Source organism: Micromesistius poutassou (assembly GCF_964030765.1).
Source record: "Micromesistius poutassou genome assembly, chromosome: 20".
In the NCBI taxonomy this organism is placed as follows: domain Eukaryota; kingdom Metazoa; phylum Chordata; class Actinopteri; order Gadiformes; family Gadidae; genus Micromesistius; species Micromesistius poutassou.
Window position 1 is genome coordinate 13,688,132 of NC_140290.1, and position 55,000 is coordinate 13,743,131.

At 45.6% G+C, this 55,000-nt stretch overlaps 3 protein-coding genes across 4 annotated transcripts; 2 read left to right on the plus strand and 1 right to left on the minus strand.

The window, feature by feature from the left end:
* Window positions 1-15,706: 15,706 nt before the first annotated feature.
* Window positions 15,707-29,925, minus strand: nsun2 (NOP2/Sun RNA methyltransferase 2). 2 transcript variants are annotated; one of them, XM_084485101.1, is made up of 19 exons: window positions 29,750-29,925; window positions 28,966-29,123; window positions 28,421-28,525; window positions 28,224-28,329; window positions 28,027-28,098; window positions 27,419-27,503; window positions 23,369-23,561; window positions 22,366-22,440; window positions 22,125-22,255; window positions 21,810-21,883; window positions 21,089-21,219; window positions 20,747-20,843; window positions 20,475-20,635; window positions 20,203-20,295; window positions 19,569-19,704; window positions 18,175-18,255; window positions 16,996-17,134; window positions 16,857-16,896; window positions 15,707-16,393 (listed from the first exon to the last, which is right to left on the minus strand). In XM_084485101.1, exons 1-19 carry the CDS (start codon window positions 29,819-29,821, stop codon window positions 16,072-16,074), a joined length of 2,271 nt encoding a protein of 756 aa, XP_084341227.1. In that variant the 5' UTR covers window positions 29,822-29,925; the 3' UTR covers window positions 15,707-16,071. The 2 variants fall into 2 exon arrangements, with proteins under 2 accessions (XP_084341227.1, XP_084341226.1); XM_084485100.1 differs by having other exon boundaries at window positions 20,475-20,638.
* A 371-nt stretch (window positions 29,926-30,296) lies between these two features.
* srd5a1 (steroid-5-alpha-reductase, alpha polypeptide 1 (3-oxo-5 alpha-steroid delta 4-dehydrogenase alpha 1)) lies at window positions 30,297-34,956 on the plus strand. Its single transcript, XM_084484549.1, has 6 exons — window positions 30,297-30,708; window positions 31,067-31,233; window positions 32,496-32,597; window positions 33,519-33,669; window positions 33,817-33,891; window positions 34,386-34,956. The coding sequence occupies exons 1-5, from the start codon at window positions 30,398-30,400 to the stop codon at window positions 33,881-33,883; spliced, it is 798 nt and encodes a 265-aa protein (XP_084340675.1). The 5' UTR covers window positions 30,297-30,397; the 3' UTR covers window positions 33,884-33,891; window positions 34,386-34,956.
* Window positions 34,957-36,926: 1,970 nt separating this feature from the next.
* Window positions 36,927-49,450, plus strand: tent4a (terminal nucleotidyltransferase 4A; the record flags this gene model as incomplete). Its single annotated transcript, XM_084484502.1, has 13 exons — window positions 36,927-37,776; window positions 40,561-40,684; window positions 42,660-42,706; window positions 42,818-42,938; window positions 43,332-43,439; window positions 44,258-44,386; window positions 45,237-45,450; window positions 46,126-46,252; window positions 46,420-46,523; window positions 47,036-47,223; window positions 47,369-47,527; window positions 48,495-48,671; window positions 49,283-49,450. The coding sequence occupies exons 1-13, from the start codon at window positions 36,962-36,964 to the stop codon at window positions 49,448-49,450; spliced, it is 2,481 nt and encodes an 826-aa protein (XP_084340628.1). The 5' UTR covers window positions 36,927-36,961.
* Between the last annotated feature and the right edge of the window lie 5,550 nt (window positions 49,451-55,000).

The window sequence follows — 55,000 nt, forward strand, 5'->3', positions numbered from 1 at the left end:
ACACACACACACACACACACACATACATATGGGGATATACACCACACACAACCACACAATTCTCAGTGGGACACATCACGCTGCACCTGCTGTAGGCACCGACGCACCAGCAGAGGCCCACATGCACGCAGTAGTATGCCTGGAGGCCCCCCTCAGTGGTCTCCAGACAGGGGGGGGGGGGGGGATGATGGGGGGGGGGCGGTGCTTAATCAATGTGGCTGTGGTGTCGGTTGTATTTACATCTACAGCCATTAAGCACCGATATCAAATCTGTTCCGTCCCAGTCGCGGCACGGCATGTTGCAGAACCCTCCTGCTCCCCCATCTGTGTGTGCACGCGCGCGTGTGTGTGTGTGTGTGTGTGTGTGTGTGTGTGTGTGCGCGTGTGTGTTGTTTACCTCGGCTACTACTGCATGTCAGTCAAATGTCAAAGGGGAAGCTGCTAATTGGCCTGACATTTCTGCAGAGCTCCATTAGAGGAAGGAGGAGAGGGGAAGAGTGACATTTGTCACTCCCCTCTCCCATGTCAGCAGGGGAGCGACTAAATCACCCACAGAGTCCCTCTGTGTCGCTGTATGTCCCCCCCCCCCGAAACAAACACGCGGTTCCCATGGCACTTCCTGATTGGCTTTGGCTGCTATCTATCAGTTTTCAACATTATAGCCAATCCAAAGCCAGAACTGTCCAACATGCCTGTATGTGTGTGTGTGTGTGTGTGTGTGTGTGTGTGTGTGTGTGTGCGTGTGTGTGTGTGTGTGTGTGTGTGTATGTGTGCGTGTGTGTGTGTGTGTGTGTGTGTGTGTTACACGCCCTCTTTGTTAAAAAAGGAAAAAAGAGAAACCATAGCACCATCTGGTATGTGGTCATGTGTGATTGTCCTCTATTAACTTGGCTCTTCATTTCAGGGTTGGCTGTGTCGTGTTCTCTTGGCCTACGAGTGAAAGGAGACCATTTAAAAATGAATTATTATATGACAAGATATCTGAAAAACTTGAGTGTGTCGCTGGTCTCAAGAGAATCATTTTGTGATCTAGTTTAGATGGGTAGTTTAAAGACACTAAACAGGTTATGTTGTAATATATCTGCATGTGATATGTGAGTGTAGTAGCTAGCTAGATCTTTTTTTCAAGAAAAGCAAGAAAAAACGGACAAAGAAAATTCAACAAAGCAAACGCTTCTCTTCTTCTCTCTTCTTTTCTCTGTTCTGTACGTACCTTCCTTTCTCCTTTCTAAGTGTCCTGAATACGTCACCTTGTGTTTTATGAAATGTTTGTGTTTTAATTTATTTGTGGTTTGCCAAAATGAAGATTTTCAAAGCATGTCGCAGGGATTGTCACCGAAGAAGAAATAGAAACGGAGAAACAAAAAAAACACAGAAGGAAACAAAACGATGAATGATAGCCCGGGCGTCAGCGCGCTGGCGGGGAGTTGTGTCCACATCTTGGGGACTACACACACACACACACACACCAAACTTTCTATTAAGGTCGCTGTCTATTGAACATGGAACGCAACACACAATAGACACACAAAGAGTAGGATTATGAAACCGTTCCAGAGGTATGTCCCCCTTATTGACATCATCACCCTTGGGCTTAAGTGGAGGTGTGCCCCGCCCCTTAACTGGTCTCATGATCTCAGTCCCAGTACAACCTCTGTGTTGCTTTAATTACACCCACAGGGGTCTGACCTGTGACCCAGTTTTATCAGTTCCTATCACCCCCCCCACACACCGTCCCTAGCCCCCCCCCCGCCGCCCCTCCCCCGCCCCGCCCCCGCCCCCCAGATAACAACACAAAGGGTTTCGGACCAAGACCAAGATCATGGATTTCAAAGAAAATAAAAAAGACGAAAGGTCGTTGCAAGACCAAACAGGAATGTGCAATAAAAGCTACAGCTTATTCAAACCCTGCAGATTTGGAAGTTGTGGTTTTTTTTTTGCTGTTGACACTTTGCAGACACTGAATAGTACGCTCCTGGGTGACTAGTGCTGTCTTCATGTGCCATGGAAAAGATGATCCCTTTCCATTTGTGGAACTGGAAATTACGAGCGCGTTGTGTTCAAGTGCTTTTGTTGTGGTGCAGTGAAATGAAAGACGGCGGACCCACAGATCCCGACCTGTTACTGTTGGAAAGGTAAAAGATCTCGGCAGCTCGCGTATCAAAATGTTCTACGAGCTCTCCAGTGGAAATGACGACGTGAGAATCTGAATCAGAATCAGAATCTTATTTATTGCCAAGTATGTTTACACATGCAAGGAATTCCTTTTGGTGTGGTGGTGCAAAAACAAACAACAAACAAACATAGTGCAAACATAGTGCAAAAAGAGAAGACAGTGCAAATAACAAACAAACATAGTGCAAAAATAGTGCAAAAAAGGGAAGACAGAATGAGGTAGTGTGATGAAGTACAATATCAGACAAAAATGAGTGCAGTTGTAGGGACTTAAGTGTGTTGGAGGGGGTGAATGAGAGGGGGATTCATGTGCAATTTTCACGTCAACGTGAAAATTTGAAAAAATTTTGGTATTTACCATCATTTCCATAGAAGGCACCAATAATCTCCATGTGGATGTAATATATTTGAATGCCAAACATGTTAGTGGTCAAGCATACTCCTGTGATGCTGTGTGTCTGTCTGAGCTCCTCTAGATGACCCAAGCATCCTTGGTGAGCAGTCTAATCCCCTGGCCTCTTCACTAATACGTCTTTATCACAGAGTGTCTAAGCTGGAACACACTGTTCCTGTGTTCCTTTCTCCCCTGACATTGTACCCGGTGTGTGTGTGTGTGTGTGTGTGTGTGTGTGTGTGTGTGTGTGTGTGTGTGTGTGTGTGTGTGTGTGTGTGTGTGTGTGTGTGTGTGTGTGTGTGTGCATGCTTGCGCTTTAAGGAGGTAGAGAGTGTGTCGATGCAGGGGCCAATGCGAGAGATAAAGAGTCTGACATTCCAACGCCAAACCAAAAAACATTTGAAGGGTAGCATTGTCAAGGTTATTATGTTCCTCTCTCTCTCTCTCTCTCTCTCGCTCTCTCCCCCACTATCTCTCTTCCCCCATATCTCCCACCCCTCTCTCTCTCTCTCTCTCTCCCCCTCTCTCCCCCTGGAAATTAAAGTGGAGCCTAAAGGCCACTGATGCACTAAACAGTATCGGCTCATAGGGTCATTAGAATCCAGCCAGCGTATCAAAGCTGTCTGCCTCCACTGCACCAAACAACACCTTTAGAACGGACAAACCTTTTTTTTGTTCATGGTGAATAATGCATGAATTGGACTCGCTGTACGGCGCAGAGCGTGAACACACGCACACACACACATTGGATTTAGCATACGCGCTCACGCCGGCCATCTTGGTATGAGACGAGTGTGTGACCATAGAGACGAGTGTGTGGATCACAAAGGAACGACAGAGAGACAGAGACAGAGAGTAGGACCACAGCAAGAGAGAGAGAGAGAGAGAGAGAGTGACAGATGGGAGGATTGGATAACGGCACGCTTAATAACCTGACGACATTCAGGCAAATGAGTTTAATTTCCTGAGGAGTCCAAGCGGCCAACCTCCGAGCAAAGCACGCACGGGAAGAACGGACGTGAATGTTTGTGCACACTGATACTTGAAATTCGAGTGAAAGCTAAACAGCCCAAAAACATTCATTATTGAACTGCCAGACAACAGAATGCGATTCCCCAAAGGTTACCTGGACACTGACTCACCAAAACACTCACACACACGCACAGAGGAGGAGGAGGAGGAGGAGGATCGATTGTGGGCTGGACGACACTCAGCATAGTTTCCACTGGTCCATTCCTCATCCTAATAGAATTAGGGCCAAAAACACTAAGTAAGACATATATAAATGCAAAAAAAAAAAAACAGACGCAAAGCAGTACAACTTTATTGACGCCACTGAGAACGACTTCAAAACAAAAGACCACAGGCTTGGATTAGTGCTTTCTATTGCTGACCGGGAGAACATGGCACTGAGAACCAGGTGTGCCTATGAGAATGTATTACATTCATCAGATAACATTGGTTGGTTTGTCTAACACACACAAACACACACACACACACACACACACACACACACGCGCACGCACACACACGCACGCACGCACGCACACACACACACACACAGCCACAATGGTGATATCTCCCAGAATGCATCAGCAATGTCAAGGGGCCAAGGATATTTGCGCACTGTGTCACATGCGCACACAGTGTATAAGTAGGGACCTTTCTTGCTTTGCTTTGCAGGGCAGGCTGGGATGAGGAGAGAGGGGGTTTCTGGCAATGGGATATTTCAAGCAGAACAGGCGGGACGGGAATTTGGTTTATTTATTATCCTATGGATATACGTTATTTATTATTGTATGGACTCCATACATAATGCAAGGATGGTTTTCCATTGCCTCACCATGCCATTAAATTATGCATTCTCTCTTTCTGAGATCCACGGAGCGGGGGAAGTGGTGTGTGTGTGTGGAGGCGTGGGAGAGAAGGCGGGTGACACGACATGCATATGAACCACTGTGTGCGTGCGTGCGTGCGTGTGTGTGTGTGTGTGTGTGTGTGTGTGTGTGTGTGTGTGTGTGTGTGTGTGTGTGCGTGTGTGTGTGTGTGTGTGTGTGTGTGTGTGTGTTGAGAATTGGATTTCCAATCATTTCTTAAAGTAGTATGGTGTGTTGTGTAGCGAACAGCATCAGAAAATAAATCTACTATTGTTTTTCGGAGACAGTATCTCATCATTTCCAATCATCGTTGTTTCAGAATCCATCATATCTCAAGAGAAGCTGTCATTTACTTTAGAGTTCGATTTCATAGAAGCAAACATGTCCCGCCTGTTGAGTTGAATTTATTTTGCTTTATGTTTGAGACGTTGGGATATACTGGTGTCCACCAATCACATGGATGGATGGTATTGTTATTAGTTCGTCCACCTTGTGCAGGCACCTCAGGACTTTGGGGTTGTCCAGACGGAAAAGCCGGTTCTCATCTGTTTGACATCGTGGCGTTTCTCCAGGATCAGGTGTTCCTATATGGCTTCATTAACATAAGAACGTGCGTCTGAAATGCATTCTCTTCTGTGACATGTGGTCAAGCGAACAGTTTCATTACATCATTTGACATGTTACCTCATACCTTAGAGAGCTTATGTAAACCGCGTACCTGAAAGGGTATGGGAGGGTTTGGTTGATGGGCAGGAGCCACCGTACTCACCAATGCAGGGGAGAGTCAATCGCCCCCGTTTCGAGGAATCTCATTCATTCAGAGAAAACAGGGCAGAATTATTTTTAATTCAGAGATATTATTTATAATTCGGAAATAATCATGTCGTAAATTCGGGAAGACAAGAGCACCATTGATCTCCTCACGAGAGAAAAGCTCATTCCATCGGGTGCCTCATCCAGGGCTGGAGCAGCTGACGCTGAGCACACACTCAAAGTGACTTTGGGTGCAGACATGGAATGGATTCTCAGAGGCATTAAAGAGCCACAAAGCAGAACTCCAAAGTAAAATCATTTTTTAATGAAAGCTGTCCCTAAAGCCTATGAGCACCCCCTTCAAGTTTCATCAAAACCTGGAGTGTTTTGAAGTGTTTTTCTGAGGAATAAATTTGCAGCCAACCTAAACTTAGCGATTAGCCTAGCCACCTCGCCATCATCATCGTACAGCGATATTTAATATATGGATGACACCAGTCGGGCAATCAATCTACCAGCTGCTTATGGATGAGTCAGAATGCCTCTAAATTTTGACTTAATATGCCCAGAAATGGGTTGAATAAGCCTGAGCCTAACCCTGAGGGCTGAGGGAGGCTCCACTCTACTATAAGACACAGGTTTAAAACATGGAAATATGTCTTATATGATCGTCAACATAGTAATCCATGCCATTTTGACACAAACAATACCGTATTTTAGAGAAAAAAAGGTGTAAAAATCCTACGTTTTCGCAAGTCTCCGCAAAAGTTTCCCAAGTTTCCCATTTGCTTGGAACGCGTGTGACCGTCTTCCCGTGACGTCAAAGTGCCTGTTAGTGTACTAGTACGCGTCATGACCGAGGGACACAGGCTGCGAGGTGTGTGTGTGGACGTGTAGAGCTCTGCATGGGCAGCTGTTAACTTCTTCTTCAGCGTCAGAAAGAGTGTTACCGTTCTTTGACACTTATAGTACAGCACCATGGCGTGTGTGTGTGTGTGTGTGTGTGTGTGTGTGTGTGTGTGTGTGTGTGTGTGTGTGTGTGTGTGCGTGCGTGCGTGCGTGCGTGCGTGCGTGTGCGTGTGTGTGTGTGTGTGGGGAGCACATTCTGGACAGTTGGTGATTTTAATGAGTGAGTCAGAGTTAGGCTTCTTGGCCATTTTGTGGCATGTTTTATACACAACATCGCTCATTATAAAACTCATTCACAACGACGGTACTAAAAAAAAGTAGCACAAAGTTGCCGTGGGTCTTAAAACACCCCCTTTTCCTTCCTAGAACTCTCAGTCCGAAAAAAACGCATTTCATAGAATCTCCTGCTGTTCGAATTCCAGCTGAAACAGTGGGGCTCCATCACACTTCAAGGTGGATCTAAATGCGTGTGTTTGAGTCCCCCCAGGCTGGCCCTGTTCTTCTATCTAAAGGGGGGGGGGGGGGGGACAGTGGATGGATCAGGCCCCTTTAGGCTGCGGTCACCGTCATTGGGGAAGATGGATTAACTGGAGCCCAGACGTTGTCAGGACAGGGTGCTGCTGGTGTGGGGCAGCAGCGACAAGGAGGGACAAGATCCAGACGACTCAGGGCGGAACAAAAGGGTCTTTAATAAAACAACTTCCTGTCTTATCCTTATCAAGGTACGCTCTCTCTCTCTCTCTCTCTCTCTCTCTCACTCTGTCGTGGACAGAGACAGACGGACAGACAAACAAGACAGATGGGCGGACAGAGGGCAACAGGGGAGGGCTGATGCGGGGGCCCGGGTTGCTTGCGTGCAGAAAGAGGAGAGAGGCCAGAGAGCCGTTGGGATCTCTGGTTCACCAACCCTTGTTGTTGTTGTCTGTTGTTGTCTGTTGTTGGATCAACAAAGCCCCACCCCCGCCTCACGCACACACACATCGTCGACCGTTAACCGACAGACAGCATAATTACCGTCCTTGCATTTACGAGTGAAATTCAAGCTTGTTTGTAAAGGGAGGAACGTTTGGTCTCTAGCTGAAACGGTTGATCGCCTTTCTGTCACTTCAGCAGTCCTGTGTCTGAGGGGGGGACGGCACAGAGCCTGCGCCGGAAAAACCAGTTACTAATCTCAGGTAAGTGGGTCAATCCCGAGCTGTCACCACGGGACCAGGATGGATGGGTGTGTTTATTAAACCCATGAGGGGACATTGTACATTACCACCTGATGTGTTCTATTCTAAAGCATCAACATTGATTGACCTTGGGCTAGTGTCAATTGTATTACAAAACCGTACTTATAAAGCGTAGTATGCAAGGTAATGAGCTGATGCATTGGATTTATCGAGTCCTCTTGGGTCCAGCAGTCTAACTACAGTCACAGCAGAACCTCTGGGGGAATAACCACACAGAAGCCTGGGCCACAAACCAGATCTGCAAGTGGCGGAGCGACGCCTTGTTTCCTGTGTCCTTACTGAGGTCGGTCCTTGTTTCCTGTGTCCTTACTGAGGTCGGTCCCAAAGAGAACTTATTTGAGTGAGTGGAGGCAGCTTTAAGAAGGGGATTTTAATAAGTGAATCCGGTTGCCATGTATTTAGATATTATCCAACGCCTAATTGGTGCGGCTAATGCCACGCGTTGCAGAGCTTAGCAGAGCAACCTGCAGGGATAACTCAAGGCCACATTAACGTGCACACAAGGGGCCAGTAAAGCACTCCAGACCCCAAATGAACAGGTACCCACAAGCGAATCCCAAAATGGGATTATGAGTCTGCTACATTGAAATGATGTTACAAGTAAGGGATAATCACCTCAAGGCAGGGCAATAAACAGTTTGATATGACTCGTGGACGGCTTACCTTCCACAAGCCGGGCATATCAAACATCATGTTTATTGCCCTGCCTTGAGGTGATTATCCCGTTAATTCTACTTCTTGCTTTCCAACATAATAAAACAATTCAAATACTTTAATAAGTATGCTCCCAGCCAATCAGAATCAAGCATTCTTAAACAAAGTAGAATAACATGCAATACATCCACGTGAAAAAGACGTTACCCAAATAAAAAAATTCAAAAGAAAAGTTGTTTTCATTCAGCTGGTGTGCGTTCATTTTATTCTCACGTCCAGCTGTCCAAAACACAACCATGCTTCCATTCCCTGAACGACGAATCAGCGATAACCTCAGATAAAGCAGATAAAGGCGACTCATCGATGACCCCGTGGACACAGTTTAACCTCTGCAGACTGCACGCGTCCGCAGACGTGCCGCTCCTCCACCGTGTCGGTACATAAATCGCTTTCAATCGGCCTCAGGGTTAAACGTATGCAGCTCTGAATACGCCGTTCCCAGTTCTGATCGTAAAAAAAAGTAGCATTCTTTTACATTTCTCACAGTAAATATCTGCACCTGTGTACTGATGTAGATAATAAAGTAAAACCTATATTATACAACATATAACAACATTATTTATTCAGACTCTACCCTATGCGCTATGTTAGTTCATCGGTATGACATAATGATAAGCTGGTCGTGGTCGGTCCAAATGACGACAGTTGGTAAAGATGATGGATGAACAACACATATGAGTCATGTGGCCATGGCAACAAGGCTTCCCCTAGCCTTAGCCTTTGTATATATATATATATATATTGTTTTCAGATGATGTTACACCATTGGAGTGAAGATAAGATGGAGGACATGAAGTGTTCCGTGGATATACATAGACTGGATATAAGTTAAGATATGTTTCTTGGAGGTTGACGGTATGGTGAAGCCTAATGGTTTAAGGATATGATGATAGCCAGGCTAAAAAGGTTCTCTTTTTTTGTTTACTCGGGATGGGTTCAACCCCTTCCTAAGTACAGTGACTTGGAAGCACTCCTACTTGAAAACTAAAAGCATAAACTCTCCCCAGCGAAAGACGATTGTCAATTTGTTTTTCGAACTCCTTCATGAGATCTCTGCTGTAGTACCAGGTCTGTAGTACAAGGTTCAATGATATGTACTGATTCAAGCGTGGTAAATTGTTATCATGATATAAATCTTTTTTTTAGAGATTGATTCAAATATAGATATCCATTTTATTCTGGTATCTTTCTCAAACATTGAGTTCCACCGTGTTGAACATGAACAGAGTGGTGCTAGTTGACCTTCTCCACCTCACCTGCTGACCTCTGTCTGGAATGGGCAGGCTGTATGGAGGCCATTTCTAAACCCCCAGAGATGACGCTTTAGGATTCGGTAGAACCAGAATAAAGTCATATTTCATTAATACACAGGATCAGATGTTATAATCCCTTGTGCCAAAATCCAAGGAAATCACGTATTCAGAAGCCCCTGCCCAAACCAACCTTATAAGCACGCTGGCCACTAAGCTACCAACCAAAGGTGAAAGACAAATGGCCCAACTAACAGCAGTATGCAGTATGCAGCATTTCATAATCATTTCATAACACAAAACAAACTTTACACTCTAACGCACCCATGTTGGGTGTTTATGTTTTGACAATAACAGCTACACAACTATTTGTTTGTGTAATTAATTTCAGTTTGCACACTATTATAGTTCAGAAAAGGTGGAATAACCCTATAATTGTCTTCATGGAAGCATGTGCTCAGGCCCTTTGCAAAAGGCACACTGCAATCAGTTCATATTTCCAAATTGGACTATTTAATTACAGAAACTTTAGCCCACAATAAGAAACAAATGTTTGAACAAACACACTTGTTTTAATGGCCTCAAAATACAAACATTAAAACAATTCATGTCCATAAATCCCTAACTTGTATTCGTCTGGTGCAGCCGTTCCCAAACTAATGGTTGCGTTGGCAATTCCCGACCCAATACAACTGGAGTAAAATGCATAACAATGCTATGATACATTAATTCATTTTCGCAATTAAAATATAGTTGTGTTCTCCAACCCAAGCATTCTCTGTATCGCGCAAAGAAGATACTTTCAAGAGACAGTGTTTTGACGGTGCAAAATGTAGTCACTGATGTCAATTGAATTACATCACTGGTGGTCTTATTACGACCACATGGTATTAAAGTTCATATTAGTATCTTATTGGACCACATAGTTGTAGTGATAGCACCAATTCTGATACCTTCTGCTTGTACGCATAAAGTGGTCCACACAACACCATTTACAGTTACATGGGTTTTAGATTAGGTTGAGGTTTTAGGTTTGGGTTTAGAAGTCAGACCCTGTGGGCGTGACTTATTTACCACTACGCCCACACCGATACAGACAGAACTTTACCGGGATCCAGCAGATGCTTCATGAATGACCTCCAGAGTGCACCGTCCAGTTTACCTCGTGTCTCTGAATAAACCATGTGTTGAACCTTTGCCACTCGCCAGGTCATAGCCTACGCCGAAAGCACGATACCGGAGCATTACGGTTACGCTTCATCATCAGTCAGTCAAGAAAATATATAGAAGAAATAAATATATATTATAAACATTGTGAGAGGGGCGTTTCCAGATTATTTTAAATTAAAGTGGTAAAGGGGTGACCAAGAATCCGTCCGGGGAGGAAATCAGACAATACATAAGAGAAGAAAAAATATGTCCCCCCACCCCCTGCAACCCCCCCCCCCCCCCCCGCACCTGCATCCTGATCACATGAATGGGAGGTCACGTGACGGGACGGTCTCCAGTCAGATGTGATCCAGCCTCTCAACAACAACACATAACTGCACAACGGCGAAGGCCCTTGACCATTGTTTTAAAATGCATGTCAAGTCAGCATCATTATAAAATAAGTTTGTAAAATGAATCCGAGTGCGGCTCAATGTCGGGGTTTAAAGCTGAGAGACGGAGGGTGGGGGGGGGGGGGAGAAATGTAGAGGAATAGAAAGGAGAGAACAACATGTTTGTTCATTTAAGAGGTTCTGTTTACTTGATCGCTCTCCCCTCTCTCCGGCGGACGCAGTGAGTGTATTGCCTTACTGCTCCTGTGTCTTCCTATTTCAAGTTCACAGTGCAAGGACGTGGTGAGAAACTTAACCTTACACTCGGCACATTGGACTATGGCTGTGACGTACGTTGACTGTAGCTGTCTCTTTTGCCATACTGTGCCCTTTCCTCGATGGTTACAGCTTTTTTCTTTTTTTGTTGCTGCAAGGAATTGCCAATACATCTTGCAGACAAATGTACAGTTCTGCTTTCATTGTTTCTGCCGATATAAGTTACATCACGAGGTTTCATTAGGTTATCGTTGACTTGGTTGTTAAGACAATTCAAAGTGAGTGAGTTTAGTTTGTGTGCACCGTCACTGTGTGATTGCAGCTCATTCCCCCTGTGTGACTCCAGATCACTGTTCACACTGAGCGCAGTCAGACCAGCAACGCTGTTCAGCAGCTCGCTGAAAGGAAGGCAAAAGAATCACCTGAATCATCATCCGTCTGACGCTGATGTTGACTGTGCTCTGTCCCAAGCACTGAGTACGACTAGAAACTTCCCCCCTGTGCTTTCTTCTCCCGACAATTTTCCCAGACTGAACTTAACTATAACACTGACGAATCATAAGAATTTCCAGCCCGTGGAATGACTCAATTCCCATCAAGCCGTCACTTCTAAAACAGCCTGTGAAACAGTAAAACAGTAAGACACGTGTAACACGGCATTTCCAGTGGCCGTTGGTGTGTGGAAATTCATTCATTCTCCCGGCTCCCTGATTACTATTCATCCCATTCTGATGTTCAAAGTGCCACACCTGCTATCACCTTGTCTGCACTATATCTACCCAGTTCACTCAGCGCCCGATCTTTCTCTCATCGCCAGATCTTTCTCTCATCACCAGGTCTTTCTCTCATCGGCAGATCTTTCCTTCAACCACAGTGGTTAGAGTCATTGTAGCGGCTCCTTGACTTGTATTAAAAATGACACGTATTAAAATGTGTTTCTCATGTAGGCCTATACCTTGTTGCTTAAGTTTAACTTCATCACCGATTTTCTCCGGATCACCAACCACTTACCCACCTGCCTGCCTGTCTTTTGAGAGTGATAATTCTGTCTTCCCCCTCTTCATCCTGACTTAACAAATGAGTTGAAGCGGGGAAGGCAGCCTCTTGCAGCGGGCCCTCTTGCTGTGGATACTGTAGCAGCAGAAGAGAAGGTAACAGAGCGCAGAAAATGCTATGGCAACAAGTCGGGCTTAAAACCTTTGCCCAGATCTATCGATCTCTTACGTTTTCTCTGTCTCACCTTCCCCTGTTATTGCTCTCTCTATATCACACACACACACACACACACACACACACACACACACACACACACACACACACACACACACACACACACACACAATTAAGAGCTTAACATGTCTTTGAACCCTAGAAGTGGATGGCCTGTTTGTGTCTTTAGTTGCGTGCTGTGTGTGTGTGTGTGTGTGTGTGTGTGTGTGTGTGTGTGTGTGTGTTGTGCGTCACCGATTCTGCAGTTGTTTACTTTATGTTTGGTGTGTGTGTGTGTGTGTGTGTGTGTGTGTGTGTGTGTGTGCATGCACTGGCCATGAGCAGTGAGAAACAAGATAAAGGGAAGAATGGTGTCTGGCTCCTACGCCTCAATCTCTTTCCTCTCTGTTACTAGGCAACACCTGCAGGCCTACACTAGATGAAGCCTACACCGTCAGCCCTTCACATTCTCCAAACTACTTTGATTTTATTCCTCCTCTTCTCCATCATCTCCCCCCCTCCCCCCCCCCCCCCCCACCCCCCTCTGCTCTCTCTTAACCTGTGCCCTCTGGTCCTTGTTATCTCCATCTTTCACTCAATCTCTTCTCATCCTCTGTATCTCTGTATCTCTCCCCCCCCCCTGGCTAGGGTGGGGCAGGCAGGCAGAGGGGAAAGGGGGGGTGAGGCAGGTAGAGGGAGGGGGGGGGGGGGAGGGGGATTAACACTGCAAGGCTAAAGGCCAAAGTATACTTCTCAGACTCCGTAATCCGTTACCCGGGACCCCTCAAGCATTCTTAGTTCCGTCTGGATGTTGGTTACGCGATGCAACTCGCCGCCCGATCGATCTGGCTACTAACCATGTAAATGGTGTTGAAAATAAACGTCCAAAGCTTTTCGAATCTTATTTGGTGTTTTATTGGTCCTTAATGTGCAACGTGAACAATGTACAGAGTAAATAGGGTGCAAAGTCCTGATTTTTCTCCGTCCGTCTCCGTTGCCTCGACGGATAGTTAAAAAATATTGGATGCGCACGTAGAGGGTCTCCGACAGGGCTCTCCGTGTCTACGTACAGCACTTTACGGAGGAGTATAAACCAGCCTTTACCCTCCCTGACCCGTTCCAGGCAAGGAGACGGAGCAGCAGTCCTTCTACTCATGTCCCCTCCAACAGTACATGTGAGGAAGCACCTGTACACTAGTGGCCAAGTGTACATGTGTGAAGACGGGGGGGGGGGGGGGGGGTGTTAAGGACAGGTGTCTCCCCCACCTTCCTTGAGATGGCTTAGGCCCTCCCCCCTCCCCCCTCCCCGCTCTCTGATGAGAATAGTCGTCATCGGAGACGGGGCAAGGGGACACTGACAGAGCAACAAGGTGAGGGATGATGAAGAGGTAAAGCGCTAGCCCCAATCTGTCACTCTGACATATGACCATCTCCTCCGCTCTCGCTCTTCATGTCCGTGGCTCCCTTCTAACTTTGCATCTCTCCCTACCCTCTCGCCCTCTCCCTTCCATCTCTCCCTTCCCTCTCTCTCTCTCTCTATCTCTTTTTTTTTTACTGACCGACTTTGAAAGAGAAGAAGCATGTAAACTTATGTGTGATTTGGTTCAATGCAAAACATGGAACACAAGCCTTAACAGCCCTCCGCCCCATCCAACTGTGTGTGTGTGCGTGCGCATGTGCGTGTGCATGCAAAATGCGTAGCCTCCCTCCGTCTCTGTGTTACATAACAGTCTGATGATATAATCGAGAAGCATACATTCAGGTCCTGGAGAACTGATCCACACACCTCCTCTCTGCATGTGGACGTCGAGGTGTCGTCGAGGTGAAGAGAGGGCGAATGGGGGCGGGAGGTTTTCATTGGACGTAGCATTTGAACCATCCAATGAACAACCAGATGAGGTCACAGCAGTTAGTATGTAAGGAGTAGTTGATTTCAGGTATTATTAATAATAATAATAATAATACGATTCAAAAGCTCATGTAAGGATAAGGGCTGGACTGGAGGGTGGACAGGACGGACTGAACAGCAACAAGAGGTCACTGCAGCTCAACTGCACTCTCCTGTAAGCGCGTAGGCAGGTGAGACGGGGTCAGCAACGGTGTAGAATAACATCCACATAACAGCTCTGCTGAGGAGCAGAACATTGGAGTTTTGGACAGAGCGAGGGTTTTCATCTTAAAGAGCCCCTGGGCGTGGGTAGGGGGGGGTGGGGGGGGGGCGGGGGAGGACAGTGAGTGGGCGGACTGGAGGAGGTACACGGAAATAGAAGGTGAGAGAGATGAAGAGCTGGAAGGGGAGAGAGAGAGAGAGAGAGAGGGGGGGGGAGAGATGGGATGGAGTGTGTGCGTGTGCGTGTGCGTGCCTGGGTTGCTCCAACTGGAAAGGATGTCATTATTAGTATTAGCAACTTGGCAGCACAAACTGCAGCTAAAAGGCAGAATGGCATCACTCATGGACGGGAAACGACACACACACACACACACACACACACACACAACAGGTGAGCTGGAGTACAGCCACTGTCACACATTTTTCTTCTACTTGTCCTCATTCCTTCTGTTCAGCCAACTTTAAACCAATTCATCCTCTCTCTACCTTCACATCTGACCATTAGCCGGACTCTCTCTCTCTCTCTCTCGCTCCCCTTCCTATTGGCTCTCAGTTCAGGGATTCAGAGCTCTCCTGACAACCATGTTGTCATGGGGACCGCCGACATGGGGGTTGAAATGTTGCACTCGTGAAACCGATTCACACATCATAAGTCACTGGAACGTGTCAGAGGAGGACATGAGAGGAGAGGAAGGAAGGCAAGAGGTGAGCAGCGGTGGAAACAGAGCACCAGAGATGGAGTCAAGCCTCTCCATCTCTTCTTCTCCTACCGGTCTTGTGTGACGCCGCTGTAGAGCCGCTGCTGTTGTCATGGCAGCAAGGCTAGATACTAAACACAAGTAGAGATGGAACACCTGTCTATCAGAGCGCTGTGGTCCAAACAGGGACGCTGCCATGGCAACCGCTCAGCGCGAACATACACGGGCAAGCCGCTCAGCCATCAAATATAGAATAGTGTGATGCATGTGGTTCAGTGAAGTATATGCCATTATCGCTGACATTCACAACCCCCTGATTATGAACTTACAGTTCGGTGGACTTCGGACAGTCAGCTACAAACCACTGAATTGATCGGTCATTGTGCAGACCGCAAAACGGTCCCAAGTTGAATATCACCTTTTTAATAGATTCCAAAGTTGATCCACGCGTCAAAAAGCATTTCGGGGGCTAAATTATTATATTGTCTAAATTCGATCTTTGCACAAACGATAATCTGCTTCATCTTTGCCATGTTTGACGCGTAGAAATACAAAAAAAACTGACGAAATGCAAGGATCTTTAATGTTTTGTCTTGTTAATCAACACCTCGTGTTCTTCAACAGTTACAGGCATAGAAAAGTAAAATGGCAGAAAATAAAACATTCTTCAACCGTATACAACACAAACGGAAACATTGCGGCCACTTCGAAAGTGGTATAGTTTCTCCTAAAAAATAAAAAATAATAAAAACGAACGGCGCGGTATGGAATAGAAGACGCCGCTCATCTGAGGGATCGAGTATTGCCGCAGTCCGACCCTTTACTGGGAGAAACCCGCTATAATTGTTCATTATAATTTCCTTTAGACATTTGGGATTGCCCAAGGGCACCTGGCACCCCGCCCTGGCCTCCTCCGCCTCCCTGTCCCGGTCAGGGCTGGTCCGACTCCATCTTTCCTTCAGAGTCCCCCGCGACGTCCCCACCGGCCGTCTCCGTGTCCTCCTTCGTCTCCTTGGGCTCCTCTCCGTCCTCCTCCTCCTCCTCTCCCCCCTCCTTGGGCTCCTCTCCCCCCTCCTTGGGCTCCTCGCCCCCCTCCCTCGGCGCGCCGCCCTGGCCCGGCTTGTCGCGGAACACCTCCACCCCCAGCATGCGCAGGTAGTGGAAGCGCTCGTTGCGCGGGACGAAGGCGCGGATGGACGTCTTGCCCCTCCAGCCGCACAGCTCGATGGGGCACTGGGGCTCCGACGGCTCGCTGCGCAGAGAACCAGGGGGAGGAAGAGGAGGGGGGGGGGGGGTCAGTGACCACCACTCCCAGAATGACTTCATTGAAGGACAATTCCGGTATTTTCAACATTGAGCCCCATTTCTGGTTTGGTCAGGTTGAAATATATTTTGGCTATATTTTTGGTATTTGGCTCTATCAAAATCGCCCCTGCCTGCTTCAGAATGTGCTGGCGACTGACATTCACAAACCTGTTCTTAAAACGACCCTAAACATTTGTTTTCAACTCACTGAAATGTGCAACTCATTCTGAGTGGTGATTGGTGTTTGTTGATGTTCACAAATCAAGTATCGGAGCAAAATACAGTTTCTGTCGTGTTTTATTTGGTACTCTATTTCATCCTAGACAAACCGGAAAAGGGGGCTCAATGTTCAAAACACCGGAATTGTCCTTTAAGATCGATGAAAAAAAAAAAAACCTTTGTGTACTCACTCGGGGTTGGGCTGGTACCGCAGCACGATGCTTCCCATGCCTGCGAAAGCGCAATTTTGCATTCAAAGTCAGAAAAAAAGAAAATACAGAAGATCCAGAAAGTCCAACCCAGTAGCCCCATGTGTGTGTGTCGGCCCACCTATGCTCTTGGCCTGAGCGTGGGCGTGGCTCTGCAGCTTGCTGAGGAAGGGGTTCTCCTGGGTGAGCAGGACCTTGATGTCCTCCACGCTGACCGTGACCATCCGGGAGCGGATGTATGGGTACAGCGTGTAGATGCCCTGGGGAAGGATGACGGACGCGTGTCAATGGCGACTGTTCAACAAGGCTCACGATAACATGCGGATTGTCTGTGGAGGATTGGTGTGCGCGTCTAGGATGCAACAGATACCGGCAGCAACATTTGAATCGCATACACTTGTTTAAATTCTCGGCGGGGTCCCACAATGGGTCTGCCATAGGTTCTATCTATCCATTCATCCATCCATCTATAGCTCAAAGGTCTTCAGTTACCGCGTGGGAACCTTATCACGTCAAGTCAAATTTTATTTATATAGCACATTTACATACGGCTGAGCCGCAACCAAAGTGCTTCACAGAAAGTGCTTACATAGAAAATTACCTAAGGCAAAAAAGAAAGAAAAGAAAAGAAAAGGAAGGGTTAAAAGACAATGACTTTAGGAGTTAAAAAATATATATATATATATATTTTAAAAGGTAACTAGGGGACACTATTGGCTGGCACTTGAAAAAAGGAAACACTAATCGTAGGCCAGTGAAAAATGGTGGGTCTTTAACTGGGATTTAAAAATATTAAGAGACTGGGCTGCCTGGATGTGTAGGGGGAGGCAGTTCCAGAGTCTGGGACCTGCTACTGCAAAGGCTCTGTCCCCCCTGGTTTTTTCTTTTGTTGAATATCCATTATCTTTCTAACTTTCTAAGGACCTTCAAACTGCATAAGCCACTAAGGAGTCTAAGGAGTGCAATCTTTTTTAAAACACAATCCCAGTAGTGCTGTAATGAAATTCATTTGTTTGGATGCTGGGTTGTTCGGGGTGGGGTTGGTCATTAGTGAACTCGGCCTACCCCGGGCCAGCCACGAAACTAGGTTTGTGAGCAACCCTAGTATACATAACGGCGAAGGCTTTATTTTTGGACAATTTATTGATTAATCCTGCTCCAAAACTATAAACCGTGCCAACATACATATCAACATAATATAAAATGTAGAAATACAACGGCGGAAAAAAACACAACCAAGCGATGTTCTATCGTTCACATAATGCAGTGTTTGTGAAGAGCCGGTGGGCTGCGTGTTTACCTCCTGCGCCAGGCGGAAGGCACAGCCAAACTGCTCCCCGTCGCTGTTACGGGACCAGACCTTCACTCCTGTGTTGATCACCTAAGAGTAGAGAACAAACGTAAACTACCGCTCTCACTGAATGTAGTGGAGATATTAGGGGCGGGAAAAATAATTGATTCTTCGATGCATCGCGATTCTCTCAGGAACGATTCCGTCTCGATGCAGATAAGTTAACAATCAGATTTTTTTATATTCTATATTTTAATCAAAAAAATAATACATTTTTTCAATTCAATTTGTTTGCCTGCTGCAACATTCTGTTCGCCTGCTGCAGAGCGCTACAGAAAACTCTCCTTTCTGCCTTCGGGTTCTCTGGGCAGAGAACCGACTTTATCTGATATAAAATGACTCAGATGCATATATATATTTTTGAAAATCACGCATGGAAAAAATAAATTGTTGCATCGAGATGCATCGATAAAAAGATACCTAAAAGATATGCAAGGATGACTCTCTTAATAGGGTATGGGACCACAGATGACTACATCCACCAGCCCGCAGAGCTTGGTGCGCCCAGTCCAGTCCGTTGAGGGGACATTTCATGATATAGGACCGAGCCCCGGCCAAAACACTCACTTCATTGGTGCAGTAAATTAAAAGCCCCCCTAGATATGAATGTTATATCATCAGACCTATGATGAATAGAGCCACCGGGGCGGCACTTTGTACACTGAAACATTTATGCTGAATAAATCCAGTATTCAATAGAAACAATCGAAAAATAATAACTTGATGGCGGTGCAGAGGCCTGCCCAGATGTCATCAGTCATGGACGCCTCCGGTCTGAGGGGCCCTGAAGCTGCCTGCAGCAGCAAAGGCTTCCAGAAGGGACTGGTATTGAATCAGAACTTCTATGTGCAATACTAACACTGCTGCAAAGACCACCAGCACGGTAAAAGGTGACATTATACCACCACCAGGTGTGAGTGTGATTAGTCATTACAAGAACATTTTGAAAATCAGCCTCTTCTGACATATGTGGGCGTGCCCACCTAGATGTATGACGGATAGACGAGCAACGTTTTGCACACAGTCCACTGGGTAGGCTGGTAGGCTGATCTATCCAGCTCGCATCTAGGTGGACACGCCCACTTGTGATGTCAGAAGAGGCCGATTTTCAAAATGGCTTGTAACTGGTAATCACAGTCACACCTGGTGGTATAATAGGTCACCTTTAAGAACAAGCAAGGGAGCTCCGTCTTGTTTTTTTTAAGTGCGACTAAGATGTTGAAGAAATGAGCACATACCAACACAGCCACCTGGGCAGAGCCCAGAGTCTTAAACCACTCTGCAGTAGAAGCGGAGTGACGCAGGTTCATGGATCAATACGGAGAGACTCAACGTGAACACACCTTCATGCGCTCGCTGTTGTTGAGCATGACGTTGCGCAGTTCTTTAGACACCATGTAGAGGTGTCGCTTCTTCCCCTCGTGGGACCGGGTGAGGACATTGAGCTTGGGGAACTCTGGGGACAGGTCGTAGAAGGACCTGGCGTACGCACACACACACACGCACACACAATGAGAGGCAGAAAGGAACTAGTCAAATGGAAAATAGTGTTTAAAAATTACCGAACAGAAATGTGATGATACACACATGCTGTGTAGGAGAGGACTTTAGGCCTGGGCGATATGGCTGACAGACATATCACGATATAACTTGATCATATTGATCGATATCAATTGATCATTTTAATGACCTAAAAAGACTAGGAATTAGGATTTAAACACTTCTGTTTAACACTTAATACGACCTTCCACTGTTCTTCATTGAATACTCCAATGTCGTTACAACAATGAAAAACACTCAAATATTGTAAATAAGTATGGAACCATGTTTGTGTAACAAACCCAGCTGCTAGATTCGGTGGTCTCTTATCGATATATAATTGAACATGTTTTACATTGATATTGATCAAAAGTCTATCACGATACGATCATTTATTGTTTTATTGCCCGGGCCTATTACACACACACACACACTCACTGAATGGGAGTGAAGACCGGGTCGTCTTCACTGAGGAACACAAAGGGATCTTCCTTGAAGCCAAACATCTTTGCCTTCTTATGAGGTGGAGGCCTGGGCGGTGCAAAAGGGGGGGGGAGTTAGGTCCGACCACACGCGAACAACCACACACACACACACACACACACACACACACACACACACACACACACACACACACACACACACACACACACACACACACACACACACACACACATTAACGCCAACGGCCTCCGCTCCACCGCACTCACCCACACACGGGCTCCCGGGCCGGGGGGGGGGGCTGGTCACCCTGGGGTGCGTCCTCCGCGGCGTCCCCCGCTGGCGGCCCTTCCCCTCCCACGGGGGGGGCCTCTTCTGTGGGCGGGGCGCCCTCCGCTGGGGCGGGGGCTCCGGAGGGCTCCTTCCTCGCCTGCTGATGGAGAGGATGGGATTAGGATGTGAGGAAGACCCCGACGGGGTGTGGTCCCGTTTCTGCTTGAGGGTGAGGGGTGATGGTGGGGTGGTGGTGGGGTGTGTTTACCTTGGGGGCTCTTTTGTTCCATGGCATGGGCGCCGTCTTCACCAAGACGGCGAGGAAGAACCCCCCAGTGTTCTGGTGATGAGGCAGGACCCTCATGCTGAGAGAGACACACACACACACACACACACACACACACACATACACACACACACACACACACACACACACTTTAGCTAAACAGCTCTCTCTGCTGGCCCGCAGAAAGAAGAGAGCACGCTCCAATCCTCATCAGATACTCAGAGATGCATTTATTGATTTATGCCGTTTATAGTCCAATGCTTTGGTGTAGGAGCATTGGTGTGCGTGTGCGTGTGTGCACGCGCCAGATGGGCTGAGACCTACCATCTGTCCAGGTGGAAGCTGGCCAGTTTGTCGGGGTCTGTGTGCGGGAACATGGTGGGGCGGATCTGGGTGTGGCGGCTGGAGGGGACCTTAGAGAAGTCCGAGAACCACTCGCCCTCTTTGGTCATGAGCTGCGATCAGGGATGGAGGGCAGAGGGTGTTTTACACTGATGCCGCTACAACACACACACACACACACACACGCGCGCACACGCACACACACACTTATCGTAGCCTCTTCGATTAATAGATTTGAGCCTACAGTGAAATCGGATTGATACTTTTAAGAGACGTTTAATATATTTGGGTTGCTTCAGACCGAACACACACAATGATATCAGCGATAACGTTTAATTAGTCCGCCTCTTTTGCTTCTTAATCTCAATAGCTCATCGAGAGACGATTTACTTCAGATTAGTCTTGGTAACACATTGGACAATGTTTCACACATACTTCCCCAAAAAGTGACAAAATAAAAAAAAAAAAGCGTGTTCAATATCAATTACAGCACTCAGCAACGGCATTAATATTGTCCAACGTCCAGTCTTAAGACCGAAACTAATCGGAAAGAAATCTGTCGTATTTCAACAAGCTTTTTTGTTTCGCAAGCAAAGTCAGCGCGGCCAAAAGTGCTTATGGAGAAAAAAAAAACCCTAAGAGGAGAGAGGCCTGGACGCATCGGGGGAGGAGGGGGGCGGAGGGGGGGGGGGGGGGGCGTTACCTTCCAGCTGGAGACGCCGGGCATCCACTTGAGACCGGGCAGGTCAGCAGAACAATCGGCCAGCTCCAGAGCGCCTGGAAAACACGGCACCACGTGATGGTCTTAGGCTGCTCGAGTAGCATATGTCACCGGTTATCACACACACACACACACACACACACACACACACACACACACACACACACACACACACACACACACACACACACACACACACACACACACACACACACACACACACACACACACACACACACACACACACACGGCTGTGTTCCATGCATTAGCTTTGTGTGCGTGGTGTTGTTGTTGTACCTTCACTCTTCTCCAGCAGGGCGGCGATCACCGCCTCATCCTCGATGGGGTTGAGAGAGCAGGTGGAGTACACCATCCGCCCGCCCACAGCCAGTTGCTCCACGCCGCGCACCGCGATACGCAGCTGCAGCCTGGAGAGACCACACACACACACACACACTATATATGAGCCACTATATAGAACAACATGCTGCCCCCCCCCCCCACCCCCGCCCCCCCCAGCCGGGCGCGTCTCACCCACCCGTGGAGGTGCAGACTGTTCGCCGTGGTCCACTTCTTCCACACGTCTATGTTCTTCCTCATTGTGCCATCTCCGCTGAGGACAAAAAAAAATAAAAAATAAAACAGAGCGGACCAATCAAACGGACCGCTTGGCTCGTGCGCGGCCAGCACTTTGGAGTCCAACGTTTCCTTTTGAATTCAAGCTGCAGAGGCACCGACCGCCGCTACCCGCCTCCTCTCCTTCCTCCTGCAGCGTCGTGTTTGGCAGCGGGGTTCAGAGCCGGGAGCGCCACTTTAAAATGACTACAAATATAACCATCGCCGCGTGCGTGTACCGATATTCCACTCGATGATCACAACATCGCCTGCCAATCATCTCATCCGATCATGAAACGCACAAAACGAAACCACGTCCGGCGTCGCCATCTGTCTCCCTTCGTTATTGTTCCGTACCCCCCCCCCGTGACCACTCCGTCCCCCCCGTCCCCTAGAACAAAGCCCCAAACTCCTGGCTGTGTGGAGTAGGACCGTGAACGATTAATCAAATTGAAATCGAAATTGCGAACACAATATGCAAATCACAAAGGCTGCGATTAAAAGAAATTAACTTATTTTTTTGTTCGATATCTATCTTTTTTTTGTGTTTCGTTACCTTTACTGACTGGAGATCAGTAAGATTTGTATTAATTTTTATTTTACAATTAAATAGTTAAATAAAGAGGTTATAATATCAATTCATCTCAACACATCGGCCTGGCCTAAAGGAAAGAGCAGCTTATATGTTGACTGCTTCCAATGTTGTGCTGGTCATACTAAAGAATGATATACAGCTTTTTTTTTGGGGAATATTACAGAACATAAGGAACTTAATAAAAAAAAAAATGCATATTAAATCGCAATATTGGTCAAAATAATCGCAATTGGATTATTTCCCCAAATCGTTCAGCCCTAGTGTGGAGCGGCAGCAGGCCGGGGCCCCCAGCCCCCCGGGGCCCCCGGGGCTCACCGGGGCCCGGGCTCACCTGCAGGGCACGTCGCAGAGGATGCGGTCGTAGAAGAGCGGTTCCCTCCAGCCGTCGGTGGCCACCTGCAGGGTGGGGATGCAGGAGGCGTCGTGGTTGACCACCATGATGCAGGGGCTGTTGAGGCGCTTGGCCTGGTGCACCAGCAGGTAGCAGCGCTTGTTGTCCACGTCGTTGGCGATCACAAAGCCCTCTGCGCGACAAAAAGGACAAATAAAACAAACAAAGACACGTCCGTGAGGTCCACGTGAGCAGCAGAAGCGTTCCACACACATTCATAACGGCATGTTCAACTGGCCTGGTCCCAATATCTCATCCAACCTTCGGAAGGGTTAGAAGACGATCCCTCTCCAATCTATGATTCATACCCCACAAGCGTACATGTACAGCCCCGAGCAGTTGTTGTAAACATTGCGGGTTAGCCGGGAGGCTCTACTTCTGCATCGCCCGCTGCACAGTCTGACGTCACACTTTTACAGAGGTTGAGTTTGAGCACAAACGAGCTGTTTCACGCACTTATTGGGGGCCGTTCTCAGTGGGTGCGAATACTCCCCCTGGCTTGGACTTTTTCTAGCTTCGCTGACGTAACAAAACATGTACACATGCGTCATATAACAGTCCAATGCAAAAGGGAAAAGTTGAAAAAGCATGATATCACGCCTTCAAATTTCAGTTACAAGATCTTGTCTAGCGTACAATATTTCATTTGACACTTTGCGATAAGTCCCCTATCTCCCTCCATAACCCTTTTCTGCTGCGAGTCGTTTGTCACGCAGGGCGACTGTGTGACAAACGACTCGCAGCACAAAGAACGCGGGCTGCCATCCCGGCTGGATAAAGAGAGGCTGTCCCCCGTCTGGAGTTAAAGAGATGAAACGCCCCCGAAGGCGTGGGCCCACGATGGTGACGCCCAGAACTGAGGTCCACAGAGGTGCCGTCCAAACCCAGCGTGGCCAGGTAGAAAAAAAGCTTTTATTTGGGAACATTAAATTAAACAGATTAGGGGAAAATGTGTTAAGACAATAAGTTTAATCATGGTTCTGTAAAATAAACTATAAATGCATTTTTTTTTTTAAGTAACAGGACAGAAGCTTCAGAGATGGAACAACCTCTTACTGGCTGGAGCACGATAGCGACGGAGGAGTTGAACCTTTGTGGCGTCTGGTGAATGGCCTGATGCAGGCTGTAAAGAGTGATCCACTTTATATAGTTTTATTGAAAAAAAGATTTAGAAGCATCTTATGAAGCAGTTTCACTTTATTGCCACTATATTAAATATAACTTGGGGCCAACTTCTTTTAGTAGGCTAGGCCTTCACTTTAATAAAGCTATATTTTACAAGAGAGAAATCTGTATGAATGTACGCCAGCCCACGGTGGGACTGCCACCTAGTGGCCATTTTATGAATGGTGTGAATATGGTCGCTTGTTCTTTCAATCGCTCCCTCAATTCGGATAAAATTGGCCTCAAAACACTGCTACAGCAATTATATCTCTACCATGGAATGGTAGAGCAATTTCATTAGAATTGTATGACATAATTCAACTAAACCTAACATGAATACAACTTTAACATTAACTCGTCTGAGCATTATTTCTGCCTGTGTGACGTCAGAGAGATTTACAATAGTGTGAACGCTGGTGTACAGTTTCTCAACACCACCGGGCCACTCCATCCCATCAGTCCCCACTGAACATAACATGAAAACACGGCAATTTAGATCAATTTAGATCAGGTTTCCAAAGACTCTGAAGTAATCCAAAGGGGGGTTACTTCAGAACCGTACCAATATGGCCCCTAGATTAATCAAATCTATTTGAGACGCTTTATTTGTTGCATATTTTTCAACTATGCTCAAGCATAGTTGCATTGATGTTGAACTCATTAAAAGTGAAACTCAAAAAACTAATGATTAGATATTTTACTGACCACGCCTTTCAAACAAAGGCTATACAATCACTTTTCATCCTTGACACCTAAATCCAATACAAAAACGATCATTTATCCATTGTTGCCTTTCTACACCTAGATTTTCGGCCAAAACTTGATGGCCAAAACTTGATCGCTACTTAGATACATCAAGTCTGACTCAGGTTGGAAGACCGATATCTCAGGTCAGCCAACAAGACCCTTTCAAAAAGGACAATAAATCAGGTAAGGTTTCACAGTCATCCCTCACGGACATGTAACCCTACAAGCCTGTCTTGGATCCTCAACAGATTTGTTTTTCACTTTGTCGCAGAAAGAAACATGTTTGGATTGATCTCAGCTTGTAGGACAAAATATGACAGTTGGTCTTGACTGGTGTTTTCACAGACTATCTTTGGATACCTTTTGTTTTTGTAGGGTTTACGTTTTATTATTCTGAAATACTGTTTGATCCTTCAGCTCCCCTGCCTGGTCAACAGTTTTCCATAACTGACCGCAGGGCTGGGCGATATATTCACTCTGTGTGTTGCGGCTTGTTCTACACGTGATGTTGAAAATGACTATCTCGAAGATAGAGTACAAATTGTCACATCATTTTTAGACTAGCTTTGGCGTTTCCCTTCTCTAGCTCTCTCAGGGCTCTTTTCCCATTCCCTGCTTCCCTCCAAATACAAAGACACCAATACATCTTAGTGATGCTATTTTAGTATGGTCGTGGTGTACGAGCGTTATAATGAGTTACACATGTATAGTAAATGCTCCACAGGCCGTGATGTTAAACTTTGAGTGTCCAAAAAGCTTAACCCTCACTTGGCCGCGTCCATCAAAATCAACGGCCTTCCAGAATGAGTTCCACACATCTGTACAAACACAGCGTAGCGATCTACTACAGGTGTCCGAGACGCCTAACCCTTTCTCAGGGGCCACGCCGCGTGGAGAGTGGAAAGTTCCCAGACTGATGGAGACAAAACATTTTTTACTCCTGTTTCCCCTAAATGACGGTCTTTCTTCAGTAACTGTTATAACATGGCGTAGATAACTATGGTGAGGATCACACAGGACATGAGCATGTTAAAAACACAAAAAAACGTTTCAGGTTCAATGTCTCTTTGAAAAGAGCATACAACACTGAGAACGATAAATGATGGCATGCACTCATATCCCATATCTCCCATATTACTTACATCAACCTTTCTAGTACTCTAGTAGATTCTACTCAATTTCGTTGTGTGGCTTTTGAGTAGTGCATGCACAACGATTTTCTTTTAAGATTTAGTATTAAATAACCGCTGTAATGTAATGTGATGTTTAATTACGGAGTAGTTGTGAGGGTCACCACTTTGGGTAGTCCACCGGTGCATGAAACAGGATCTTGGGAAATGTGTAATGAGTCACAAGTAGGGGCTTTGATGGGCTGAGTCACATGACTTGACGCTTAGGTGATTTCTATAGAACTAGGATACAGAATGTATGCAGAGCCTATATCATGACATTGTTTATTTCGATTTTTTTGATTTAACAGCTGTTAAAATCCTATGCATGCAATTGCCTGGTTTTAATGAATACTGTTTTGTTCAATTTAACTTTGATTTCACCCTTTTGCGTTTAGTTTGTCTACAAACACGCAAAAAAGTCAGCACTATGATTATAACACTACCTGCTGCTTCTGGCCGGGTAGTCTACACAGAACGTAAACTGTTAGCAGAGCATCATAGGTAGCCTAATAATCACAGCGCCAAGAACAGTGACGGATTGTCTGTGTGTAAGTAGACAAACAACAATCTTGTGTTGTTACTGGCCTGTTTTTTGAAAGAGGGACCATTCACACTGGAAATCTTTGGAAAGCAATTAAAAGTGTATTCGTCTCAAATGAACAGGAGGAAGCCTACACTAACTCTGCAAGTCAATGGTAGCAGCAAATGAAAAGCAAACGCTAACCCCAGCAAACACAAATTCTGGATGCTAAATTATCAATTTGGAAATACATTGATAAGCCGACATCTGGGCCTAGCCTTTTAAGTACCTTATGTCTGTCAGTCCGATGTGTAAGCCGTGTACTTTGTTAATAGTGCTGAGCAGAGGTGCAGTGGAAGAGGGGCTTCAACTGAATCTGGGACAGACCTGGGAAAGGCACGTCCATGTCGGCGTGCAGCATCTCGATCAGCTGGGCGGTCTTGGAGCCGGGGGCGGCACACATGTCCAGGATCTGCACAGGAGACAGAGGTCGGAACGCACACAGGTGTTAGGAGATGACCCTGGTAGTGAATAGGCGGCCATTGTATACCAATTCAGATAAACATCCAGCCATGTTTTTGATTCTACTCAGATGTTTTCTTCGAATCGAATACATTACAGAATAGTGAATCACAACATACAGGCCAAAACAAAAAACTAATTCTGAACACGGGATGGTAATTCCCAAAGGACAACATACTGGCTTTTGCATTGTTGTTGGAGAAGCTAGTATCTCCATTAAGCACGATTCCTAAATCTCTGAGGAAATCTAATGGATATTTTAGGATTCATTTTTAAATCTAGCTCCTTCTTTAAACAAGATTGTTCGACGGAAAACAATGGGATAGAATGCATCGCTCGGAACCAGGAATGTGTGACATGTTGATGAGGCACTTCAAATTCCCACAGCACACAGATAATTGATGAAATAATGAGAGGCAGGCTGTGAAGCGTACAAAATGTAATTTCTTTTTGTGTGGGGTATTTCTTCTGACCTTGTGGTGTGGTTCGATTTTCATCAGGAGAGGAGGAATCATGCTGACCGCTTCCTGGCGACTGATGTTACCCTGGAAATAAAGAAGGGTTATAGAAGACGAATAAGGTTGTTTCATAGCCATAACATGCAGCGCATGAATACCAAATGAAAGGCCACTCATTCCGGTCTTTGGGTATGTTCCGATGGTGAACCCACCGACTCTGTCTCGCTGACCAGGAACTGGTGGAACTTCTCCAGCAGTGGAGACTTCCTGATGATCTTCCTGCTCATGTTGGTTTGCCATGCCAGCTCGTCTGGGTACCTTGTCAGAAAACAACGAACCTTAGGGAACCACACCACGTCTAACGCATCACGTCAAAGAGCATTCATGGGCTGAACTGAACCAGACTTACCAGCCGAGAGGCGTGGGAGCCTCCAGCTTCACACCATCAATCTCCACTTCCTGGAGCTCCTTGAAGTACTTCTCCTTGAGACAATGAAGAATCTCTTTGGCATGGCTGCAGCAGGAGAGTAAATTGGAACTTCAGAATACACAGTAGCGCTGTGATTGCTATAAGCAATGATCCATCAGCATATGTGGGCCTTGAAGAACAAGGAATGATAAAGATCAAGAACATCACACCAAGAACATCATAAAAAATAGCTTTAATGTAGTAAACAGCCATGTTTCTAAGCTCTGCATGGTCCATTTCTCTGAGGGGTAGCTCCAGGGTAGTGAAGCGTCATTGAATGTAGAGTAACTGGTAACGTATCTCTCTACACTTTCCAATTCGCTTGCCCAACACTATTAATGTGAATACCTAATATTGTGAATACCTATTATTGCATGTTCTTTAATTTAATTATCCTCACTTTTAACTGATAGAATCAAATAACTATTTCCCCTATCTCCATGAATGATGGGAGACGTAGGGAATCGGCCTACTTAACCATTCACCTCTTGTATCCAGTGATGCGAATGGTTGCAGGCAAAGGTTCCCTCATGGCATCCATAAACTGTTCAAACTCCCCTTCTGGCACCAAACCCAGCTCCTGGTAGTAGTCCTCAAAGAGTTTGTTCTCCTTCACGATATCAGCATAGCCGGCTCCCCAGCTCTGGAACACATACATGTGTTATTAAAGTCTCCATGTGAGCCGGATCCGCATGCATGCATCTAGTGTATCCACTTGGCAGTTAAATGTCTACACACATACACCATCATTATTATTATTTTTTAATTTGATCTCGCTGGACTGTTGAAAAAGTGTTCAAAATAGATACATAGATAAATGTAGATAAAATCTTTGATAGTTCTCCTCTAAGGAAGCATTAAGCTATGTGATCTATGACTCCATAACCATTTGATATGTTCCTTCACGTGTAGGCCTTTTAGATTGAGAGCCAGATGGCAGTGTTTTGAAAAGTTCCAACAATATCAAATTGTATGGAAAGCAAATACAGAGCTAGGTAACATAGGACCCTGTGAGAAAACATACTTAGAACTAGGAAACATTTGTCATGTTCCCATTATGTGCTACATAATCCTAGTTAACTGATACAACATAAACAGAGGAATATTAACCCCGAAATACCAAATGTTTCTTTAGACTGCTGCATGACACATGATATATCACATTTAGATATAAATTGACAATGGAAGCAGCTCTTCAATTGCTTAAAGAATGTATGAACGATATGAACAGCTACAATAGCAAGAGTTAGAGAAATACACCCAACTTACACCATTGTCTCTGTTGTCTCGTCCCCCGCCCGAAGACTGTTTTTTCTGTCTCTGTCTGCTTCTTTTCCCCATGTTGGAATTGAAGACAACTCTGGAGAATAGCTTGCAAAACGTTAGGCGGTCAATAGCTACGTAGTTATTAACATGTGCCTAGTTTGTGTTGTGGAGTGCCTGAAACGTGCTGCTGCCTCTATCGCGCAGTCTGTTGGCGCAGCGTAGTGAGTCAGGAGGACCTCATGGGTGGCCACAAAATATGCCAGAATTACAGATTTTGAAGCTATCCGTAAAGTCAATGTATGTTTTTGTTTTCCAGTCCATCTGTATATTTTCGTTTGATTGATTTATCTCAATCAAAATAATTGTTAATTCACTTTGCATAATATATAATGAGTCTCGTCAACGCTTTAGATTTTTAGCCCGACCGACACACCACGCTGCTGATTGGTTGGTTGGTTGACGAGACCGACACACCACGCTGATGATTGGTTAAGATGAAGCGAGCAGATGACGAATCGCGTCTTAAGTGGGTGCATCGCGGGACCAAACAGAATGCAGAGCTGTAGTCCGCATATATGTAACACCGTGGTTAAAGTTAAATGTTAAATTAAGCTGTGAATTACAACTTCTGCTATATATTGTCTATTTATTATGGACAACCTCCCAGCAATGATGTTCTCCTCTGAGCAGGAGGAGATGTATTGTTTAGATTGCATGGGCTACTTCTTTATATTCATGGCTGTATGCACTTTCTTTACATTACTCTTTGAAAACGTGCCCTATGGTCGATATGCTTCGGGTAAATATGGATTTCCAATCAACGTCAAATTTGCCTGGTTCGTTCAAGAGTTACCTGCGTTCATGGTGCCTCTCTACCTCGTTTTGTGGATGCCTTCTGCAAAAACTTCACAGCTACCGAATGGACTGTTGATAGCTATGTATTTTTGCCACTATGTTCAAAGGTGGGTAAGTTAATACTTACATTCGCAATTCCCTCCGTGGAGACCCCTAATCAGAAAATAATCATATGCGATTGTATTTAATGTGGATAAACTCACCATTTTTCACATCTGCGGCAAGTCATCCTCTTTGTATCGACATGCCTTTTGGTTTAAAAAAACAACTAGATTCTCCCGGCTAGGTAATACTGGTCGAGTTATGACACCCTCTGCCTTTTCTATTTTCCACGATAAACTATATTATGTATTATCTTGGACCATGTATGGCATAATTGTATTACTACACGACTAATGCAATATTATAGACACGCCTGACAAGAATATACTGCTTTTGTACAACATGTTCTACTCTCCATTCCAGGTCCCTTGTTTATCCATTTTTAATTCGAGGAGGTAAACCTACACCTGTGGTCTCGTTCGTCCTAGCCATTGTTTTCTGCATATATAATGGCTACATGCAGATACGTTATTTGAGCCATTATGCCGAATACCCCGAAGGATGGGTGACACACCCCTGCTTCATCATAGGTAGGTAAAAGGTGGCAGCTGCGTCCCCTGTTAATGAATAACGATAATGAAGTAGTCACGAAAGGTATTCAAAGCCCGCGACCGCCCCTTTTAACACACACACACACACACACACACACACACACACACACACACACACACACACACCAATTTGTGTTTATTTAGAAGAAAATTGTTGTTTCCTGAAAATGTCACTGTACAGATAACTATATCCAGAAGGACATTATGGGTACAAGAGGCAAACATGTTCAGCATGTCAAATAAGGCATGTACACCGATACCAGTATACTCAGACTCGGGCCCGATACTGTAGCCTACTGGTAAAACTTCTCAGATACAATCACCCATACCACCTTAGGCAATTTGACTTTACGTTGAAGGGCCATTGAACGTGGTGATTTGTCTTACATGATCGTCAATATAGTAATCTATGCCATTTCATCACTGTTACTGAAATAAGACCATTTTAGAGAACAAAGCGGGTAAAATCCAAGGTTTCTGTCGTTGCTCTCAAAACACTATGTGACCGTTCCACTCTACTTGAGGCACTCGGACAGTTTGTGTGGTGCTCTGTGTGGGCAGCGGTGGACTGCGGTGTCCGAGAGCGTCTTTCCTAGAGCTCTCAGCCCCAATTCTCAATGTTCGAATTCCCACTGAAACAGTGGCTTCACTGGCTCTGGAACTGTAATGTTATTATTAAAGGTGACATGTTATACCACCAGGTGTGAGTGTGATTAGCCGTTACAGGCCGTTTTCAAAATCTGCCTCTTCTGACATCACAAGTGGGCGTGTCCACCTAGATGTATGACTGATAGACGAGCAACGTCTGCTACAGTCCACTGGGTAGGCTGGTAGACTGATCTATCCAGCGCGCATCTAGGTGGACACGCCCACTTGTGATGTCAAAATGGCTTGTAACTGCTAATCACAGTCACACCTGGTGGTATAATATGTCACCTTTAAGTACTCGTATCGGTACTCAATATCGGCAAGTACCTAAATGTAAGTACTTCTACATGTACTTGGTAAAAATTGGAATGGTGCATCCCTAACACCAGGTATCATAGCGCCCCCTATGGGTGAATTGGCACCAAACATTTTGGAGAGTACCAGGAAGAGCAATTTATCTATTAAAGATTGTAAACAATCCGCAACGTTGATGTTATTAGTACTCTGAGGAGCTTGTGTCAAAGATGAATGCTGAATAAGTCCAGTTGACCACCTGCTCCATGTTACTCACCAATTAATTTCTTGGTTTTCAGGATGTGCTCTGTGGTTGGTTGGCTGGCTGGTGAATCTTCACTCTGACCACATCCTACGGAATTTAAGAAAGCCGGGAGAGACGGGTTACAAGATCCCCCGAGGTGAGACATCTAGGCTGGTCAAATGGAGATGGGAGACGTTTCAAATAACATGCAGCTACTGATTGCCGTTGTTTTTCAACTAGTTTATAAACCCAGTGCTGCCACACAGACCCTTTTATAAATCTTAGTACGTTATTATAGAAGATAATCAAGCTCATTTTATAATGTAATACATTATTTACAATTATTTTATAATAATATAGCATCGATTCTGTTCATAGCAGTTTCATGTGCATTATAGGACATTATACACTTTAAGAGATGTATTTCCTGTTCAGGGCGTGATCTGTGAATTTCCCCATTTCTACATGCATAAATGTGTAAACTCCCATGATCCCACATTACTTCCCAACATCGTCAAACTAGCTGCAGGAATTTCCTATCATATCAAAATGATGATTAGAAAGACATTAAAAGACCCGCTGCTGCGACAGAAGATATACTTCCCACATCCCATCACAAGACGCAATTAGCGGGGAGTAACCTTGTTCTTTGTGGTTTAAGATACTTGAACTACCATGGGATGTATGATTAATTCTAGTGTAGGATTACTTTTTTTTTTTTTCAGACATGCAGGAAGAGCCAGAGAGATTCATGCTGGTTATTAATCCTATAACCGAGATCAGTGAAATATTCTATATGTCTATATTTTTATGTAGAATGCCTTTTACTGCGAGTCTGGGGCAATTTTAAGAGAAATATTGTTAAATGGAGGACAAGCTATAATAGTCATGAAATTTCTATTTTCTAGGAAGTTCATTGATAAATCTGTTTTCGCAGCTCACATTGCTGCATACTCCCTAAATGGAAATATGAAGAATTTCGAAAAAAGTTTGCACTTCTTTGAAAGTGACCAATTCAATCAAGTGTAGAGAACCGATCAGTCGCAGGCCCTTTTTATTATTTGGTCCCCATCCGTAGGTGGTTTGTTCGAGTACGTCTCCGGAGCAAACTTCCTAGGCGAGATAACGGAGTGGGCAGGCTTTGCGCTGGCTGGCCATTCGGTGCACAGTACATCCTTCTCCATCTTTACCCTGGTGGTCCTCGCTAGCAGAGCTGTGGCCCACCACAGGTGATGCATGACGCTAGAGATTAACCCTAAAACACTGAACCAAAATGTTTGATATACATTATTTATTTATTTATTTTTTCATTCATTTAGTCATTGTATTAAAGAATGAAAAAAAATCTCAAAAACCCTTTCTCTCCTCTCTCTTAGGTGGTATCTCAATAAATTTGAAGACTACCCTAAATCTAGGAAGGCCCTGATACCCTTTGTGTTCTAAACAAACCGGTAAGGGAAACTTGCTCCAGGTCTCTCCAAAGACGTAAAACACTGGAATACTGTTCTTAAGGATAGCCATTAACGCAGTGATAATGTCCACAATGAACCAAACCGATTCCTCACTAGAGACCAGATCAATTCTACTTGCAGTACCTTAGGGCTCCATAAGTTATATTTATAAAGCATGCAGTGCTACACTGACCATAAACCTCTATGCATGTTAAGATCCCATCTGTGTACTGTCCCCTGTACTGAACATGTGGTTTGAAACCAGGAGTAGGGGGGTGGGAGGAATGTCTAAGGGAAATGCAATGGAAAGAGCAGTATATAGATTCAGGCCATGCCCTTTTTTTGGTTCTAGCCATCACTGGGAATGACTTTGCTTTAAATGAACAATGTGCTCATTTGAATTCTGGTCAGTAAAGCCCCCCCCCCCTCTCCCCCAACCTCACCATCTCCCTATACATGTATTTATACTTAACAGTCATTTGTGATCCCTGTAGAAGTGGGAGCAGGTACCTGGTGTCAGAGGGGAAGCTGATCAAGAGATTCCTACCAGATACGTCAGGGTTGGGCCACAAAAGGAGCGGAATGAACCAGGCATGGAACACAGTCGTCCAACCATTCTGAAATGAAAAGGACGGTTTGTGCCTCACACTCTCAGTGGAACAAGTGAAGCAAAGAGAAATAAAGACAGAAATAAAACAAAAGTGGATGAGGTGACGGTGGAGGGGGCTGGAGTCACATAAGGAAGTCCCTCGAGGTGGGAGGGGCCATCTGAAAACAAGTCGAGTGGGGATTTGGGCAGAAAGAGATACTACACGTGAAGATGGTAGATGATGATTGATTTGTTTAAGTGTTACCGAGATATGCTCGCCTCATAGTTTTCAAGGAAATCGTTATTTCAACTTATTCATTGTCAGAAGGGAAGTACCATACTCACTCAGTTTGAGTAGGTCAACCTTAATCTGCAAGTAAAACTATTGAGTCCATCTCTGAATGAATGAAAGTGTGTGTGATACCTCTCAAACATTTAGCTGCCTCATATAATTTGTACTTTATGAATTTCATTAAAATGTGGGGATTTGTATTAATTCTTTCTACCAAACCTGTTTCTCATCACTGTAGCAGAGAGAGCATGAACCTCTTTCAGCGTGAATTGCATTACCTATTTCTGTTGGCGACCGCCGTATATTGCAGGGCTCATACAAGTTACTCATGCATACCTTTGACTCAAATCGAATTCTTAATGACGTGACACAGCATGCAATGCGCCCACGGGCTAGGTAGAAATGTATATTGCAGTGTGAATGCAGATTCCCCCTAAATATGGGGTAAATATTTGGAAGGTGCTGCACCATCAGCCTAATGACTATTTCACCACATCTGGTCGCACACGGCTCCCTTCTAAAATATGAGCCTCTGTTTATTTTGACCTGACTTGTGTTGACATTGCATATTTGACTCAGTATGGAGCCTCTATTTCTGTCTGGTTCTGTCTCACTAGCCCCTGGCTGCGTGTTTGTGTGTGTGCGCGTGCACATTCAGTCAAGATTAATGTGCCAATAACAGGTGTACCGCTGCTGTGAACGCATGAAACGGTTGCCGGATGTAAGAATGCAGCCAGGGCTATGTAAACACTGATTTACTGTAAACGAAAGCAAGAAGCTGTTCAATTGAGGATCTTGATTCGAGAGGGGATGTTTTCCTTGACGTTTATACAGTGGAAGCGCCCCGGGCGGCGTCCTAGTTGTAACGTGAGAGTGACACGCTCGCTGACACACTTAACTAGGGTGGGGGGTTCCTTCCTTGACTGTCACATGGCTCACGTGAGTGGGGGCGGGGGGGGGGTTGGCGTGGGAATTGTAGGCATTCTGCATGAAAAGACTCTCCTACACGGATACACACAACGGAAGGTTGTGGCTGCCCCCACAGCTTTCGAGCGTCAACGATCTTAATAATTATTGTACGTTGTGACGTCACATCGCAATTACTGCCCCCATTATGAAATGATAGGAGCGGAGGAATGTTAATGGTTGTAATGATGTTTTGGTTGGATTCATTCTGAAGATAGTCAATACGGTTACCGACCGGTACTAGGTATATTGGCTGGAATAATGACCTCTTGCATATAGGCCTACCGCAAACTGCGTTTTGGAATTAGCTATAGGCCTATTGTGTGCTGTAGGCTACTGCAAACCTTACAAAATATGTTCGATCCCATGTGAACTGGGCCGTGAATAACACATGTCTGTCAATTTCAAGAACATTGATTGAGCAATCAAAAATTAGGTATATTTTAATGGCGTTTTTAGTCTTCAAAGAAAGCTTGCCTATATGTGAATTAGTATTTGAAAGTTTTTTGTGTCATCGTTGACAACCATTAACTTTGCCCTTTAACCTACTATAGAACACAGATGGCCTAACATAATCTAACCTAACCTAAAGAGTTGATGAATAAAAAACAGGGAAAGTGCATGAAATGACATCAACATTAGCTAGCTGTTATGTTAGTAGACCTACGAAAAAATAGTGAGCGGAGCGGACAACCAATGTGTTTTGAACGTAATCAGGGTTTAAGAAGTAAATTCAAAGTCTTGTCCATGTATTTGGCGCCCCCCTATACTTTGTTTTACTATTTTTTAAGGTATGACTAACTATGGAAACAAGTTAACGAGCAAAAAATGAGGAATGTCAAAAATAATTGCACATGTAACATCCATGATACGTAATGAATGTGTTATCCAGCCGAGAGCGACAGCGATGAAAGGTGGACGACGAGGAGGCGGCGGCGGACGGGGGTGTGTTCACGGAGATCATTCAAAATGTCCACTCAGTACGCATGCGCGTCGATTTGAAGAGAATACGCCATATTGGATTCACTTAGGAATCCACTAGCCTTATTTCAGCTAGCGGTGTAAAGGACCAATTTATCAATGGTCTCTAAACGGTTTCGTGTTTAGTCCCCCTCTTTTCGTGAGCTAGGCATCGTCACCCTTCCGCGGACCTGGACCGTCGCGTCATCGTAACGGGCAGTGCTTTTTCACACACTCAGAGGGGGCCACCTACAAGAAGTTGAATGGATCCGAGGGTAGCTTGGATTCAGCCCGAACAGAAAGGACCTGCGAACGCCTTATGGATGCACGTCTGGGAGACTTCTCAGGGAGTACGGGACCTCTCCGGCCGGCATCACAATCAGAAACACAGCCCGTGTTTGAACTACCCCACGTTGGACGTTTTTAAAAATGTCGCGGCCGTGGTGTCAAGTAATAGCTTTTGCAGCAGCAACGGTAATGTGACTGCTGCTGGTCTGAGCAGCAGCCATCGTAGCATCATGAACGGCACTAGTATTAATGGCACTGCAATTTCTTCCCTCGGCATGGCGATATCGAATGGGAACGTACAGAACTCTTTGACCCCGCTGGCCAACGCGAATGGCAACGGTGTGACGGTGGATTTAGGTGAGGGGAAGATGTCCCAAACGACGGGGTCCGTTTCCTCCTCTTTGCAGGAATCAGGAACGGACTGTCTCTCTTCCAAGTGCTCATTAGACCGGACTTTTAGTGCAAACGGAACGGGGAATATAAATAAAAACGCTGGCGGTGCCAATTTTATCTTTAACTTCAGTGACCGCATGCACAATAATGTTAACCAATACCATCGCCACCTTCAGGAGCATCCACCTTTCAATTTGCAACAAATTTGTGTAAAGGGGCACCAGATTCCCCCCTCCATACCTCTAAATCACCACAATCACCATCCAGGCCGAAGGAAAAGTGACAACAAGGCGAGCACTTATGGGATGAATTACTTGCTTTCAAACTGCACTAATGGTAATTACGCTATTACCTGGATGCCATGGAACACGAGGAAATACAACCCAGGACTTCTTGGGTAAGAGAATGGCTGTTATAACGTTATCGTTTAATTATGGACAATTCTGGTATCTAAAAAAAAGACTTAACATCACTCGATATGAATCCTTTGGTTTTGCTATAATTGTTATTACGAATTTAGTTTCATTCGTGATTTTTTTAAATATATTTGATAACGCTACAATGTACGCACCAATTCAGTTCTCACTATGGATTTCGCCCGGATAGCGGCTGAGCTAACGCTAGCCCCGGCTGCTAGCCCCGGCTGCTAGCCCCGGCTGCTAGCCCCGGCTGCTAGCCCCGGCTGCTAGCCCCGGCTGCTAGCCCCGGCTGCTAGCCCCGGCTGCTAGCCCCGGCTGCTAGCCCCGGCTGCTAGCCCCGGCTGCTAGCCCCGGCTGCTAGCCCCGGCTGCTAGCCCCGGCTGCTAGCCCCGGCTGCTAGCCCCGGCTGCTAGCCCCGGCTGCTAGCCCCGGCTGCTAGCCCCGGCTGCTAGCCCCGGCTGCTAGCCCCGGCTGCTAGCCCCGGCTGCTAGCCCCGGCTGCTCGATAGCCAATCTAGCTAACGGCTGGTCGGCTTTTCAGTGCTGTGGGCGGGGACGTTAGCATGTAGCTTAGCACACCGAGGTGATCTATCCGAGAGTTGGGTAACCGTGAACTTGTGGAATGTTGCATTAAGTAACCGACAAAAATAGCTGTTTGTACCACTCCGGATAATCTTTGTAAAAACCCATTTATTACATCAGGGTTGGCTGGTAATATATATACACATATATATATATATATATAACAAGTAATCAGCCATGAAATGAAAGGTTACTGACTAATCGAGATGTTCTAGATATTCTGTTATACCGTGTATATATAACTACAATAAATTTCGTGCTATGCCAAGTATACTTTTTTATTTATGTATAACGTTAGGTTTATTTAAGACATGTTTGCTAGAACATAACTTGCCCATCTTAAAAAAATAAGTAATTTCTGGGCACTTTTTTACGTCTTCTTTATATCTTTAGGACTCCAAGATCAGGAAAACCCATAAGGCATCACTAATTGAGATTATCACATTTCATTGACAAACACAACATTAGTATTTTCAATATTTACTAGGATTGACACGGTCATCGTTTATTATACCGTAATCCTTGCAGTAAATGCAAATATGTAGTTACAATGGTAAAAAAAAAAAAAAATCTCTCTCTGCCGTCCTTGTCATAAGAGCTTTTCTGTGCGTGAATGAGTGATGAAAATGACTTTATTGTTGGAAATTTGGCGCAATATAGACTGAAGGGCTACCACTTACTCCTACATTCAAAATCGTTAAAGAATTATACACACTTAGTTTAGTTCAATCACTATTAGCATATTGTGTGATAGTATGGCAGCGTGTGATTTAAATAAAAAATATAAAATATAATCTACACTAATCAATGGATTACGCAAAAAGGTTTTGGCATTGTAGTTTCTAAACGGAATTGAGTTATTTTAGTAGATCTATTTATATTTAAACTTTTTATCTAGATTTTATCAGAGAAAAAAAATCTACTGATTTGTACCTGCCCTATTTTGTGTAAATATAGTTATATTAAAAACATGCCACACTGAAGCACTTTATCAAGTATACTACATAGTTAAAGGTAAAACATAATAAGGGTACATTAATTAACAGGAGTTAAAACTGGAATAAGCATTATTATATAGCATTAGTGTAGGAATTTTTTTTATTGAGGGTAGTGGGCAAGGGCTAACCCCAACCCTGACCCTATCCTAAAACGCTTGTGAAAGCCATTACCTTAGTTAACATGAACACCATAGTAAACATGAATACCATTAGAAAAAGATTACAACATCATTAGTTAACTGATGGTTAATTCTTATTGCATTAACTAATGTTAATGAATGGGGAATAATGTACCTTTATTCTAAAGTGTTACCTTTAACTTAAATGGTTTGCCTCATACCCATGGCTTCAGCAATGGCCGCTGTAGTGTCCTGTTGGGTCGGCAGCCTAATACGGATGGCCCCTTATGATTGGCTGTTGTTCATTGACTACTCTGCCCTCTTATTCTGTGGCAGGCACCACATTAACCGTCAAGCGGGTGCACTGCACGGCGGGCAGAGCGCAGCTCCTTGAGGCTGCTAGTTATTGAGTGTGACAGCCCCGTCCTGTATTTCTTTCTGACATCATGGTGGACATTCTCATGTTTGACATTCCTGCAGGGGAAAAGGACCCTGAGGAGGAGCAGGGGTCCACTGTTTAGAAGTGTTTTGTCTGGCCAAACATTTATACGTGTACTATGTAACATCTAACTTATTCCCCATCCCCTGATTTTATGTATGTGCAACATCAAGGGGGGGATTAGTACAATAATCATGTTATACCCTTGTTTCCAGTACACAGGCTAGGTTCCATGTCATTTAATTAGTTCTTCTGGTACAAGCTCAGAAATGCCATTTTCGATTCTATGAGGATGTCACTGCTTGTTGAGAAAATGATGTGGTTATGGAATGGTTAAAAGGGGCACTTTTCTGACTGGGAAGGATAGGGCAGCATTGTGTAATGATTGGGTGTTCGACGTCCAGCTAAAAGCAACTCGGGACATGTAGGCCTGTAAATTAAAGGGACTGTAAGTTCCATTGGATGAAAGTGTTTGCCAAAAAAAAAATCGACCAAACTATCAAAGACAAGATAATGTTGGGGGTCAAAACATACTGCTTTTAAGGGTGAAGACAAAATAAGGTTTTAGTTTTCCAAAACTATTCCTGAGCTGATTTTTTTTTTTTTTTTTTTTTTCTCTGTGCAGCCTCCACGAGGAGATTGTGGACTTCTACAACTTCATGTCCCCTCGACCGGAGGAGGCGGCCATGAGGAAGGAGGTGGTCAACAGGATAGAGACAGTCATCAAGGAGCTGTGGCCCAACGCTGAGGTGAGGCGCTCGTCACATGCTCACAACCTGCTCTCACAAAGCAGACCTTGAATGAATAACTAACATCTGATGGAAATCAGCTTGAATCCGGACGGGGGTGGGGGGGTGGGGGGGGCAGGGCTTTTCACATTCTTTCCCTTCAGATATTTTTTCAACCAATCATGTTGCTGGGATCTGTGCGTGCGTTAATTGGCACACACAAACCTGGCCATCTGTAGTCGACTGTAAAAAGACCCAGGCCTACGTTGAAGATTTGGCCTACGGTCATTTAATCATTTAATAAACGGTTAGCTAATTAATATAATCTATGAAATCAAACAGCGGCCGCCCTCTTCCTAGTTGGCTGTGCTATAGGGACCACTTGGTTTAGACCACCCCTGCCTTATTTCAGACCTATCAGGGAACATCTTCTCTGATTAATTCAGGGAATCTAGGGAGATTTAATAAAGTCACATGTTGTTTAGGGCCGTATACCTTCCTTGTGATTTACCTATTTTGTAGAACTATTGACCATATATGGCTCTATAGAGAGGATTGATACTGCCCGACGGTTAGAAGCCCCGCCCCCTTGGTATACACTGCTAGACACATACAGGTGATTGCATCTTTAGTTCATGCCATCAAATTCGCCATGTCAGAGCGTGAATATCTGTTGGATATCCAATATCTTTCTAATTAAACAATAATAAAAATGCATAGTTCAATGCTATTCAGATGCAGTGTTTCCCCTATAATTGTACAGTCCAAAAAAAGCATTAAAAAAAAGAAACGAAAAGCAGATCCCGCCCTTCTGGGCTTGGCCTACACGTATGTGAAAATGCAATGTTTTTCCCCTGTCACGGCTGAACAATAAGTCTACATGCACGCTAAAAATGATTTGGATCAACCGCGATGCGAATATGAGACATTTTCCTAAAATAATCATGGCGTTGAAAAGACAGATGGTATACTGGACCTACGAGCATATGCTCCGTCCCTTCACCAAAATATCCCTTGACTGTAATATTCTTTTCTGCCTAATATTTACTTGGCAATAAATAAATGTTTAATGGTAGAATGCCCTCTAGGGGGCAGAACGTTTAATGATGGCATTGGCACGGCGTAAGCCTGTGTATACAGTGTAAAAGTAAATATTAATATGCTAATTTTGCACATGAAGTATCTGCTGTGCTCATTATTCATGATTTATTTTTATTCAATAAATTCACTTTATTTAAGTTATCCTCTCCTTGTGATCCTTTTTGTTTTAAGTCTTGATATACCAAGTGAACAAACATTTGAACGTAAACACTAAATGCAGACCACCCGCTGCTATGTGACCGACGCGGTCCATTATCCAGCCCGGCTCGTCCCTTCAGGGGTTTTTCAGTTGAAGAATTTCCAGGGGAAACACTGCTGGGTATTCTGGTAGGAATAATGCATAATGGGAGTGGATTATGGAGAATAATGGAGAGGGAGAGAGATTTTGACATTTAGACACCGAGATGTGATTATTTCTTTAATACACCCCCACAGCAGCGCTATGCCGCTGTACAGTTCACTTTCAGATTTGATGTTCCTGGCAAGCAGTCATTATTGTACAACTTGTCGAATGCGTGGGGAACTCTGCGTGACCGGGCGAGCCACTAAACATTGCGAACAAACCTATTTGATAGTCTCTATACGACAATGCGCAAAGTGATCGTTAAGGATTGGCTTGACGAGTACATGTTCACACCCCTAGTTGCCGGCATCGATAAAAGGAATCTATAAACTCGCGGGCATACGATTCCGATGGATCCGACAATTTGGAACCGGTTCTTAACTGAAACCGGTTCACCGGTTCTTATTGCAAGACTCACCACTGACCAGAAATGGTGAATCACGCACACATACTGTATGCACTGTTCGAACTGTACTTTTTTGCATTTGCAAATCTTCAATATTCCGTTTTTCTTCTTGCATCGCTAAATGTTCTCATCTTTATCTTTATAAGGTCCAGATATTTGGCAGCTTCAGCACAGGACTCTATCTTCCGACTAGGTAAGCCCCCAATTGCCATGGTCAAAAAAAACCTTTTGTGCATTGTACAATACATCTCTCCTTCTGTATTGCGTGTTGTAATTTCCTCTCTCCCCCCCGCCCCCCCCACAGTGACATTGACCTGGTGGTGTTTGGGAAGTGGGACCGCCTCCCTCTCCAAGAGCTGGAGCAGGCCCTGCGGAAACACAACGTGGCCGAGCCCTTCTCCATCAAAGTGCTGGACAAGGCAACAGTGAGTAGTTGTTCACCGGTGCTGTAGACCATAACCACTCCCAGCCCATTGAAGTCCTCCGCGTACGCCGGCCTGTTGAGTAGTCCTCCGGTCGAAAGCAACGGCAGTTGATCGCAGAACGAGCACTTTGATTCACAATACTATCACATGGCACGTCAGCCCTAGATGTGTCTGTTTTTCCTGAGATGCAAATCAATTCAGTTATTCCGAATATAATGTTAGAATGAGTTACAATTACTTTAGTAGAATATTTGTAAAGTCATTTAATTTCATTGCTAAATGTGGCCTGCCATAGCAATTTTCCATGTCTTAACCAAACCAACCAGATCTTTCCGTTCAGGAACTAAAAACCACTGAGGGCCGGCCTCTAATAATCAACACCTTTCCCCGCAGGTGCCAATCATCAAGCTGACGGACCAGGAGACGGAGGTCAAGGTGGACATCAGCTTTAATGTGGAGACGGGCGTCAAGGCCGCGCGCTTCATCAAAGACTATGTTAAGGTGAGACATGCTGCCCAGCGGACCACACCGTCAGGTTAACGTCACACATCATCAATGAATTTGAAGGGGCACGAAACATAACGAATCGAATTGACGCATATTTTAAAGGGGACATATTATACCACCAGGTGTGAGTGTGATTTGCCATTACAAGCTGTTTTGAAAATGTGCCGCTTCTGACATCACAAGGTGGGCATGTCCCACCTTGTGAATGTGAAGAGACACATTTTCAAAACGGCTTGTAACGGCTAATCACACTCACCTGGTGGTATAATATGTCCCCTTTAATCATGCACATTCATTCTGCTACTCCTGTGCTATTTTTGATAGTTAGGGTGAACCCTTGTCAAACATTATATATATACATTAGGGCTGCATGATACTGGAAAGAAATCTTGTAGAGATATTTGGTTTTTCTGCAATATGTATTGCGATATGACAATAAAAAACCATAACAACATTGTATAATGATTGGGGTGATTTTGTAGCGTTCAACGCTCGTTATACAGAGCTTTATGGTGGCAAATTAAATGGAAAAATAAATGAGTCGTGTTTCATTTTGTTGTGGCAAAAATGGCAAGGCAACCTTGACAAAGTTCCACTTTTTGGTCAACGTCATCTTTTCTGTTCAGTTCTGTATTCAGACATTAGAACATCGTTTGAACAACCCTGTTCCACTTCCACACCGTCCGTCCAGTGTGTCTGTCTGTCCTTTCCACAAGACGTAAATGAAATCAATATGTTGTTGTTGACCCGTATCTCTCTCTCTCTCTCCCTATGCATCTCTCTGCCTATCGCTCCCCTATCTCTCCTTTCAGAAGTATCCAATGCTGCCTTATCTAATCTTTGTGCTGAAGCAGTTCCTCCTGCAGCGAGACCTCAACGAGGTCTTCACCGGGGGCATCAGCTCCTACAGCCTCATCCTCATGATCATCAGCTTCCTCCAGGTGTGTTAACCCGCCTGTCTTTCTGAATAAATGAGGCTTGACATCAGGAAGAATACAATAAGACTTAAGGTTTGTGTCCACGTTTTGTGGACAAAATAATACGAGAGGTGTGTTCATCTCCATCCTATTTTCTTTTATGAACAAATAATTGTCTTGGACAATATTGTGGAGCCAGGCTTCCCATGTTTGCAGATCCTCAAAATGTGTGGATGCTTGCTCAGACAAATGTTGAACACTAAACGCAAGGCAATGAGACCAGGGGTGTGTTTTTGCCACATGCCCAGCGATTATCACAATCTTATTACACGGCTCTTCTCAATGCTGTGGAACGCTCCATTCACTTGCATGGGCCTTCCCGACTTCCGGTGGTGAATTATTTTTCAATAAAGACCGTTGCTAAGCATATAATGACCACTGTCAAGGAAAGTGGATTTTTTTCATGTCTTTCGTATCACTCCGCAAGTAGTCCGGTAACTTATCAACCCCAGTGGATTCGGTTGCTAAGCGACGTCAACGTCTTTGGCAGACTATTTCTCTGCTGATCAACACTACGAATGGTAATTGTAAAATGTAACCGTGTAATAAGGGGGATAATGTATAGAACACCGGTCATTATCTAAAAGAATCCCCTTCAGGGCGAAGCAAGACACCGACGCGAAGTCCTGTTCGCCCTGTCTGGGCTTATTTCCCGATAATGACCGGCGTTCTATACATTATCCCTTACTTGGTTTAGACTATCAATTACAAGTCGAATCAATTCTAAGCATTGGTTCCACGCAGCTACTAAGACGAACGTATTCAGGCCAGTGCAATAACCCCTCCTCCCCCCGATGCCTCGACCCCCTTTCAGCTCCACCCACGCATCGACGCACGCAACCCCAGTGAGAACCTGGGCGTGCTGCTCATAGAGTTCTTCGAGCTCTACGGCCGCCACTTCAACTACCTGAAGACGGGCATCCGCATCAAGAACGGCGGCGCCTACATGGCCAAGGAGGAGCTGATGAAGGCCATGAACGCCGGCTGCCGGCCGTCCATGCTCTGCATAGAGGACCCCCTGCTCCCAGGTGTGTGGGCCGCTTTCACCGACGGACAGGGCGCCATGGTTGAGGAGCCTACAGAAGTTAACAAAGTGCAACAGAAGTGTTTATCCGTGGGCTCAAACGGCTGTGTAGTGAATACCCCGTGTGCTATAATGATGGCACGGTTTGGTTCATATCAGGGTTTTTGAGTCACGTTGCTTTGGTTCGGTATGGCTGCCTATGAATAAAATAGTGTGAATATAAAAGATTTCTGAAGTCACTTTATATTACACAATGTCCACAGATGGTATGGGACAGTTGGTGCTACCAAATACTTAGGGATAGGGAATAGGGAACGCCCATCCCGTTCCGGCAGGGCATCATCAAGACTTTCACTGGGTACCTTTTAACACGGAGCAGAGCTATTTTTTAACCTAACAATGAAAAAATAATAACAGTTGAGATTTCTTACCTGAACCATTCCATCCCTAGTTTCATGCAATGCATTGTGTTCTTTATATTCCATGAAGTGATCTAATCAATCAATCAATGTATTTCCTTTTCGGACATAGACACTACATTTATTTTACAAATATTGTTTATGACTTATAGTGTTATGTGTATTTGTATGTGATGTGTCATACTTGCTTTTTAATTTTTTTTGTTTGAAATAAAGACTGAATGAATGAATGAATGAATCTCTGATGCTGTTTTGCACAGGCAACGACGTTGGCAGGAGTTCGTATGGCGCCATGCATGTGAAGGACGTGTTTGACTACGCGTACACGGTCCTCAGCCACGCGGTGCCACCCCTGGCACGGTCGTACCCCAACAAAGACTGTGGCAGGTGGGATGACATGTGGAGATGTGCTTCTTATGTGTTTACAATTTACTTACTAACTGACTCCCCACCTCCCGATTTGATCTTGAACAAAACGAAAAAGAACCCGGATGACCACAGACGGTCCTTTTTAGGCAAAAGCCTCTTCTGACGCTCCTCCTTCTGTCCTGCAGCACTCTGGGGAGGATCCTCCGGCTCACCCAGGAGGTGATCGACTACCGGGAGTGGATCATCAAGAAGTGGGGGGGCCGGCACCTGGCACGAACCGAGAGCCGTGGTGAGACCCCGCATCCCGTACTGCTGCGCGCACCGCCTCGCCCCCTTTTGAGTGTCGACCCTGATTGGGCCTTTAGCTATAGAGTTTGTGTACGATAGTTTTGGGGCTTCTAGGGACTGGATGGCTGTCAAATCAATATCCATGTTCTCCTTCATATCCATGTTCTCCCACATTTCAAGGCCAACGCAAACATACACACGTCTTAACCGCACCAGCAAGTACATTGGCCCGTGATTGGCTCAAATGCGTGCGATGTGACGTCACTTGGCACCAATTAAAGCCAATCAGATATCCGATATATTTGGTTCCGACCCTGCTATTTGAAATCGCCGTCTTTGAAGATAAATGTAAATCTCTTTGGGGTCTGTGAGCGTCCCCACCTCACCATCGTCCCGTGAACCCGTGATTGGCTCGCCGTCGCCGTCTTTGAAGATGAATGCAAATCTCTTCGGGGGTCTGTGGGCCTCCTGTTGGGAGCGTCCCCACCTCACCATCGTCTCCCTCTCCCCCAGGCTGCCTCCCCAAGGAGGCGGCGTCGTCCGAGGCGGAGCCGGAGCCCGGCTGCAGGGCGGCGACGACGGCGGAGGAGCAGCAGAGGGACTCCAGCTCCCCCCACAGCGCCGACTCCCCCATGTCCATCTCCAGCCCCCAGCAGCACTCGTCTGCCTCCTCGGTGTCATCGCTCTCCGGGTCGGACAACGTGAGCAACGCCGTGCACCGGGACGGACGGCCACGGCCGGCCAGTTTCCCCCCCCGATTTCTAACACGTCGTTTTGGTTCTTCTCCAGCGAGCTTGTTGCGTAACGTGTATTTATGTATGTTAAGTTGTCTTCTCCCTCTGCCAGGACTCTGACTCTACACCGCCGTGTCCGGCGCCCCAGCACCCCGTGCACCCCTACGCCTCCTTCCAGACGCTGGGCCTCGCCCTGCCCCCCAGCCTGGGCTTGCCTCCGGGCCTGCCGCTGGGCAAGCCCTGCCGCCTCATCATGCCTCCTGGATCCCAGGTACAGCGCTGTGGGGTCCCCATAGGGCTTCTGCTTACGTTGAACCCTTCATTTCATAGTGGCTTTTCTACCTGGCCCTGCAAGGTCCTTTCAATCCATTACATAGCATAACTACTATAACTATTTATTTATTTAAATATAAAAGAGTCTTAGTCCCAAAGCGACTTGCACTTAGTGCTCAACAAGGAAGATGTAACCCAAAAAGTGCAAGAATCATTTGAGTACGTACAAATTCATCAAATAAGAAAAGCGACCGCTTTGAAGTGAAATATATTCTTTTTCATTCACCAAGGCAGTCTTGACAAATGAGTTTTCAGCCTGCGGTGGAAGATGGGGTTTCAGCTAGGGAAGCGGCGATTAACCGGTTTCACTATTAAAACGTGACGGTTTGGTAACCCTAAAGGCTTTGTTTCTGGTCTCAAGAAGGGGCGAACAGCCATTCCCTACACTATTTAACGCTTGGATTAAACCCTAAAGCTCCAGTATAATTGAATCTATACTGGCTGTATAGTTTAGGTATTCCATCTGTCTTTTCACCGGCGCAGTATAAATCATTTTTAACGTGTGTGTTTGTAGACTTTATTGTTCATCAGCCTCGACGTGAGAAAAGCATTTCGTTTTCACAAGCGGCTAGGCCAAGGCCAGAAGGGCGGGATCTGCTTGTGATGCCATACATTTCGGAGATAAATGTCTAGCCTTTTCTCTTTGATACGCTCTCTCGCTCCGCAATCATTCAAAGGGACTCTGTTAGCAACGGCTCCCTCATCGAGTCAAGATAGAGCCACAATATCTGTATTGTTTTCCTATATATGTGTTTTGTTAAGAGAATCATTGCTGTGGGGAAAACCAGAAATCATTTTGGGGATTTGGTGATTCTGCGTTGATATAATCATCGTTCTGAGGAGGCTCTCCCTGTATCCCTGGTGTCGTTCTCATCCGTCTTCCCCCCATCTCATCTGTGTGTCAGGCGCACGTCTCCCTGCCCGGGGGCCTCTCCATGCACTCCATACCTGGTCGCCAGGTGTGTATAGACGCCAGCAGCCTGCCCACCTTCTTCCACATGCCCCCCCCAGCCCACGCCAATGTCTCCACCCCCACCAGCCCCCAGGCACCGCCCAGCCCCCACTCCAACCACACGCACAAGGTAGGCACCGGAGGGCCCCCCCCTGCACACATATACATGTACTGTACACATGTACCATACGCATGTACAGTATACATGGACTGTACATTTACCACACACGTGTACCGTGTGTGGTGCCTTAACCGTTTAAGTTTAAGTTGTGAACCGCTGCCCTAACCATTCAGGTGTTTAAGGTGCCTTCCGCTGCCATAACCATTTAGATTTTTAAGTTGGGAACCACTGCCTTAACCCTTTAAGTTTAAGTTGGGAACCACTGCCTTAACCCTTTAAGTTTAAGTTGGGAACCATTGCCTTAACCATTTAGATGTTTAAGTTGGGAACCACTGCCTTAACCATTTAGATGTTTAAGTTGGGAACCACTGCCTTAACCATTTAGATGTTTAAGTTGGGAACAACTGCCTTAACCCCATTAGATGTTTAAGTTGGGAACCACTGCCGTAACCATTTAGATGTTTAAGTTCCGCTTTCAACCATATCTACGCCATTATCAAAGTAACAGTAACAATAGTTTTTGATAGTTATTTTTGGTAATTGTATGATTGCATCTCTCGGACACTCATAGTGTATTTTCTAACCGTATTATTATCTTCTTTTTATTTTTTTCTCCCCAGAACACAACAAAATTCAACGTCAAGGTCTTACACACCCCAGCACTGGTCAGCAGTCCCGTCCTGACCACCCGCGGACACGCGCACGCCCACACACACGCGCAGTACCACCACCGCAACACCTGGCGGCGCCGGAAACGGGACGGCCTCCCCGTCAGCCTCAGCAGATAGAGGGGCCGCCGCGCCTCTCCCTCCCCCTCCCCCTCCCCCCCGCCTCCTCTCCTCTGATCTGTCCGCCCGCCCCGAGCTTCGTCTCGAAGGACTAACGGACAGACAGCCAGCGACCGACGGGCGGGCAGGTAGACAGACAGACAGACAGACAGAGCAGCCAGAGCAGCTAAACTGTTTTTAGTGGGCAGCACCCACGCAAAGTGACCCATCAGCCCCGCCTCTTTGGCCAGCTCTAAACGCCCCCCCACCCCCCCCCCTTCCCTCCTCCTTTCTCCATCTCGGTCCTCTCACGCCGTTCCTTCTGCAGTTCTGTTCTCCTCCCACCTGCCTACTGAAAGACTATTCAGAGCAGGGGCCCCAAACGACCAGGGCCCCCCCCCACCCCCCCACCCCCCCAACACCCCAACACTCTTGGCCCAAGCACTCAGCAATGACCCCCCCCCCCCCCCCAGTCCCTCAACACAACACACCTGTCAGGATAGGATCAGGCTGCCTGGGACCGAGATGTTTGCCTTTTTAATTCCCCCCCACCCCCCTCTGATTGAGTTCCCCCCCCCCCCCCGTCAGTAAAGGGCCTCAGAGCGGCGTTGATGTCATGGTCTCCTGGGAGCGGTCTCGGCGGGAGAGACTTTTAGCTTACAGTTGCCTCTGTCTCGTCGCAGCCAAGCTGCCTGTTTTCTACTCGCAGATTTTATTTCCTTTTTTTTTTTTTTTTTTTTTTCTAGTATACACACATACGAGCGGTTTTGTAAGTCGTGCAATAATTCATTTTTCTCTTTCAAAGTAAATGTTTATTTAAATTTGGTCTGTGTATATGTAAAGGCATTTTTAATGTTATTTTTTTATAGAACATTTTAATTTGAAGAGTGTTTACAGAACCTTTCCCTCGGTAACATCTATAGATATATGGAGAGTTGTATAGCGTGATGGTCCCCCTGTGTGTGTGTGTGTGTGTGTGTGTGTGTGTGTGTGTGTGTGTGTGTGTGTGTGTGTGTGTGTGTGTGTGTGTGTGTGTGTGTGTGTGTGTGGAGGTTGACATGGAACCCAGTTCAAAGCACACCCTGCTTCACACACCCACACCCCCCAACCCCCCCCCCCCCCGTCTCCGTCTTCGTCTCCACGTCCACCCACCGCGTCGTCTTCAAATGCACTGAGTGTCACAGGGAGGAGGTACGGTCGGTTGCGTTGGCCATCACTTGTGACCACGAGCACTGGTCTGGAAAGAGGGCATCTGGCCCACTTGGTCCGGCGTAGATGGAGGTGTGAAGGCAGATCCTAGAGAAGAGAACGCCATTCTACCTATGAGTCCACTAGAGGGTGCAGGTTGGCATTTGGCTCTCGAAGCCTGCAAGCACTGCTTGTGTGCATGCGTCAGATTGTGTTTATATATATATATATATATAATATATATATATATAGGTGTGTGTGTGTGTGAGTCATCATTGGACTGTACAGTTCCAGGGAGAAGGCTAGTAGCGGTAGCTGGTGTTCTCTTTGGTGATTCTTCCTCCTCACAGCAGAAGTGTCGCAGCTCCGTGTTTGTCAACCCCCCCCCCCTTGTATGTTTTAAAAAATGGCGGTGGTTGTCGTATTTTTATGGGATCGCAGGAAGTGATGGGCAGGGCCGGGGCGAAGCCTCGTTAAATAAACGGCTCTCTTGACCGGACCTGACCTCAAGATGATTAGGAGTTGCCTGGGGGTCAGACCATGAGCTCCTTTCCTTTAGATGTGGGAAAGGGGACAGGGCTTTGACGCTACGTAACCTGTTCAGGTGTCCACTCGTTTGGTGCAAATCAGTGCGGATATATATATATATACAAATGGGGAGGGGATCTTCCTAATCAAGGACTAGTGAAAGGGAAATCTATTCTGGTTCCTTTCGGGAATCTCGTGTATATTTGATTGCCAGGTACTTCCGCTAACTGTTTTTTATTTTTTTTGCAATGCTTAATGTCATTACTATGCAAGTGGAGTCCTCTAATTATTGTCACATTTTTGTTTGATTTTTTTTTTTCCCCCCCGCCTAAATATTACTACTACCACTGCTTGTAGAACAATGGGTCATGTGACTGTCCATGGTAAATTCTGTCCTCTGATTGGCCCACAAAACCCATTTCAAAAATTTGATGCAATGCCTGTACCGTAGATTTTCCATTACAGTATCGTAATGGAGGTAAACTGATATGAATCAGATTGGTCTGGCCTGTGCGAGTGTTTTTTTTGTTTTTGTTTTTTTTCATACCAGCTGTGAGAATCAACCTTCAGCATCACTTTTATTTTTTTTATTTGATTCAGTGAATGGTTGGAGAGACTCACCCAAGCCTCCGTGCTCCACTCAGAGAGCGCCTTGCACTCTGGGCTGAAGGTGGAGTTTCAGGTGGAGCTTTTATCCCCCTGATCATGTTCAGGCCCCGCCACCCCCCCCCCCCCCCAAGGTCACACCACAATGGTTGCAAAAGACAAAATATAGGAAGAGGTACCATATATTATGAGCCAGAATTAATTTCTAGTTCATATTCACAGGTCAAATGATAGACCCGGGACTTTTCTCCATATGCAATCAGGACTCATTCCAGTCAGACACAGTTCATCTGTTATGGTCAGACACTGTTTTCATATCGGCCGTGAGGCCATTTTAAATCAACCATGAAACCATTCCCAGTTCTACTGGGAACAATGTTTTTTTTTTTTTTTTACCCATGGATGGATGAAGTAACAGTACATGCTTGACCTACACAAACTCAAACGTCCATGGCAGCTTTTTCCTTTGGATAATAACTACCAGCATTTATTAAAGGAAGGAAATCCACCCAGGAGGCCCAGAGACTGGCTTTGAGCTGTCAGCCATGTGTTGACAGAAGACTGGCAAGCCCAGTACCCTACGAAGTCTGTTCCCACCCTCTCGGTGGGCCTTTTTCTACTTTCCTCCCAACATGATGAGGGTAGGACCGTCTAGCGCAGAGCTGCCCCCCCCCCCCAACCCCACCCCCACCCCCCACCCCTGCCTCTCTGTTCCTTAGTTGTTGTTTTTTAATCCATTTTGATGACATGTTTCGGAGTGAAAATAAACCGAATGCAGAGTTTCAAACCTGGGACTGCTGAGATTTGGATGTACACACAGAACATGTAAATGCAAATGTATTACACCACTCCGTTGCAAAAAACAATGAGGGATTTTAAACCTGGCGGCTGCCGTTGGAGACGACAGCGGTAGCCGCGCTACATCCTGGCCTCAAGACGGCCCATCAGCTGGTGGTGGTCCGGGGGTCCATCTGTCGGGCTTATGTTTTCAACATTTTTATGTACCGGTATATTTTTTTGTATTTTATTTTTTAATAAACACTTTAAAACTGCCAATAACTGCTTGTGCTCTCGATTCTTCACTGTTTTACCTTGAAATAAGTTAATTGATGGTAAATTCAGTAATTTTACGTTTTTACATCTATGCGCACACTTCAACTAAGGGGTTTCGTTTTCCTATTCAAGATTGTAAACAACATTCAAACCATACCTTGCTTGCAAAGTGGGACTTATTAACTAGAACGCAACAGAATATCAGAAGGGTATCAAACGCATGAAAGGGGTTTGGACTGGTCATCGGTGTTAAAAAGCTCAGATCGGCATCAACTCGTCTATTTTAGAGAAACTATCCATGAGCAATCACGTCAAATGAATCATGGGTTTTAATTGAAACCGCCAAGCACGGACCCAGCAGTCTGTCCCACTAATCAACAGTCCGATCGGTATTGAATCCGTGCTGAAAGAAAAATACTATACAAATCCGACCACCAGGTGGAGCCATATACTGCTGATCACCGGATCACCAGCTCACCGGATCAGCTTCAAGAAGGACCGTCCGCTCACTGTTCAGACGGTTCGTAACACTCCAGTCTCTTCTTTTAGCCTTTTCTCTAATTAACCACTCCTATTGCCATGGATAAAACACAAACAATACTGCCCAAAATTGTATTTGAAAAAAAAAAATGAATGTTTGAAAGAATGGTTGCTGCCCTCGATGTATGTGTGCTGCTGTGCAAACAGTTGGTAGTTCAGACAATAGCTAACTTTGCCTTTGTTTGTTTAACGATTCAAGAATTGCACAGGTCCATGGAACACCATCCTAAAACCTTCATTTATATACACTGCACTTCTTAAACCAATCAAGATAAGCGAAAAATATTTATTAACAGCCAAATCTGTTACTGTGCGTCCACCCTCAGATTACTTTATTGACTTTTGTAGTTTTGGCATAAACCTAGTTTTATTCTTTACTGCATTTCGAAAAAATACAACAGAAGTGTTTTTGCCTTTGTCAATTTATGCTTGTTTCAAATCATTTGTGTATGGGTGGCCCCAAGTTGCGGACTGAGGAACTTATTTTAAGGAAGTAGCCCTTCATTGTGCTGTCAGGCTTAATTGTTTTTTAAATACGTTTTTAAAATGCTGTAGCCTGTGTTATCCAAACCCAAAGACTGCCACGTTTAAACATAATACCAACCAGTCTCTGACTAGGTTTTGTGTGTGTACGCGTGCGTGCGTGCGTGCGTGCGTGTGCCGGACCCTCTCTGTCCTCTGAGCCATCGACAGGCCCCGTCGGACCCCCAGGCCCCGTGGTCGTCTGACTCAGTGCAGGCTGACAGCACCACCCTACGGGCGGTGGACATCCAGGCACTGATGACCTTCTTGTCTACCAATCACCTCTATCTCTCTCTCTCTTTCTGCATCCCTGTCTGCAGCTAACGGTTCATTTTTTCCATGTCAAATGACGTTCCTCCTCCAATACCCCCCGCTCCCCCATCTCCCTCCTCCCAACCTCAAAGGGATTTTGTTAACTTCTTTGTCAAAATGATAGATGACATTTGCTGCTCATTTCCCCGTCCTGTTCTGGAGTAGAGAGCGAGGCGACCTCCACGCCGAGAGACGCGCAGCGGAGGAAATAATAAAGGGCTTCACTGGGGGCGACAAATGAGTTAAGGCAGGGAACAGGCGGACGGGAGAGGGCTAAGTAACAGGCAGGTAGTCAGACAGGCAAGGATTTAACAACAGGCGGGCAGTCAGATAGGCGAGGGTTCGGCAACAGGCGGGTAGTCAGCCTGAGCACAGAGAGACGATTGTTAGCGTGAGTGACAGAACACTCTAACTAATGATCCCAACACAAAAGAGAGCAGAAGTACTGACGGTGAAGTCAAACAACGATCTAGCATGGTCTGATGGTCTGGCGATCAGGGGTAGATGTACTGTGTGCTAATGAATGATTCTTGCACTTTTTGATGTATATCTTCATTGTCGAATGCACTTACTGTAAGTCGCTTTGGACAAAAGTGTCTGCTTAAACCTTTTTATTCATTTTATTTTTACCTCACAACCTCATGCTGTTCATCTCTCTCTCTCTCTCTCTCTCTCTCTCTCTCTCGACTTGGTCCATGGCTCTCTCTACTCTCTGTCTCTTCTGTCTCACACTTCCTTTGTCCTCTTCTTTTTTGCTTCAATATTAGTGTGTTGTCAGCAATGTTCCCTCTCATTTTTTTCAGCACTGAGCACACATGAATC

What these genes read in the sequence shown, in the direction of transcription:
- nsun2 (XM_084485100.1), bottom strand. Translation starts at nt 29,821, where the DNA reads ATGGGGAAAAGAAGCAGACAGAGACAGAAAAAACAGTCTTCGGGCGGG. An exon ending in GCTCCCACGCCTCTCGGCTG is followed by an intron (nt 28,330 to 28,420) that starts GTAAGTCTGGTT and finishes TTTTCTGACAAG; the next exon opens with GTACCCAGACGAGCTGGCAT. An exon ending in AGCTTCCACCTGGACAGATG is followed by an intron (nt 20,844 to 21,088) that starts GTAGGTCTCAGC and finishes TGTCTCTCTCAG; the next exon opens with CATGAGGGTCCTGCCTCATC.
- srd5a1 (XM_084484549.1), top strand. Translation starts at nt 30,398, where the DNA reads ATGGACAACCTCCCAGCAATGATGTTCTCCTCTGAGCAGGAGGAGATG. An exon ending in ACACCCCTGCTTCATCATAG is followed by an intron (nt 31,234 to 32,495) that starts GTAGGTAAAAGG and finishes CTTGGTTTTCAG; the next exon opens with GATGTGCTCTGTGGTTGGTT. An exon ending in GGGTTACAAGATCCCCCGAG is followed by an intron (nt 32,598 to 33,518) that starts GTGAGACATCTA and finishes CCCCATCCGTAG; the next exon opens with GTGGTTTGTTCGAGTACGTC.